Raw genomic sequence first — 60,007 nt, forward strand, 5'->3', positions numbered from 1 at the left:
TCAAAAGATTTCCATATTTCCTATTTTTATTCTTTTTATTTTAGAAGTCGATAATCTTTCAAAAAAAAATTTCCAGTACAAGAATATAATCGATTTCGGAATAATTTACAGAAAATTGGAAAATATTCAGTACAACATTCTTTGCACTCAACATTTGAATATTTCCAGAACAAATATGTGAAGTGAAATAAGCAAAAATAGTCCAATTCTGTAACACATGTTAAGCTCTGTTTCCGAAGACAATGTTCAGAAAATTGATTTGCGTACAGAAAATAAATTTGTGTATAAGAAACATATTTGTGTACAGGGACCAAATTTGTTCAAAGGAAAAGGCACAAAGAGAGAGTTTTCTGATTTCACCCTAAACCCTAAACCCTTAAACTCTAAACCCTAAACACCGAAACCCTCTAAACTCTAAACCCTAAATACTGAAACCCAATCACCCATTAGAAGTCAACTGATGAATAATACCTGGCGGGAATTGAAATTTTCACACATAAATTTTGACGTCGGAGAGACAGAGTGGGTGATTTCAGCAAAAAATTTAGAGAGAGAAAGGGAGAGAGAAAAAGATGATAATCAAATAAGAAGGGGTGATTTCAAAAAAAAATTAGAAAGAGAAAGAGTTTTTTGGTTCAATAATCTTTTAGAGAGAGAGAGAGAATGTGAGCGAGAAGAAGATGAAATCAAATGAAAGGGGGTGATTTCAGCCAAAAATTTAGAGAGAGAAAAGGTTTTCTGGTTCAACAATCTTTTAGAGAGAGAGAATAAGATGAAATCAAATGAAAAGAGAGATGGGATTTGAATTTAATGCTAATGTCAGAATAAGTAAGGTATACACCCCTTTGTACCTGACAGGGGTATTAGAGGAAAAAAGAAAAGAAAAAAATGGGAAAAGTTAGTGGACAGTACATGTTCAGACTCATTTGGACCTAGAGCTTATTTTAGGGACAAGTTGGAGGGGGTTCGAATTTAGACTGGGATTTTTGGACCTTTGCCCCATTTTTTATATGATTTATATCCCTTTATAATCTATGAGATCCACCTGCCCAAAACCATCAGAATATCAGATTGTTCTTCATGATCATAAAACAATGAACCTATATCTAATCATTTTCATGCAAAAAAAAGGAAAGAAAAAATCAATCTTAAAAATATTAGATTTCAGTTGTCAGCGTGAGAAAGATTTTTAAATGGGAAGGTTGAAGATAAAAGACATAAATTAAAGTACAGGTTAGCGCTGAGTAGAAAGTAGTACAAAGGTGCATAAGCGTATATCCTACGAAACAACGGGGACGTGAAATCGAGGGAAAATGGAAGAGCAAAGACGAAGTAACATTAGTAAGGGAAGTTCAAATCAGTTTTTATCGTGAGATGTTGCAGAACCCTGACCACTTATTCTCATCACCTTTTTTTTATATCTAAGAGTTCTAAAATCAACTTAACAGAAGTGAAATAGTAAGAGATAGACTAAACAGTAAGGCATATAATTGAGCAACTGCTAGTTTTTTTAGGGTTGAATGCCTTCATTAATAGTAAAATAATCAATATTATCCATTTTGGTATTGGTAATGCTTTGTTGATGCTGATAAACTTCAAAAGTCAAATAGAATCTAGGGTTATGGAAGTTGTGGTTATTATATATCTTGTTCCAGATAATAATAACGATGAATCCCGGTTTCTTCTTCACCAGTGTTGTTATAACGATAAGAGATGGAGACGATTTACGTCGGAGTGAGAATAGATGGCAATGGGAGTCGGACCTGCATTTGTTAAAGATCAATATTCAAAAACCTAAGAAGAAATGACCATAGAATAAAACCCTAGAATTCAACCCTAAAACAAAGTAAATACTTGCTTACAGAAGAATTTATATTCGTTCTTCACATCCTACAAACATAGAATTCATCACTGAAATATGATGTATATGAACAACAAAACTAAATTCTAATGAAAAATTCTTACCTGGATGAAGATGAAACACAAAAACACTGCAACCTGTGTCGCTTCTTCTTCCCCATTACAACTTTGAAAAATCAGCAACAGTCAGTGATGCCTAATGTCCAACGAATACACAGATCATGAGGACAAAGAATCCGAAAAGCAGAATTCAAAGTAATTAGATCCTATGAGATAAAGATATTATTATAAACTAAGCATTATATAGGATCCCATTGAAAGCAGAGATAGCAAACCCTAGAAAGATTGTTTCTGCCTTTTTGTGATGATAATATCTGGTGAAGGAAGAGCTGAAGCGAATATGAAGAGTGAGACAGAGATGTGAGAATTCAGAAACTTATGAAGTTGAAGGAGGTAGAGTTAAAATCGTGTAAGGAGTATTAAAAGAGAGGAAGTCCAAAAGATGGAATTGACTAGGGGGGGGGGGAGGGGGAACTGATTGTGAAGGTTGAAGAGGCATCAAGTGTGGGAGGGGAAGGGATTTGGAAATTGATTTTTGTCGATTGAATTGAAGGGTCCTGATTAAAACATCAATAATCATATCAAACTTGAGATCCCGTTGAATGGCCTAGATTAAAAAAGATTGAACAATCATGTCTATGTGGCTGTCAAATCAGCATTCTAGTCAGCTACAAGAGTTTTTATTTTATCCTAGTCATATTGATCTGTTTTGTATACATTTTGACGCCCTATTTGGTTGGAGGGAAGGGTCTGTTGAATGAGGGCATTGAAGATGGACCAGTGGAAGACGAATCGAGCTTGAATGAGGGATAACAACCGACCTTCAATCAACCGTTGAATCAAGCTTAAATGCGGGAGTTAGATTTGAAGGGCTTTGGAGAGAAGAGATTCAATGAAGCATTCTCAGAGAGGAGGGCTTTTGGTGTTTCGGGTGATAGAGAGAGGCAGAGAGCAAGAGAGACGTGATAGGGTAAGGAAGACAAACGAGTAGAATACGAATCGTTCAATTCACTCAAGGATAAAGAGTCATTTTATAAAAGGTCGTTAATGTTGTCCTATTAGAGTTTGTCCTAATCATAAGTCTATGTGGCAATGTAGTCAGCATCGAGGGGCATTCATTTTGTCCCAGTCATATTGATCTGTTTTGTATAATAGACTAGATATTAAGTGGCCTAAACGACCATAAAAAAAAAATTTTTTTTTTTTTTTTTTTTCATTACCAATATCTTTCTAACCTAATCTGCCATGGGCTCCATTTGTTCCAGTTGGGTAGTGAAATGGAGGTAGAAACATACGAGAAAGAACCAATATAATGAGCTTAAGTGTTCAATCTGTATACTTTAAGGTACAAATCATGTTCATCACTCTTCAACTCGACGAGGGAATTCAGTCTTGTACTCTTGTAGCCTCAAACCATGCTGCCTGAGGGGTAGTCCACCCTAATAGGAGAGATTAAAAGTAGATTACCATTAAAATCCTTCCAACTTATTAATACCACTTGTATTCATAACCATTAATCATTCCTTCTTCTTCTCTCCTCCCCTCATCTTCCTCTCTCTCTCTCTCTCTCTCTCTCTCTCTCTCTCATGAAATCAATCTCTCTTTCTAACCCTCACTACTTCCTCCATCTTGGGTTCCATCCAATCCTATTTTTATGTTGGATATCATTGTCAGGTCTCTCTCTCTCTCTCTCACCCTAATTTAGATATTCTATTGTTCTCTCTAAATTCCTATCTTTTAATTTGTGATTTTTTTTCTCCATTTTTGGTGTTTTTGTGTAGATTTGTTGTTCAACAGAAAAAAAAGGAAATATGGGAGGAAGAAGCTTTAATTAGATAAAACAAAAGAGAAAGGGTAGGAGAATGGGTCGTGTTAAACTTCAGATAAAGAAAATAGAAAACAATACAAATCGACAGGTGACCTTTTCAAAACGTAGAAATGGTCTCATCAAGAAGGCTTATGAACTATCCATTCTCTGTGATATTGATATTGCTCTTATCATGTTTTCTCCCTCTGGCCGCCTCAGCCATTTCTCCGGCAAGCGAAGGTACTACCTCATCTCTTAATCTTCCTTTCTTCATATCTTCCTTTATAATTTTTCCAATCCTGTAAAACTTAAGTGATTCCTTATTCTATCTATATGATCATATTACGTAACAATAGTCCAACATAGACAAAGAGTATTTGTAGTATTTAGGTCATCTACACATTGCGGACTTTTTTACGTTAGGTGCCCACAAACTTAACACTGTATTAGAGCCAAGCCCACATGTTATAGGCCTAACCACTACACTTGTGAAACAACTCCCCACAAGCAGATACCTAATGGCTAATAGGTCAATAGAACATCATAGGTCAGGAGCGTGTGAGAACAATTTCACATGGATAAGTGGTGCTCTCATAACTAATAATATAAATTTAAGTACTCCTTACTCATTTCGAGGTGAATACATATTATGGTTCCAAAAGAACATCATATTTTCGTGTGCATATGCTTCGTACCTCCACAGGTTATAAAGATGCCGCAAGAATAAGTTTGCCTCCATGGGATGCTGTGTTGCATAAATATCATCCCTTAGACGACGTAATTGGTTGTGAATCAAATACCAGAAAACTTAATGTTAAGTACTATATTTAGATGCACACATGAATCAAGTACTCACACGTGTTCTACATCGCTCAACAAAATGATTTTGTGTTAAACTCAAATACTATACTACACGTACAGGCATTTGATAATAAATTTACCTAAGCAAAGGAATGTGTTGTTACTAAGTAGGCCTCTTAAGTTGAATTTTGTCAAACTACAATTTCCTAGTAGACACATTATATTCAACTAGTTCATGTGATTTCTTCATCCAACGAAAGGCACGGGCTAAACTAAAATACGATATACGTAACAGAAAGAGAGCAATAACGATTCATGTCGACAGACAGAAGTCTCAGTATCTTAATACCAAATTTAATACATGGAAAGTGGTTGTTTTGGTCAAAAGAAAATCATAATAACTAAAAAAATCTAGATAGAAGTACCAAAATATTACGTGTAATAATAAGTAAAATTTAACATAATATTGATTATTACTATTCAGGTCATTTTTCTATTCCTAAAGTACCCTTACCACTAAAAGCACCCTCTAAAAACATACATAAACTTTTAAGTTTATTCGTCTTCTCCTTCTTCCTGATTCTTCTTCTTCAAACCAATCTTCTTCTTACTTCTTCACAAAGTACAGAAGTTCTTCAAACTACGGATTGAAAAAACTGTCCAATTCGCCATCTTCAGGAGAGATCTTCATATTTATTTATCCCTAAATTTCAGAAACTAGGTTAAAATTAGGGGAAAACAAAAATGACAGATGTTTCAACATCTTCTCAAGATCAACAACTACAGAATGTCACTACTGCGTTCCTCTTCATCTTTTATTAAATCATTGTGGCGATCATTTAGGGTTTGTACTTTGATAATTGGTAAAAAGGACTTTGATACTTTGATCTTTGCTAGTTACTTGTTTAAAGTCCTTCTTGTTTGAGATTCTTGATGAGAGATGAACTTAATTGGTCTCTAATAACCATGCACATTCTGTTAGATCACTTTCTACTATGGCTTTTAGATTATATTGTTGTCTGTATATTTTTCTTCTCTTTAGGTCTTTAGGCTAATTCTTATCTTATCAAGAATCAACTGTTGATGTTGATGATGACGTGCAACTATGATAAGGAAGAAATTTTTCTGATTTGAAGAAAAAACTTCAATGTTTTTTCTCGATTAGCAAACCGAGTTTGCAAAATCTTCAACCCAAGATTACATTCTGCGAAGTTTGCAAATGAAGTTTACATTTTGCAACCGCAGTTTGCAGTTTACATTTTGCAAATCCAGTTTGCAATTTACATATTGCAAACCCAATTTGCAGAAAACAGAAAAAACGATCTGAGTTTTGGAAAAAGGGTGGAAGTGGATCTTGTTGGAGAGCTAGCGGATAATCCTTTCTAGATATATAAGTTTTATTAAAATCCGATATTTAATGAAAAAGTTATATGTATTTAAAATTTAGAAGAAAAATTAAAGAACTGGTTACACAAAAGGAGGGTATTTTAGTCTTTATATATTTTTTGGCCTGAATAATAATTATGAAATGCTTCATGCTTTTCTCACTCATATTCAATATTATTTTGACCAATTATTAAACCCCCTTTGCTATATTCAAGATGTTGACACTATATTCGAGGTGTTGTCAACAGGTCACACTTTGCGTTTTTGTACTTTAGGTTATCAACTAACAAAAAATACTATTTTCACCGTCATTTTTTATGTCATATAACTAACTTAACACTATTAGAATTAATCGGACACCCCTAATTTGGATGTTGTTAATGAGTTCAACATTTGCGGGGCGGTAATTATAAGGCCCAAAATAGGGAAGTTAAAGAGAATCAGGACTAATACTAAATAATAATGAGGAAAGACACCAGTAGGTAAAAATACAATTTTACCCTCCAAAATGAAATTTTTCGCCCAAATCAACGTCAAAAAACAATTTTGAACAATTCTTGGTTTGCTCTCAACAATTTTGTAAATTTCTGAACAAATCTTAGTTTGTCTCAACAATTTGTAAATTTATGAACAAATCCGTTTTTGCTTAGACAATCTTGCCAGAATATTTTGCATTTTTCTCTTTTGCATTTCACATAGGCAAACTGACACAAACATTTTGGTTACAACATTTTTCGATTTGTCTTGTGAAAACCTAAATGGTTTTCGCATTTTTTGTTTTGCTTTCGACATAAATATTAAGACTAAAGCATTTTTTATTTGTCCTTTACAAAAATTAAAATGTTATGCATATTGTCCTTTGTATTTAACAAATCCGTTAACGAACAAATAATATTTTGACTAATACATTATATATGTTGTTAAGAACATAATTATATATGTCGCCAACATTTTATAATAAGTCGATACATTATTATAGATATTGTCAACATTTTATAACAACACAATGATATATGTTGTTAACATATAAGAGTAAAAATGGAATTATGAAAAAATATGTTGTCTTGTTAACAACATATTTGCATATGTTGTCACCATTTTGAAAGATGTTAAAAAAATGGGGGTTTTTTGGCATTATTATTTTTGAGTGTTTTTTTTTTCCTATTAAGGTCTAGAATATTGGGTTTTTCACTCATTATTTATTTTTTAAATGGTCTCTTGCACCCAACCGCTAATATTTATTTCAACTCACGATTTAAATTATATTTTAGATCTAACCATCAAAACGAATTTGTCTATAAAATTAATGATTATGTGATAATCGAAGAGATAAATTGAAATAGCCAAGATGATAATTTAATGTGGTCCGTCAAAGATCTCCTCCATAATATCGACTTGCACCCATAGAGAAACTAATAATGGATTTATTAATAGTCACCACAACTGTAGGTTTGATTCGTTATATCGTTCAAACGTACTGCATGAATTAACTCTAGAACCCCACTCATATTTATAGAGTGAATTAAGGTTTCTTAGTTTCCTAATATTCTAAGTTAATATAGAAAACAAGATAATATCTATTAAATTAAATATTTTTAGATAATTAAAAGAATCCTAAATATATAAAACTTAATCTTATTGATCTTCAAATATCTTTAGACTTTTCTTCTTACAACTCATGAATCTTGGGTGATTGATGAAGGTGATTTGATGAAGGTGATTAAATCACATCCATTTTTTTTAACTTTGGAAAATTGTATGAAAGCTTGAATGGGGATTGAAATTGAAACATGCTCTGATACCATGTTAAATTCACGATTATTTGATAATTATTGAGATAAATTGAAATAGTCAACACGATAATTTAATGTGCTCAATCGAAAATTCTATTATATCGACCTACATCTACCGAGAAACCAATTTTGATTTATTCATAGTCACCGCGATTGTGTTTGATTCGTTACATTTATCAGACATAACTGAATGAATAAAAAGGACCCACCTCATATTTATAGAGTAAGGTTTTTAATTTTCTAATATTCCTAATTAATCTATGAAACAAGATAATATCTATATAATTTTATATTATTAGATAATTACAAGAAATATCCTAACTATATGAAACTTAACTTTAAGGTCTTAAAATATCTTTATACATTTCTTGATAGTCGGATCTCGTCCCTCCATCCGTCACAGGTACCTCAATATTTTCAATAATTCGTTCATCTATGTGAAGCAAGTAAAAGAAAAATATCAAAATATGTATGTGGACTTTCTCTCCTTAACCAAATTAGTGTGAACTCATCAAAATTGGCGGATGAATAACTTATGCATCCATGTCAAGTAGGTCAAATTATCAAAATGTACTTGTTAATAATCTACTCATCTGTCAAAGTAATTAATAGACCAATGGAACCATATTAAATTAGCTCTAACGGTATGTCACATTAATATTTTGGTTTATTTGTGACCCAAAGTAGCGAAACTGTTGAACTTTGACCAATACACAACATGTGCAACCTTTGCAACAAAAAAAAAACCTGCAACATTTCCGTGGCCCAAATGCAAATTATTTCTATTAGAAATTGTCAATTTTACATGTACGTACTTATTCGGTCTTTGTTATTTATCAAGAAAATTGTTATGATCCTTTAAAAAATAATTGGCAAGGCTGAACATAAGTGTGCAATCATCTTTTTGTCCATAGATTTTCCTCTTATATTTCAGATCATTAAATTCCTAATAGTGTGCAACTAATACGTTTAGCATATTGTAGTCTTTTAATTTGATTATAATATTTTCGTTTGTGTTTGTAATTTGAAATTATACTTCATGACTTTAATTTTGACTATCGACTTTCAGGATCGAAGATGTGCTTACTCGATACATAAATCTTCCTGAACATGATAGAGGAGGGTAAGTGAGATCTAAATTTGTATAATTTCACTACAAAATCACTAATTGTTTACTTTTTTTTTTTTCCTATTTTTGGTATATGCAGGATTATACAAAATCGAGAGGTAAAATTGTGACAAATTGTTTGTTCTTCTTTTAAAAAGTTAATTTTATTGAATATTTTGTTTATATTTTCGTGTTCAAGAATAACTATAAATCCTAATAAGGTGTAATCGTGCATGCATGCAGTATTTAATAAGAACTTTAAAGAAACTCAAGAGTGAAAGCGATATAGCCCTTCAACTTGCCAAGTATGTTCATTTATCATTTAATTCGATTTATTTATTTTAGTTATTTTGTTATTTGTAGGTAATAATAATGTTAAGCATTTACTTTTTCTAATTATGTCACTTTTATGATATTTCTTTTTGCATGGTTTGAACTAGTCCTGCAGCAATCAATTCAAATATTGAGGTAACAAAATTGGATTTCCTTCTCAATTAAAAGGTTAAAATGATATTAATGAATTTAAACTATTTTATTTATTTTAGGATCTCCATCAAGAAATCAGTAGACATCAACATGAAATTCAAATGATAGAAGAGCAATTAAGGTTAGTTATGTCTAGTATTATTATTATTATTATTATATTTTTTTTATGTGTTTCTTTTTTCATTTTATTTGATTTTTGTTTTACTAAAAACTTGTGAAATTTTTTAATAGGATTTATGAGCCAGACCCACTAAAGATCTCATCAATGGCTGACATCGAGTCATGCGAGAAAAACTTATTTGATACTATAACACGTATCACGGAGAGAAAGGTAAAACCATTCGGTATTATAAATCAATGTCTATTTAAAGTCTAATTTTAATTTATCTCTTATGTGTCGCTTGCCAATATACAAGTAAGTACCTTTTGATTTCTTTAAATAGAGAAGCAAAAGAGTTACTTAAGGTAAAAATCTCGGACCTCGATTAAAATAAAATTTGATTTTATTTAAAATTATACATTTTTATTTTTGATTTTAAAGTTAAGTTACTTGAGTTAAATACAAAGACGAATTTTACTTAATTTGACCACCACAACAAATTTCCACCACCACACCTCCACCTCCACTCCACCTCAACCACTAACGTACCTCCACCTCCACTACCACCACACCTCAACCACCACCAACCATGCAACCACACATCAACCACCACCAACTATGCCACCACACCTCAATTACCACCACAATCACACTTTAACCACCCCACTTCAACCACCACCTATCAACCACCACCATATTTTTAACACCATTACTACATATGTCACCAGGCCGACTACTACCATATCTTCACCACTGACACAAAACCATTTATGTGACCTCACCATTACCAAATATACCACCCACCACCATTACCACCGTCATTATACCACCACACCATCACCGTTATAGTACCATACCTTCACCTCCACTCCATCACAACCACCACCACCACTGTACCTCCAACATGCAACACAACGACCACCACCTGCACTACAACCACCATCACATGCACCACAACCACCACAACCATCACCACGACCACAACCACAACCACCACCTCACCTCCACATGCACCACAACCACTTCCTTACCGCCAACACGCTTTAACTTCCATGCCACCATACCTCAACTACCGCCACCACCACGCCTTAACAACCACTCCCTCAACTACCATCATATTTCCAACACCATTACTACTTATATCACCACACCAATGGCTACCATACCTTTACTATGAGTACAAAACTACTTTCACCTTGACCACTCACTTGATGACAATGTCCACACCACCACCACTACTGCCACTATATAACCACTCTAATGATAATCAATATTTAACTAAAATAATATGGGTTTTTTGAGCTTACCCCGTTATCACTAATTGTTAATTGAGTTTACCCCCCTCAATAATGGGTAATTAAGCTTACCTCCTTAGATTTACTACTTTTGACAAAGACACAAAGGTTGTGTTTGGCGTACACGAAATAAATGTGACTACCAAGAACAATTATCCTTCAATATGATCACTCGTAGTTATTCGACCTTACTTTATTATTTTATTTCGTCGGTAATATGAGTAGCAAAGATGGATTTCGTTTGTACATTATTTAATTTATGATTTTTTATCCCATGCCAAACATGTTCTTAATAGTTTTGCCAAAAATTCTTAACTCAAGGGGGTAAGCTCAATTACTAATTACTGAAGGGGGTAAACTCAATTACTAATTAATATTGAGGGGTTAAACTCAAAAAACCCAAATAATATATTTGCGGCAAGAAAAGAAAATTTAGAATTAGAAAAATGTTACCAAACTAATTAAATAACTTTTTGATTTATAAGTAACTATTTTGCCAGACATATTTTTGATTATTTTTTACTTTATTAAAGCAAAAGGACTTCTACTATAAGTACAATAATTTTTACTTTTACTTGCTAAACAACACCTAAGTATTCTTCTCATTGCAGAAATATTTGTTGAGTAACCAACAAATAACTTCATATGATCCTTCTGACATACAGGTAATTAATTTATAATTATAATTATAATTATTATTATTATTATAATTATTATTATTATTATTATTATTATTATTATTATTATTATTATTATTATTAAGTGGTGCAAGGGTTTTTAAGAGAACACATAAATCTCACCAATAAAATCTAAACCTATCTTTTGACTGGAAGGGAAAATATGGTAACCTTTCAAAAAATCTAATTCACAAAATATTTAAAATCTAAGATATCAACATGACATGTCATATGAACTTGAAGCTGATTTTTTTATGGTTTGTTTTGGTGTGCCCATGAGCCATGATACGATAAACTGCGAAGATCATTTTCATATATAAAAACAAGGTTATCGTATTTCAAGGATTATCCATTTGAGAATTGATGTAGATTGTTGCACAAGCGATAAAGTAATGGAATCCCATCATTATAATTATGATAAACTAAACTAATTTAAGCTACATTAACTAGACAAAAATTATGATAAACTAAACTAATTTAAGCTACATTATGGAAGATCTATATAGAAACAACATGCTAAACTCATTTTATAAAGTTTTAGACTCTTATAGATAAACACAAATTAGGAAGAAAATAATTACTAAACCCCAGTTTCTTTGATTGCTACTAATCGTGATCTCATAAACTTAGAAACAAATAAAATATCTGAACTTGGAAAGTCCTAAACAAATAAAATACTTCAACTTGGAAACTCATAAACAAATAAAATACTTAAACTTGGAAACTCTTAATTCTAGACGTGGGTGACGTGGCCGTAAGACCCATCTAGACGTGGATGGTCTCCTTCATACTCCCCGTCCGAGATTGAACTTTCCCTCAACTGAGGATCAACCATGCGATCCTTAATTTCCATTTTGCACGTGATGCTATGCCCGGTTGGCGCGCCACCGGGCATAGCATCATTCGTGCAAATTGGGTTTTTGGGTTTTAGCTTGAGCATTTCCCAGAGCGTCGATCGATCCCCTTAAACTGAGTTGTCTCTCTATTAGACTCCTCTTTCGTCACGCTTTTTCTTGAATTGTTCAGCGTGCCTCAAACCCTTGACCCACTTTCTTGATGAAATCCAAGACAACAATTCACCAATAATAACATATTGACCTGAAAGGTTTTAGGGTTTCAGTATCACGGGAGAATATTATGCGAATAATATCTTTCTCTAGCTTCAATTCTTTTTTAGTTAAATGGGATTTTTCATCTGCATCTTCATCGTTGATTGAATTTGTATCTAAAAGAAAATCTTCTAAACTTTGTGAAAGCAATGAGTTTGTGGTTAGATATATAGGACGGATTTGTAACTTACTCATTACGCTTTGAAGGAGATTATCGAAGTTGTTGTTGTATGAACTCATGTTTTGAAGGGTTTTGAGGGTTTTTGTTTGATTTTAGGATTCCCACCATTAGTAGGTAAAGTAACAATATATTGAGAATCTTATTCAGAACAAGAATTATCTTTAGAAGAGGATTCTGAATTTTTGGGTGAAGGAGTTACCTCATGTTTCTCTATAGTTATCTTCTTTCTTCACATAGTTAAGAACTTTTTGATCTGCACCATCAAGCTTGTCATTGTCACCTTTTTCTTTCACTGATAAGATATTATGTGCGGGTTTCTCGAAGCAGAACAAGGATAACAAGTTTCTTATGCCAAACAAACTCATAAGTATTATGTCCAATTCCAACATCGAAAATCCATGGTCTTCCAAAGATGAGATGACAGTTATCCATATCGACAATATCGCAGCAAACATAATCGCGATAATCGGAAGTAATAGAAAACGAGAAGGTGCATTGTTGGTTTACTTCCAATTCTCCTCCTTTGGTGATCCCACCTACCTTGTATGGTTGTTGGTGCTCTTGAACACTATGATTGAGAGCTTTAGCGAGTCGAAGAGAGATCATGTTTTCTTCTCCACCATTATCGATAATAAAGTCACAAATTTTGTTGTTGATAGTTAGTCTAGACTCAAATATTTTGTTTCTTTCTGAAGGATCTGGTGGTTTAGTAGGAGTGTGAAGGGTATGGAGGTATAGTGTAGCCGAGTTGAGGAGGGTGGTAGAAGAAAAAAATTTGGTCTTTGTACTCGGATTTTTCATGCTCATGATACCAGTTGACGTAGATTGTTGCGTAAGCGATAAAGTAATGAATCCACCATTAGAATTACAATAAACTAAACTAATTTAAGCTAAATTAACTAAAAATAAAGTTGCAATAGAGGTAATTTTTATTCAATTTTGAAGTTCTAAATAACAAGGATAAACTGAAATCATTTTATAGAGTTTAAACTCTTCTAGATAAACACAAACTAGGAAGGAAATAATTATTAAACTCTAGCTCCCTTGATTGCTACTGACCCTAATCTCATAAACTTATAAACAAACAAAATATCTAAACTTGGAAAGTCTTGAACAAATAAAATACCTCAACTTTGAAACTCCTGAAATAATAAGATACCTAAACTTGAAAACTCTTAATTATATACCTAGGTGACTTGGCCGTGAGACTCATTTAGCTGTGGATGGTCTCCATCAACCAATTTGTCTTATTTTACTTTGTACAAGAACATGAATGTTCAACATTAATAATTGATGTGCATTATTCTTGAAAGATGATACATATATAATATATATGACTAATTAGGGAGAGAAATACCAAAATGACTAATTGCAGATGTACATGGATCCACAAGAAGGGATGGGAAGTACCTCATTCAGGAATGAAGTTGTAAATTGGATGCCTGACCATCAACACAACCCTAACCAGATTTATGTGGAATCTCACTCTCTATCTCCTCTAAGGTATTCAGATTTCTAAGCCTTTTCTACAAGCCCCTCCAGTACTCCAATTTGTAGGATACCGCCTACTTGGTTATTTATTTTCTTGCTTTCATGCTGAAAATGACTCGAAAATGAAATTATCCATACGTGGTTGCCTTAATGAAATTGGGTTTTCAGATTGTACTAAAATTTCAGGGATCATCAGCCGAACATTTTTCATGAACAACTGCAGCATGGGTCAAGCTTAAACGTTGACCCACGCAGCATGGGAGAGTGTCACGTCAACAACCAAACAGAAGGCAATCTTCCTCCGTGGAATCAAACATACACATCTGCAGAACTCTTCTCGACACTCTTGCCTTCCTCTTTTTCTCTTATCCAGGTACACTGAGAGTTACGAGCACTTGGATTTTAGAACTCAGTAAACTATAGTCCTTTCTTTTTCCAAGCCAGATTTGAGTCTGCCTTGAGATTTGATTTGACTTGAGTCCTATATTAATTATTGTCTGACTCGTTTAAATGACTGATTCGACTTAATATTAGAACGAATCGAATTAAGTCTGAGTCAGATGAGTCTAGACCATGAAAAAAACAATGAACACATGATGAATGATGACAGCATGATGGATTGGTGGGATCAAACATGCAACCAATGATGCAACAACATGAGCAAGTAGAGACACCAATAAACTGTTCACAAGGGCAAAATATTAACAGTGTTGATGTTGCTGATTATAACACCAACGTTCACCAACAAATTCACAACAACAACATCAACTTTGAATAGGGGAAGAGCATTGAACTTGACGTTCTCGCTTGCACTTGGCTCGAGCTTACGTTTTTATCACAGTCCACCTAAAGGTATGCAAAGATACATGAAGATACTAGAATACTTATTAAATATGCAATTCACATCTCCGCAGTTTTCTTGTGTACTTGCGTAGGAAATTTGAAGCGAAAGACGTAATGAATGAATCAGAAGTCAAAGTGGAAAACCTACTTGAAGCAGAATAACATCGTATTTGTTTGTGGTGGAGTATAGTTATTTCTCTTGAAGTTTTGATTTTTATAATCATGTAAAGAGTAAAAATTACAAATAAACTAAAGGAAATAAAATAAAAATCAAAGTGTAATGTATCTTTGAAGTTCAATTCGGAATAATGAACTCTAAGTTGAAGTTCGTAATGTTCATAGTTCAAGCTACTCTGTACTGAATGGTCTAACATTCCATAGTTATTTATCAATATAATTGTCACCACGGAGCTCCAAAATATAATTGTAAGCGTATATTTAAGAATTTTACGATTGATCATTGGGAAAAAAAGAGCTTTCAGATATTCATAGAAAACTAAAGATTACATCATCACATAGAAGAAGTTGGATCATTTGGAGATTATCAGGTGCTCAGATTCTAACTATGTTGGATGTCAAAATGAGAAATTTGTATCATGCTACATTTATCAATTAGCTGGAGGAGATATATCTTGGAATAGTTCGAAACAGATGACACTCATATCTTCCTCCACAATGACAACAACATTTCTTGTACGTGTGAAACTAGCAAATTTGCAATACAAAACTACATAGGCAAATATTGGTCAACCTTGACGAAACCAATAGAGAGGTGGACCAGGAAAAACTCTGCCACCTGATTCTGGAAACGAGAAGTCGACACGAGTCTCGTAGGCGCTTTGATCCATGCCCTGACTTAAAGGTAAAAAAATGTGGATCCGAGTGTCCTCTGCTATCTGAGCTTTGGAACTAGAGGTGCGGAAGTAAGCTCGACAGTTTGAGTTATGTTCTGCTTGAGGCAAATGTCGTTTATACGAATGGCCAGATAGCGCCGAATATCTCCTGGCCTTATTTCAAGAAATAATCATATCCACTATAAGTAGAAAGATTTTATTAACGACTTTGCCTTGTGACCTCCTTTAAGTAGGTGTTTCATTAACACCATGTAAGCCTATATAAACGACACAAGTTCAACCTAAAAAGGGATCTGATCTTTTAACCTTCCACGATTGACTTATTGTAGGGATTTATACCCTTATACTAGTGTTTATAGCGGATAACGACATCTAATTTCTAACACTAGTATCCCCAAGATCATCATGCAAAACTAGTAATTAAACTAATGGAGATAGTAGATTACCTTAATCGCTTTTTCCCTCGAACTAGTTGAATTGATTAAAGAAGACCAAGAGCTTCAAGTGTAGCTCCTCTACTTGGGACACGAGCAATCAACTTGATCTCCACCTTGTTGTATAGCTAGCACACCAATGGTGGTTGGAAAGAAGAACACCTTCTTCTTTGACTAGATAGATAGTAATGGGAATTATCTCACTTTCTCCTCTCTACTTGATGTGGTAGAGTAAGAAAGCTTAGAGAGAAATTCCACACCTTATTCTCTGCCCTAAGAGCATTTATATAGAACCCTAATAAGAATCCACCTCCTTTTAGGTTTCCTAAAACACCCTTTAGAATAAGATTTAGGGAAATAGTCGAAAATAGCAACTATTGATATTTTCTCAATTACCTAAGGAGGAGGTGTCCAAACACCACGAAAATTGGCATATATAATGTTTATTATATCATCAACTAACCATCCAAAATTCAGCCCAATTCGAGTCCTAGAAGTACCCGAACTGGTCTAGGCCCAAAAAACCTGTTTTTGGCCTTTTTGTACTATCTTTGCCTAATTCCTTTTTTAGGCCTGTGAGATATGTTTATGGGACACTCCCATGATTATATCTCACTCCCACTAGTCATATCCTAGATCAATTTGTCACTCTTATGTGTAACCCGTTGTAGGATCCGATCGAAGTTAGCCGCGAATTACTTCGTAATTCGACGATCGTACTAGGTCTCTAGCTACAACTCTACGATCCATAAATCAATCGGACTTGATGATCTTCCACATCAATTATCCTATCCGAAAAATTGTTCGCATTGTCACCTTGGTCGAAGAACATCTCCTTCAACTCCTTCAGACTCCCACTTAGACTTAAAACAAGTGCAATGCCTCAATTCCCGTGTCAATTTGTATCCCATCTGATACGTCACGTCATTCAGACTTTCTTGATATCCGAGTACAACTGTAAAAGACAAACGATTAATTTTTAATCCGTTTGAGCGCGGCCACGCATTTTCAGTTGCTACTCATCAAGTGGCCTTGATACACTTTGTACCTAATGTGATTAGGATGACACAATCCATTTTTGCGCTCCCACTTAACTTCATGTCTATCCTGTCCTTCCCAGTATCCGTCTTTATAACCTCCTTTTACGGCGCGGCGTTTGACGGAACCAAAGTCGGACATTCCTTTCATAAGATGAGTGGAGCACTCATGTTTTGAGGAATCTCTCCAATTGTCTTTATGAGAAGTATTGACGTTCATCACGAGTGATGTACTTCTCATTTGAGGGTTATCCAGTGTATAAACCTTTTACACACCCACGTAGTCGAATAGAATATACTATTCCTATAGCCCATGAAACTGCGCTATCCCATCGACTCCCGTGCTAGTCTTCGTGAGTCATTGTTGTCCATGCAATGACCTGGACCAAGGATTCGATAATAAATATTCCAAGTTCACTTAATAGGGTTTCATTCATCAGATCACGTATCTGACAAACCTATTCGGAATGTTTTATCATCAATGGACTGTCGTTTAAATACTAAACCAAATTTAGACGACTTGTGAATAACTCTATTATTTCTGATAACGAGAGTTGTAAATCTGAGCCTCTTCTGTAAAACTCCTTTTACCCACTCAGTTTTACTCGTCGAGGTTTGTTCCAAATTTATCTCATGCCTTAGACTGTGTATGAGTCTCATACTATGTCTTAGGTGACAGTTTAGTTTGACTACGTATGTAGTCCGTTTTAAACTTTGCTAATTGTCAATTAATTTGAAGACCGTTATCTTCAACCTTGATAATTTCTAGTAACTTTTACTAGAGTTAAGGCTTTTAATTCTTTATGTAGTATTTGCAACAGTTCCCGGCTTAAAACTCTTTTAGCCTACTTTCCTTCCATGTCTGGAAGTTTGCTACGATGACATGTTCAACTTTTGTACTACTTCATCCTTTAGCCTTCTAGGATGTTTCTAAGTAGTGTTTCGGTTTTCAAATCCGAATTTGGATATTCAAATGCTAATCATATCCAATATGATTGACTTTATGTATTCGAACATAAATCTCTCTCTCATGCTTGTTTGCTACATTGGTGTCTTTTCAAACTCCGATTTAGCCACGCTCTTAGTCATGAGTTTTGGGTCGAAATTCTTTTAGACTTTCCGAGTCTTAGATTTTCTGTTTCGGATCTCAAGCATCTCAGCGTACTGAGTCTTTCCAATCCTATCATCCTTTTGATCTATGCTTATAGATCTTCAGATGCCCAAAATGGCATTTCATCCTTGTGTGTGGTCCTTTTATTGAGTCAGTGTGTTCACTGTTACACAACATCTTATGTCGTACTCAATCTTTTGTATGTACTCAGCATACGGACCCGGAAGGTTTGTTTGTCCCACTTACCTTCTTGAAACTCGTGATTCAAGATTTTTCTTCATTCCTCAGGAATCAAACTTCTTTGATTGCCTTTTTGAATCGAAGATTCTAACTCTTGCATGCCTATGGACATAACTTGATTGGAAGAATCTTATTCTTCTTGTCTAGTGATGAGACATGGAAATGTCCCATCTGAGTCTCTTAATTTAGACGAGTTAGTCTCTCTAGAGCAGTTACTCTCACGAATTACTCTCTTTTATGTTCAGGTACCTTTTTACAGAGTTACGCGTGCAAAACGGATAAAGTCGGAAAGAATACAAACTAGGGGCATTTTGGTCATTTGTTGATTCTGACTTCTTGGTTCGAGATTAGTGTTTGGATGGAAAATAGAGTCCAAGACGAGCCCGTAGGCGAAAACTGAAGTCAAATCGGAGTCCGGACGAGCAATTTAGGTGAAGTCAAAGTTTGATTCAAAATCTGTCGGGCAAAAGGTCAACACAAATCTACCAGTGACAGGTGGCGTCGATCCAACATACCTGGTGATATTTCGGTATACTGGTGGGACACGAGAGGGTCACTATCGGATCAAGACCGAGCTCTAATTTAGTGCAACGCGGTACACAAAAACACGGTACTCCCGCCAAGATCTAACGGCGACTGATATGCACACGCGTTGATTAGTCCATCCGATGGCTTCTCTACTCAACACAAGTACTCCCTGACCCGAAACCGAATATTGGCACAGTTCTCTCATACTTTCTCTTATCTTCTCCAACAAATTAGGAAAGAAAAAGAGTTTTGAAAACTAGAAATCTAGAGAGAGAGAAGCCGAGAGAGAGATGTAATCAAAACAGAACCGAGAGGGAGGGGATTCGATCTCAGCATCTCTCTATAAACAGAGAGGAGACAAAACATAGAAGGAGGACGGATTACAGAGAGAGGAACAGTAGAGAGAAGTAGAGTTGAGTCTCGGCTGGGAGCATCATCCTCCTCTCGAGCTCAACTACAAACAGAAATCAGAGAGAGTGAGAAGGATCGGTTTTAGAACAGAAAAACAGAGAAGGAAGAGTTTTTTAAAAAAGTACAGTAGAGAGAGAAAGAGACCCGAGAGCTTCATCATCTGATTTCTTTGTTTTCCTTTTATTTCTTTGGTTGTAGTTTCTCTATTTGTGAGAGATAGAAAGATTACAGAGAAATAGAGAGTTTACAGAGAAGGAGATTGTAGAGAGAGAGAGAGAGACCCGAGAGCTTTAATGGATGTATTTCTTTGATTTTAATTTTATATCTCTTTGATTATAATTAGTCTGTCTTTGTGAGAGAGATAGAGAGAGAGAATTAACAGAGAGATTAAGAAAAGAGAGAGAAAACAGGAAGTTTAGAGAGAGAAAGAGAGTTAAGGAAGGTGAGAAAATAAATTTCCCAGAGGGAAACCATTTCCGGGAAGACGAGAAAATCATTTTCCCAGAGGGTGCGTTTGGCAGATTCTTAGAAAAACAGAAGGAAATCACTTCCTTAGGCTCTGTTTGGTGGGAAAATCGCAGAAAAGTTAAGTTTCTTTCTTCTTTTTTCTTATATTACTTCAAATATTTATCGTTTCTAGCATGAGTAGCTAAGTCTTTTATATCTAGGGTTTTAGATGAAGTCATAATAATTATTTTAACGATAAATTTATTAAAGTTTTTACCATTTTAACGATAAAATCTTCCGGGTTTTTAGACCGTTCATGGACTAAAACCTGAGTTATATAAAGAACTCTCTAATTAGATCAAAATTAAATTGTCGTTAGAATTATTAGGAAGACGGATTCGAAAACCCTATGTTCCCTTTTCCTGAATACCGACTTATTTCTTTATTTATTTTTGAGTTTTATATTTTATTTCTATTTTACCACCATCAAACCAATTTTAAATCTCAATAGTTTTAAGGTTAGAATTTAGTTTAACTTAGTCTCTGAGGAACGAACCGGTCTTACCGGAACTATTACTTGACGCCCGTATACTTGCGGGTGGAGACCTTTTAGGGTAACCTTTTAGGCCCATCATCTAGTTTCGGGCAACATGAATGTTTCCATCCTTCTCAGTTTTCTACTTTGGAAAACCAATTTAGGTCTTCTGTTGACTTAAATTATCAAGCTTCATGTCTTGACGAGATATGCATTCCACGATGATTTTGGCTTCTAGCCAAAATCTAGAGTCAGTTTCCGTTTCTGCGCAGGTCTTTTATCTCTTCAGAAATAACCTTTATTTTCTGAGTCTTTAAGATTTTATTTTGACCTTTCAGGGCTTTTGAACAACAATTTGGAATTTTCTAAACTACTTTGAGATATTCCTTTAGAGACACTTTCACTCGCTTTGAGAGTTCTCCTGCGAATGACATTCGCTTTTGTGCGGTGGGTTTACAAGATCATATCTTTAACCTTTCCTTTTCTGAGGAGCCGCAGTTTGTTGCTCTTGGTCGAACTTAATCGTCCTGTACAAGTTTCATGATTGTTCTTCATGACTCTTCATGATTTTTCTCATAATCGAATTAATTCGACTTGTACTTTTCTCCCACTTATTCTTGTAATAATTAGTACTTTTCTCCCAGACTACTAGGTGTGCTAATTACTATAAGAATACTATCATGAGCAACAAACACTTTGTTCTCTTGATTGCTTGTGGAAAAAGCCCAAATTTCTTCTAAAGAAATTGCGTCAGACTTTGGCTAATTTTTGTAATGCTTTTACAAGCTTAGCTGTTAGACGGACTTTGGTAAGTGTGAAAACAATCGTTTATAGAATATGTCCCAAAATATTCGGAAGACTGGCTTAAACCCATCTTTGATCGAATTATGCATAGCAATGTTCGATTACTCCCACTGAATCCACCATCCCTCAGATGTGTTCCATGGAGCGAGTTGGGAAACGTTTTCTCAACTCCTTTGATGGTTATTAAGTATTTGACTCAAGTTTTTATCACTCCAATCTAATCGGATGACTTAAACTCTTTTGTCAAAATTGATTCTTTTACTTCGGTTTGTACTTTGTTTGAACCTTTCAAACATTCCGACTTATACTTTATGATTTGTACGTTTCCATACTTCATGAAGTTGTCAGAGTACGTATTTGAAGTTTCTCTCGTTAGCTTCTGCAAGTAAACTTATAGGTCTGCATAACACTGTATGAGTCCTAATAGATTACCAGTCTCTATGCCTTTTGAAAAGGGTGACTTTGTCAATTCAGTCCTTAAGACCTAATTGACAATGCTGAAGTTTAATGAGTTTGAATCTCTTGATTTTAGCCATTATCAATGTTAACCTTCAGTTAATTTTACCACTGGTTTAAAACATCATATGTTTCTAGAAGAACAAAATAATCACTATTAAGTTCTAAGCTAGATCAGTGTCTAAAAGAAGACTTTGATCCCTTTCAGCATCCCTAGCATTACTGCTTCTGCTCCCTCTTGGATCTTTACTTCTTTTAGTCAAGTATGTAATTCCCTTAAGCTCCCACTGAGCCGCTCAACTGGTCTTAAATACCTGATGAAGGAATTTTACGATACTTGTTTTTAACTTTGTTAACAAGGATACGGAACCGGAATTCATAATTCCATTCCTTTTGTCCTCCAGGTGCTAAAGGTAGTTTCCTTTTAAATGGTCTAGCCATTGTTTTAGAAACATTCGCAGTACTGAGGAATACTCTTGATCATGTACTCGGCAACTGCTTTTCTTTGATCAAATGTTTGTCTCACTTGACTGATCCTTTTGCCCTTTTGAATCTCAAGAGCTCTTTCTTAGATTCTTTGTACCAAATCTCAAGAACCTTTCTTAGACTAGATATTCCCGTATGTTCTGCTCAGTTTGTTTGTAACAACCTGAGTGACTCATTTAAGGTCTTATCTATCTTTGTTCAATCGATATTGAATTTGGGTGATAGATGTATTCTGTTGTCTTCCCTTAGGATGACTTTCAGATTGCCTTGGAGGTCTCGTACCTCCCCATTTATGACTTCTGTAAGAATTTCTTCCTTAGTTTGTCTTAATGGTCGTGCTAGCATCCATTGCTCTTTCAAAGAGAATGTTATACGATTGCTTGCAAAAGGCTTTTGACCTTCTCTTGTATGAGTCAACATTGGGATTGGGTATTCTAGTGACCTTCCTTTTGAATCTGAGAACTATTCTCGGATTCATTCTTCCATTCTAGGAAGTGGATCAGCACCTCCCTTAGGTGTGATTCAATGTTGAAATCGTTTGTGTCATCTTAAAACTACATAAAGAAATGGCAAAGTTTTAAAACTCGTTATCATTTTGAAAAACTTAGTATTCCCACATTATTCAATAAAAATCGTCCCCGATTGAATAAGTGATTCCAAGATCTCAGTTCTTCGGAGTAAAGCGGACGAAGGCCCTACCCTTTGACTCCGTCGTTCCGGGTGAGTGAACTACTTCACTGATCATACCTTATGACTCTTGGTTGATAGATTTCATTAATGAATGACTAATCTATCCTTTTGCCTCGAGTATCCAAGACTCTCTTGCTGATCTCGTTGAGTAGAACCATTTAGACGTGTAGGCCTCTTCTATAGACCTACCCGCATTGTCCCAAGGTAGAGGAGGTACTCTGCGAAGGCCGACCCACCTTCCTCGAACAAGGGCGCAACGAGTGTCTTAATCTGGATAGGCGATTACTCAAGATTACGGTTTGGGGACTTTTACGCTAGTCTGGCGTTTGTTATAGTGAACTATTTAGCCTAACTAACATCCACGACATAAAGCGTAAATAAGTAAGTAAATGCGCGCGAGAAAGTAAATCAAGCAGACATGGATCCTAGTATGGCCCCTAACCTAGAAGATCTAATCTCCTTTGGTTTTCTTCTTGTTTCGCCTTTTGGTTCGTTTTAGATCGCCATCTTTGAACCTCCATTGATTTCTCCCACTCGCCTTTGGATTTCATCCTCGAGTTTCTTCAATGGACTCATAGACCCTAAACTCTAATTACAAGACTCTAACGATTCGCAGATCGTATAAACTTGAAATTAAAATTAATTACAAAGCATGCACCCATCCGTGCTTAAAACAAAAATAAAGAAATAAATCTATGACCATACTAGTTTCCCGCATTCACATCACATGCAATCATATAATATATCAAGGCTAAGAATTATATATGCATGATTATCTTGGGAGATACTTTTGTTGACATCACATGTCACATTACGGACCGTAAGTCTAAATTCGAAGAATTCAACTAATGGTGCGTTTCGGTTTTATCTTTTATGATTTCTAAAATCATCTTTAAGAAAAACTCCGTTTCGGGTTCTGAAAATCCGGGTCAATTTTGGAAAAAATATTGGTTCGATTCTTAATGATTTCATAAATCAATTTAAAGAGAAATCCGTTTTGGCCTTCTGGATGGCCCGGATTAATATTGGAATTATTTTGTTGGAATCGGAAGAAATTTTGGCAAAAACTCCCACTCGAATGATGGTCCCTTTTCGTGGTCCGAAAAGCCTCGAAAAAGCCCGGAACCCTAGACAAGTTCCGGCCCAAGCCCACAAAAGGGCTCGGACAAGGTCCAGACATAGCACGGCCCATAGGGCCGGCATGTCCTGACCGAGGCCTATCAAGGCCTGGTCTCGTCCTGGCCGGAGCCAGGACGCTAGTCCATGTACCAGACGCTTCCTAGACGTGTCTGGTGCTAGACCGTCTGGACGCATCCTAGACGCGTCCAGGAAGCTCCCGCCGCAGCTGCTGGTCGCGTCTCCAAGACGCGTCCCCAGTAGCTGCTCTGGACGCGTCCAGAGGACGCATCCAGGAGCTTCTGGCCGGACACTAGGGTTTTTCCAAAAAACCCTAGTTTCCAATTTTTTTTTTCTTATGCAACTCTAAGTTGCTATTTTCCAATTTTAAAACTTTTCTAAAATTTTGAAATTCCTTTTAGAATACTTCTAAAAATTTTCAAAACTTTTAGAAACTTTTAAAATTTTTCAAATTTGTTTTGGGAGTTTCCTAAACTCAAAACAACTCCTTTTAGAACACTTCTAAAATTCCAAATTTTTGTTTTTCAAAAGTTTCCAAAACTTAAAAACAACTCTTAATCAAACCAATTTTGGATCAAAATCTAGGTTTTTGAAACTTTTTCAAAGAACAATTTTGAAATCAATTTGAAAAATCTTTGAATCCAATTCAAAATTAATCAAATTTTATGTTTAAAACCTTTTTAAACATAACTATCAACTTAATCAAGCATGAATTAGTTTGAAATTCAATCAAATTGAGTCTTTTAAAACACTTTTAATCATCAATTTGATTCTCAATTTGAAATTCATTGAATCCCATTCAATAATATCAAATTCTGAGTTTAAATAATTTTAAAACAATTTTAAAATACTTTCATAAACTCAATTTATCAAACTATCAATCATATCCAATATGAACTAGTTCGATTCTTAGCAAAAACTAGTTCATTGCAAGAGGCTCCGATACCATTGTAGGGATTTATACCCTTATACTAGTGTTTATAGCGGATAACGATATCTAATGTCTAACACTAGTATCCCCAAGATCATCATGCAAAACTAGTAATTAAACTAATGGAGATAGTAGATTACCTTAATCGCTTTTTCCCTCGAACTAGTTGAATTGATTAAAGAAGACCAAGAGCTTCAAGTGTAGCTCCTCTACTTGGGACACGAGCAATCAACTTGATCTCCACCTTGTTGTATAGCTAGCACACCAATGGTGGTTGGAAAGAAGAACACCTTCTTCTTTGACTAGATAGATAGTAATGGGAATTAGCTCACTTTCTCCTCTCTACTTGATGTGGTAGAGTAAGAAAGCTTAGAGAGAAATTCCACACCTTATTCTCTGCCCTAAGAGTGTTTATATAGAACCCTAATAAGAATCCACCTCCTTTTAGGTTTCCTAAAACACCCTTTAGAATAAGATTTAGGGAAATAGTCGAAAATAGCAACTATTGATATTTTCTCAATTCCCTAAGGAGGAGGTGTCCAAACACCACGAAAATTGGCAGATATAATTTTTATTATATCAACAACTAATCCTCCAAAATTCAGCCCAATCCGAGTCCTAGAAGTACCCGAACCGGTCTAAGCCCAAAAACCCTGTTTTTGGTCTTTTTGTACTATCTTTGCCTAATTCCTTTTTAGGCCTATGAGATATGTTTATGGGACACTCCCATGATTATATTTCACTCCCACTAGTCATATCCTAGATCAATTTGTCACTCTTATGTGTAAGCCGTTGTAGGATCCGATCGAAGTTAGCCGCGAATTACTTCGTAATTCGACGATCGTAGTTGGTCTCTAGCTACAACTCTACGATCCCTAAATCAATCGGACTTGATGATCTTCCACATCAATTATCCTATCCGACAAATTGTTCGCATTGTCACCTTGGTCGAAGGACATCTCCTTCAACTCCTTCACTTATAACCTGCAACATTGTACTGACTTGAGCATCAGAGTATCTCTGCACGTACCCCCCCCCCCCCATCTCCTCACCAAAGGCAAATAGAAATAATAACTCGGATATATAAACTACACAAGTTCGCCCTAAAAAGGGATTTGATCTTTTAACGTTCCACTATTGACTTATAACCTGTAACATTGTACTGACTTGAGCATCAGACTACCACTCTGCATCTCCAAACCGAAGGCAAAGAGAAACAGTAACTCGGAGATACAGCATACTAAAACGATTCTCAATACGATTTCCGGGAAGCAACTTTTCAACATCATCACTATGATGCTAGTGGAAGGGACAAGTCACTTAAGCAATCCCGACCGGTTGTTCTCACGAATCCAACAACATTTTAAGCATTTGAGTGCACAAATTGATCATCATCATGTCAGGAGATGAGAATATAGTAGAAGAAGTATCTCGCCTGAATGAAGAAAATAAAAGAGAGGCGGGCGTCGTTGACCATAATGTAGAAACCTTTTTTGAAGATGTAAGAAGTACTGGACCAGATGAAATGGCAAAGGGAGATTGAGATAAGAAATGAACCCGTGCAGGCGACTTCCTTGTTTGATCTACATGTGTTAGAAACCTTTAAGAAAGATAAACAAAAATGGAGTTAACCTAAAGTTTGCTTTAGTTTGAACGACAAAAGAATTCACACAATCACTTTTACTAAGGGAACAAAGAAAGGCAAAAATTACAAACAATCAATTACCGTTTGTCTACTGTCTGTTATAAATTTGAGTCATACATCCTTGTTTGATTTAAGTGCATTTGTAATCCGTAAGAAAGATAAACAAGAAATGAAGTTAACCGAAAGATGTTTTAATTCGACACCACAAAAAAATTCACACAATCACTCTTACTAAGACACCAAAAAGGTGAAGAAATTAAAATACAAATTGAATAAACTCTCGATCATCTATTGTTTGTTTCAAAATTGTGCCACCCATCCTTGTTTGATCTACGTGCGATGGAAACCTGTAATAAAGAAATAACCCAAAATGAAGTAAACCTAAAGAGGATTTTTTCACAATGCCTTTTTCGGTCCTAAAAAGAATATGCAAGTTTTATAGCAATGCCCAGACTTGTTAAAAACAATGCCGCTAAACGCAATTACTTTTATAATATATTTTGGTTAGAGACAATGCCTGTTTGAGTTTGACCTAACAGAAAAATTGACGTCGTTATGTCATCGACGACGACAACCTCAACAAAGAAAAAAATTTCTCTCTTTTTCCTCCTCCTCCTTCTTCTTGTCTTCTCTCCTAATCTCGTTGATGAAGGGGAGAACCTCCTCAAGGTTTAGAAACCAGACCCCCAGCGAAGAGGAGGAGAAGAAAAAAAAAATAAGAATAAGAAAGAAGAAGGAAGACATTTTTTATTTTTATTTATTTTTGCTAAGGTCGCCGACCGGAGATTGCCAGCAAAAAAAATCTTTTTGCCGGAGGGAATGAAAAAGAAAAAGTGGGTGATAATCACCCTAAAAAAAGATAGAATTGCCTATAACTATACATGGTTAACTTGTTTTGACCTAGTCTTTGAGTAAAAACACATTTTCCTTAACAAGTTTGGACATTGTCTATCAAACTTTCCAAAATAATTTTATTTCCCTAATGGCCCCTATTTTGTGACCAGCTTCCCGCCTGGCTCCCCACTTTACGAGAAATACACATATGGCCCCCTTCCGTTATAACACCGTTGCTCTCTCTTTTCCATTTCTTTTCTCTCTCCTCCAGCATGTTTTCTCTCTCTATCACCTCGTTAAAATAGCCACATCATCATCTTCACCGGCAGGGTCGCCGGCCGGCGACCTTCAAACTTGTTTTTTTTCTCTCTCTAAATTTTTTTTTAATTCTCTTCTCTCTCTCTCTAAACTCCGACGAAGGGGGTTTCCCTTCGCCGGAGCTAGGTCTGTTCATCACGAATAGACCCTGATCTGGTCTGTTCGTGATGAACAGACCTAGCTCCGGCGAAGGGAAACCCTCTTCGCCGGAGTTTAGAGAGAGGAGAGAATTTAATTATTTTTTTAGAGAGAGAGAAAAAAAAAAGCTTGAAGGTCGCCGGTCGAAAATTTGGCCGGCCGGCTACCCTGCCGGTGAAGACGATGATGTGACTGGTTTTAACGAGGTGGCAGAGAGAGAAAACATGCTGGAGGAGAGAGAAAAAAAATGGAAGAGAGAGAGTAACGGTGTTATAACGAAAGGGGGTCATATGGATATTTCTCGTAAAGTGGGGGCCAGGCGGGAAGCTTGTCACAAAGTAGGAGGCCATTAGGGAAATAACCCTTACTATTTTTATAGGAATAACTCCATGATTATCATTATAAAAGCAAACGGAAGAAAAATGGTTATATGTATACCTTCATATGAGAGAGAGAGGTAGAAATGAAGTTTCGAATTGATCCCTTCAAGGGATGCTGAAATAAAAAATATTTGATATGGCTGTTTCATGGGCTATAGGAATATGGTATTCAAGAATATTACATGGGTGTATGATCGGAGAATATACACTAGATAACCCAAACATGAGAGTTCTTCAAATGTTGAAAAACGTCATGAACACTCATAGGCAAGATTGGAGAGATTCCTTAAACATGAGTACTCCACTCATCTTATGTAAAGAATGTTAAACTTTCATACCGTCAAACGCCAGCCGTAAAAAGAGGTTATAAAGGCGGATCACCAGATGAGACACGATAGCCATGAAGTTAAGTGAGAGTACAAGACTGGATTATATCCTCATAACTAGGTTAGAAATAATATCTCCGGGCCACTTGAGGAGAAGCAACTAGAAAATGTGTGGCCACACTCAAATAGATTAATAGTTAATCATTTGCTTTGACAGTTGTTCTCCAGATCAAGAAAATCTGAAAGGTATGACGTATCAGATGAGATACGAAGTGACATGGGAATCGAGCATTGCACTTGTTCTAAGTACAAGTGGGAGACTGAAGGATATATCCGTTCGATCTGAAGGAGATGTCCTTCCGAAGGAGTGCCCTTCGACCAAGATGGCAATGCGATCAATTTTCCAGCTAGGATAACGATGAACTCATCCTGAAGATCATCAAGTCCGGTCCAATTAGGGGTCGCAATGCTTTCGCGGCTAACATAGACCGGATCCTACAACGAGTTACACATAAGAGTGGTAACTTGATCGAAGAGATTTGAGTAGAGGGACTAGGCTTAAGATGGATTGGATCCAACTAAATAGGCCAAAAGGGTTCGAATGGCGATTCGAAACAATATAGAAAGAACCGGGCTCGAAAGGGGTGCCCGGAGCAAGGCTCGTTGGGCCAGCCATGTGATGGCCGACCAGAGTAAGTGGGCCGACCATATAAAGCCCATAATGGGCTGCTTTGGCCAGCCACACTAAGGGGTGAAACCCTAAATACCCAAAAAGGGAATATGATTCTAATTAGAAACCTAAAGTGAATATGATTCTAATTAGGGTTTCTCTATATAAAGGCCTTGTAAAGAACAGAAAATGTGTGGATTTTTCTCAGGGAGAAAAAAAATCTCTCCCTCTCTCTTAGACAGCTAGTGGGGAAAGTAAGTTAGAGAAAAGCTCCTATTTTATCTCTTTAGTCAAGAAGAAAGGTTCTTCTCAACCTTCCATTAAGTCCTAGCAGACATTAAGGAAGGGAGATCAAGTTAACCTTTTTCGGTTTCTCAAGTAGAGGAGCTACACATGAAGCTCTCGATCTTCACACGCGATTGGAAAGGTTTGAGGGAAAGACGCGATTAAGGTATTTATCCCTCTTCTAGTTCATTGATTAGTTCTTGCTTTATGATACTGGATATCTAGTATTAACATATGATGTTTGAGATTCCGCTTAGAACACTAGATTGTAGTCTTAGAGACGTACAAAACCCAACACATACTAGTGTTGGACATGAGATGTCTGAGATTCCGCTTAGAACACTAGGTGACACCACAACTCAATGATAAAGAGATGCGGAAAGTGTTTCCAACATAACCGAGAAAGCATGAGATGCGAAGAGTCGAATTGACAAGAAAGAAAGTCTTGAGTCAAAAACAGAAGTTGATCGTCGCTTCTAACCTATCCAAGTTGGAGCGTCGAAAAGGATATAAAATTGAAGAGTAAGAATCAAGCTCTGTCCTCCGCTAAACACTATTTCTAGACACAGCTTCCCACACATAACCGAAATCCGTCTAAAAGCTTCACACAACCAGTCAAGAGAACAATGTGTTTGTTGCTCGTGATGGTATCCTCCTAATAATTAGTTCCGAAAAGAATAATTGATTGTCTAGGATAAGTGGGAGGAAAAGTTGAATGCCTCGACCAAGAGCAACAAAACTGTTATAGAACAGTGGGAAGAAAAGGACTAAGTCCCTACCTCCCACGATGGATGGAGATTTGTCAGAGAACTCTCAAGTAGTTGAAAGTTGCTCAAAACGTGAATATCTCAAGGAGTTGAGAGTATTCCGAATTGTTGTTCTTAAGCGTTGAAAGTCTCTAAAGTTTATCTAAATATAATATAAGTTTAGCAATTACCTTCTTGTAATTCTTTTAGTAAAGAGCAGAAAGCACCCAACAACAACTAAGTTTGGTTTATAGTTCTTCAGACAGTCGTGATCTAAGACTTGTACAAATGCTAAGGAGTAATAACATATTTACAGACTAAAGGTAAAATCATTTGTGGCAGTTGTGGCAAGAGACTTATCTGGTCTAACTTACAATATAACACGAATATAGAGTAAGAAAAGGAATAAGGAAAAGTCCTTTTCAAACCATTAATGAAATCCAATCTTCCACAGACAAGCCTAAGAAATGAGAATTGCAAAATAATAATGAGATTCAATTTTTACATCAACCCCATTCTTTGAGTAATGTTTGAGTTCACATGCGACACCACCTAACCCTAAAAGAGTAGTGATGAAGAAAAATACAAATGTTGTTCAATTCTAGGGTTTAAATTTGTTTGATCCACTACCATACAATAGTACTCTGTACCATCCCCATGTGACTTCTCTCCTACCATATTAAGTAAAACTACCCAACATTTAATAACAACTGGCTATACACATTACTTACTACTCATGACTCCAGAATTCTGCTTTCTTCACTTTTGATATACTTTCTAGTACTCCCACTGGTGAAATGTTACCTATCACTGTTACTCTTTTTGTCTCCAGATCTATACTGAATGATGTCACCCCTGTTTTTATCCAAATAAATAGTACCATCAAAAATAAATATGTTGCCAACTTCTAATAGATTATGGAAAAAAAAACAGAGACTGTTCAATGGGTCAGATCTAGTTGGAACAATAGGTAAAAGTGAAACAGAAGTTTTTGCCTTCAGACTTTCTCTGTTGAACATGTTGTTTCTCAGTTTAGAATGTTGCCCTAATTTTCTCCTTTTGTGTTTGTTACTAGAACTTCCACTTAAATTATTTCAGTTACACTTGGAGGAATAGTTCTACGAGAAATGCTATTTGGCCCAAAAATTTGGACCAACCACAGACAAAAAGCTTATGCGGCCGACTCACACTAATACGGGTGTTTTTCTTTTTACATGTGCGGACTATTGAGAGTCGGCTGCATCAGCTTTCGGTTTGTGATCTGTCTCAATTTCGGTTTGTGTAGTTCTTTTATAACAAAGACCAAAGAAAACATATTAAAAGTTGTGGTTTAGTCAGGTCCGATCTCGTCGGATATGGAATAATGTAATTAAAATTAGTTGGGATGGAGGGTCCCTCTCATAGATAAGTAGCATATGAAGATCTACCATTCCATCACCTCAATTACAATGGTGTAGATGATTTTCTATTAATATTAGATTAATTAATTACCTTCCATCTTAGATAAGTGTTTCTTCACTTTTCCTGCACAACCTTGGCAATGAAGAGAAACTCTCATGACAACCACCTGCCAAATAAAAGAGATAGTAAACTAGTCATTGATTCTACTTATCCAATAATAACTAAGCATAAGACATCCATCAAAACTTAATCTCACCATCAAAGTCATTTTAGTCATAATGAGAAATACATTAGTACATGTAACCATTACAATTTTGATTGAAAATGTAGTCATTGTGTTGGTGAGACTAGTGGCCAACATACTTAACTTACAAGTCTATTGATGAGGTTCACAAAATCGTGGTTGATAACTACCCAAGTAATGAAATTAAACCCCCCAAAACAAAGCAAAGTAATAACTTTTTTTTCTTAATTAGTTGAAACTTTGGTCCTACCCTTTACTAATATTTTATTAATGAAGTAAAAAATTGTGATTTCACAGTTTTTGACATTGTCTCCGCCTTAAACACCTAAACTCAAATTCAACATGTATGGATTTTTATTCTTGTGGAAGGCTCATCCACTTAAAAAAAAGCTCGACACTTTCACTTAATATAAACCACTTACATATGACACTCAAACAAGTTCTTAGGGTTTTTTTTTATGAGATATGGATGCTCCACTCTGGACCATTGATTACACATTACCTTATCATCAAAACAACCCTGATACTATGTCAGGTCAAAATTCCGGCTGAATCCCATATTTCTAATGTATTTTCTAGTGTAAGTAAAATCACTCACAATGTAGGCTCTTCAAAGTTGAGAGACAAAGAAAGGAAACCAATTAAAGTATATATAAATCTTATATTATATATATATATATATATATATATATATATATATATATATATATATATATATATATATATATATATATATAAATTTTATATTCTATTACTAAATATTTCAGTTTCAATGTAACTGAAGTCACTCATAATGTGGGTTTGAAAACTCATAATGTGAGTTCTTCAAAGTTTGGAGAGAGAGAGAGAGAGAGAGATAGAAATGTCTATATAATTCCTTATGTTAGTATCAAAATTTGATGATAGATATGCTACTAGCTAGATTTAACTTGACTTAAAATGATCGAAAATGTGTGTTTTAGTTAAGAGAGAGAGAGAGAGAAACCTGGGAGGAGGAGGAGGAGGGGGATGAGGAAGTATTATTGATGGGTTGGAGTGGAAGTTTATGATCATCACCCAAACTTGTAGTAGTAGTAGTAGTAATAATCTTATTGAAACTTCTGCAACTTCGAGAATTAACAAGACTACTACTTCTAGTGGTACTATTGATCAACCTAGCAAGATGATCATCATGGTGGGTTGAAGAAGAAGATATGTTATTTCGACCGGAAGTAGTTGACCTTCTTGGAACAATTATTGATCGAGGATCAACATTCATACACACTACTGCTGTTGATTTTGGTGACTGGCACATTAAATCTCCCATCATCATCTTCATCTTTCCTTTACCACTGCTGCTCTTCATTGCTTCAATTTCTAGCGAGAGAGAGAAAGAAAGACTAGGGTAGGGAATGAGTAAAATGGGGATGGAACTAGTAGTAGTAGTAGTAGTGTTGGTACTCTAGCATCTCCCTATACTTATAATTTTACATGCTTTGTTTATGACACAACGGGTTGGATGTAAGGAGTAATACTTTTCGCATGCCAGCTTGTGTCAGTCAAATATTTGGCTCATCTCCCTGGGGGAGAGTTTCTTCCGGCCTTGTAAAATTAAATGACTAATGTCAAGGGTTATTTGTGGACCTCTAAGTTGGGGTTATTCCTTCACAACTTTTATTCTATTTGCTAACTACCTTTACTTGAGAAATTTATTACATCCACCACATGTTTTGAAGTCTAAGTTATGATCATTATCTTGTATTAATCTTTTAATTTTTTTTTCAATTTTCCTAAGCAGTTTTGAAGTCTTTCCGTATTTCTATGTTAGAATTAAAGTTTTTTTTGTTGAAAGCCTTAGCATTAAAGTTGGGTTAAGTTCTTTTGAGTTCTACTTGTTGAAAGTGGGTTTTCAAATCAAAATTGGGTTTGAGCCTAATATGAAATGTGGACTTGAGCAAATGGTGTTATTAAAATAGAAAGGGTACAATAGACCAAGTATTATTTGCTTCCAAAGCCTTGATTTCTTTGGACATAGATTCACGCCAAATAGGTGATTTCATTGCCTTCTTAAAGCACGTAGGCTCATTTGTGGAGACAATAGAAGTCAAAAAAATCTGATGGTCTAGGGAAAATTGATGAATAAAAAATAATCTGTCAGTGGATATTTGACAGTAACGGAGGGATAGTCAAATGGGGAACTATGACAAATATAATCGCGGAGTTTGACCGATGGTTGCCGAGAGCGTTGACTTCGAGGAAGAGAAGGAATGTCCTCGGTGGGGGTGCTTGCAGACAAGGCAGGGTGAGATACTGGTGATGGAAGCCCAGTAACGGTGGTGTCCTCAAACATATTGACATGGTGAGCTGGAGGGGTGCCTCAGTAGGAACCAAAGAATTGGGCACAGCGACGGAAGTGCCTGCAGAAGAATCAGCAGCAGGTTGGAGAGAGGGAGAAACCGAGCTGCTAGTAGTGAGGTCAGTAGGCGGCAATGGAGCCGAACAAGCAACAGAGGGATGTGGTGACGATACCGGTGAGGAGGGGAAGATAAATGAACTGTCGTCGGGAAGAGAGATGAAAAGAGTCGAAGGGGACGTTGTGGATGGAATAAGACGAGGAGATGATGACATTGGAAAACGATCTTCACGAAATATTACATCACGGGATTCAGCGTATTGTGATATCATATACGTGATAGCCCTTTTGACCATGAAGGTAGCCAACAAAGATCCCCGGAGAACTACGAGGGTCCATTTTTGTCTTAACGGTTGGGAGTCGTGTCAAACACAAACAACAGAAGACGCGAAGATGAGAAAAATTGGAGGAGAACCTAGTAATTTTTCATGTGGTGATAGTCCATTGAGAACCGGGGTAGGTAACTTATTGATAAGGTATACCGCGGTGAGAACACATTCTCTCCGAAAAAGAGATGGGAAGTTGAGCTTGAAGGCGGTGTGACGATGTTTTCTTTCGACCACCCCATTTTGTTGGGGTATATGCGTACAACTACGTTGATGAATGATTCCATTTTGGCGGAACCATTATTAATTGAAGATCATTATTCAAAACTTCGTCCCATTGTCAGAACAAACAATTTGTATGCGGAGAAGAGGAATGGAACCGTTTCCGGAGTTGGTGGTGAAAACGTGAGTCTCAAATTGTGTACGTACATAGTTAAAAAAATTAAAAAAAGTATTGTTTTGTGTCAGATTTATTTTCCATTAAAAAGAGCCAAGTGGTGCGTGAGAAATCATCTACCACTGTGAAAAAATAACGGCATCGAGATAAAGAGGGGACCGAAAAGGTCCTATAAGTCAACATGAATTAATTCAAAAGGACGAGAGGATCGAGAAGAACTTATTGGAAACGATAAACGAGTTTGTTTAGCGAGAGGACAAATATCGCACGAAGTTTTATTTATTGAAAGTAATTGCATCCATGGAACAGTAGAAATTAAATACTTTAAACGGGAAACAGATAGATGGCCAAAACGCCAGTGCCAAGTACTAAAAGAAACATTATTAATAAAATGGTTATTTCCCTAATGGCCCCCAACTTTGGGACCAGCTTCCCGCCTGGCCCCCTACTTTACGAGAAATATCCATATGGCCCCCTTCCGTTATAACACCGTTACTCTCTCTCTTCCATTTCTTTTCTCTCTCCTCCAGCATGTTTTCTCTCTCTGCCACCTCGTTAAAACAAGTCACATCATCGTCTTCACCGACAGGGTCGCCGACCGGCCAAATTCCGGCCGGCGACCTTCAAACTTTTTTTTTTCTCTCTCTTCTCTCTAAACTCCGGCGAAGGGAAACCCCCTTCGCCGGAGTTGAGAGAGAGAGAGGAGAGAATCTAAAAAAAAAAATTTTTTTTTTTTTTTAGAGAGAGAGAGAAGAGACAGAAAAAAAAAATTTTGAAGGTCGCCGGCCGGAATTTGGTCGGCCGACGACCCTGTTGGTGAAGACGATGATGTGGCTTGTTTTAACGAGGTGACAGAGAGAGAAAACATGCTGGAGGAGAGAGAAAAGAAATGGAAGAGAGAGAGAGTAACGGTGTTATAACGGAAGGGGGCTATATGTAGGGGTGGGAAAAAAATCCGGAAGACCGTTATCCGACCCGTTCGACCGAGATAAAAAGTGTCCATGGACACCCGATGGTCATAACGGTCAGTGTCCGACCGGCCCGAAAGAATTGGCGGACGGTCACGGTCAAAATTCTATGTCGAAGGACCGACCGCTAACCGACCGGCACGAGTGACCGAATAGGTTGACCGACTAAACTGCCCTCATTTTTAGAAGTTGACCGTTGAATTTTATAGACATATGAATATATGATGATCGTTGGCTATAGTCATATAGTCCTCTGGAAGACCAAACATTAGTGCATGGCTTAATTATATTTTGTCAAATGATGATCAACTGTGTTTTTTCTTTTTTATATTTACTTTTGATTTCTTGGCTAAACATCTTCATTTGTAAGTAATTTTGTTTGTCATAATAAAAATAAAGTCTGAATTAAGTAAATTTATTGGAAAGTCCGGACCAAGACCGTCCGGTGTCCGACTGGACCGGTAAAATAAACGGTCTTGGACGGTCAATGGACAAAGAATTCTTGAGAGTGACCGTCCGAGTCCGCCCGAGTAAATAGGTGGTCACCAACAGATTATGTCCGAGTCGACCGGTTCGATGAAGTTAGAGTCCGGTACCGACCAGTCCGGACCGATTCCCACCCCTAGCTATATGGGTATTTCTCGTAAAGTAGGGGGCCAGGCGGGAAGCTGGTCACAAAGTTGGGGGCCATTAGGGAAATAACCCTTAATAAAACTACTAATAGATCTAGAAAAAGGGAAAACTAAAAGAAAGAGTTCCATGCTTCGGGCGAAGAAAAAGGAATTAGGCAAAGATAGTACAAGAGGGGCAAAAACAGGGTTTTTGGGCCTAGGCCGATTCGGGTACTTTTAGGGCTCGGATTGGGCTGATTTTTAGAGGGACGTTTCCTTATGTTATGAACATTAAATCTCCCAATTTTGGCTGGGTTTGGACGTCATCTCCTTAGGGAATTGAGAAAATATCAATAGTTGCTATTTTCGACAATTTCCTTAAATCTTATTCTAAAGGGTGTTTTAGGAAACCTAAAAGGAGGTGGATTCTTATTAGGGTTCTATATAAACACTTTTAGGACAGAGAAATAGAGAATAAGGAGTGAAATTTCTCTCTAAACTTTCTTACTCTACCATATCAAGTAGAGAGGAGAAAGTAAGCTAATTCCCATTAACTATCTATATAGTCAAGAAGAAAGGAGTTCTTCTTCCAACCACCATTGGTGTGCTAGCTAAACAACAAGGTAGGAGATCAAGTTGATTGCTCGTGTCCCAAGTAGAGGAGCTATGCTTGAAGCTCTTGGTCTTCTCATAAGCAATTGGAAAGGTTCGAGAGAAAACTAGCGAATAAGGTATTTATCTTTCTAATTTTACTTAGTATTATTATGGGCTTATGCATGTGATCCTGGGAATACTAGTGTAGACATTAGATGTCTTATTTCCGCTATAAACACTAGTAGAAGGGTGTAAAACCCAACAGTGGCGTCAGAGCCTCTTGCAATTAGCCTATCGTATCTAAGTTTTGGACCAATTTTATGCTTTTCTAGATAGAATATTGTGTTTAAAAGTGTCTTGAACACAAAATTTTGATTAATTTTGAATAGGATTCAAGTATTTGTCAAAAGATTTCAAAATTTGTTCTTGAAAAGAGTTTCAAAACCTAAAATTTTGATCCAAATTGGTTTGATTAATAGAGTTGTTTTAAGTTTTTGGAAAGTTTTGAAAAACAAAATTTGGAAATTTGGATGTATTCTAAAAGGAGTTGTTTTGAGTTTAAAAAACTCCCAAAAACAAAAATTTGGAATCTTAGAAGTGTTCTAAAAGGAGTTGTTTTGAGTTTAGGAAACTCCCAAAAACAAAATTTAGAAAATTATAAAAGTTTCTAAAAGTTTTGAAAATTTTAAAATTTTAGAAGTATTCTAAAAAGATTTCAAAAATTTAGAAAGAGTTTTAAAATTGGAAATTTAGCAACTTAAAGTTGTAAATTTTTTTGAAACTAGGGTTTTCCAAAAACCCTAGTGTCCGGCCAGGAAGCTTCCTGGCCGGACCAGAAGCTCCTGGTCGCGTCCAGCAGCTGCAACAGAAGCTTCTGGACGCGTCTTGGAGACGCGACCAGCAGCTGCAAGGGAGCTTCCTGGACGCGTCTGGGAGGTCCTAGGTGTCTCGGACTAGGTCGGAGACACCTAGTGCTGGTCCGGTCCAGCACCAGATGCGTCTAGGACGCGTCTGGTGCATGGACTAGCGTCCTGGCTCCGGCCAGGACGAGACCAGGCCTTGGTAGGCCTCGGCCAACACATGCCGGCCCTATGGGCCGTGCCATGTCCGGACCTTGTCCGAGCCCTTTTGTGGGCTTGGCCGGGACTTGTCTAGGACTTGTCCCGGGCTTTTTCGAGGCTTTTCGGACCATGAAAAGGGACCATCATTCGAGTGGGAGTTTTTGCCAAATTTTCTTCCGATCCCAACCAAATAATTCCAAAGTTAATCCGGGACATCCGGAAGGCCAAAATGGATTTCTCTTTAAATTGATTTATGAAATCATTAAGAATCGAACCAGTTTTTTCCGATATTGACCCGGGCTTTCTTGAGCCGAAAACGGAGTTTTTCTTAAAGTTGATTTTAGAAATCATAAGAGATAAAACCAGAACGCACCATTAGTCGAATCCTCAAAATTTATACTTAAGGTCTGTAATGTGACATGGGATGTCGACAAAAGTATCTCCCGGGTTATCATGCATATATAATTTTTGGCCTTGATATATTATATGATTGCATGTGATGTGAATGCGGGAAACTTATATGGTCATAGATTTATTTCTATATTCTTGTTTTAAGCATAGATGGGTGCATATTTGTAATTAATTTTAATTTCAAGTTTATACGATCTGCGAATCGTTGGAGTCTTGTAATTAGAGTTTAGGGTCTATGAGTCCATTGAAGAAACTCAAGGATGGAATCCAAAGGCGAGTGGGAGAAATCAATGGAGGTTCAAAGATGGAGATCTAGACGAACCAAAAGGCGAAACAAGAAGCAAACCAAAGGAGATTAGATCTTCTAGGTTAGGGGCCATACTAGGATCCATGTCTGTGATTTACTTTCTCGCGCGCATTTACTTACTTATTTACGCTTATGTCGTGGATGTTAGTTAGGCTAAATAATTCACTATAACAAACGCCAGACTAGCGTAAAAGTCCCCAAAACGTAATCTTGAGTAATCGCCTATCCAGATTAAGATACTCGTTGCGCCCTTGTTCGAGGAAGGTGGGTCGGCCTTCGTAGAGTACCTCCTCTACCTTGGGACAATGCGGGTAGGTCTATAAAAGAGGCATACACGTCTAAATGGTTCTACTCGACGAGATCAGCAAGAGAGTCGTGGATACTCGAGGCAAAAGGATACATTAGTCATTCATTAATGAAATCTATCAACCAAGAGTCATAAGGTATGATCAGTGAAGTAGTTCACTCACCCGGAACGACGGAGTCAAAGGGTAGGGCCTTCGTTCGCTTTACTCCGAAGAACTGGGGTCTTGGAATCACTTATTCAATCGGGGACGATTTTATTGAATAATGTGGGAAAACTAAAGTTTTTAAAAAACGATAACGAGTTTTAAAACTTTGCCATTTCTTTATGTAGTTTTAAGATGACACAAACGAGTTCAACTCTGAATCACACCTAAGGGAGGTGTTGATCAACTTCCTAGAATGGAAGAATAAATCGAGAATGGTTCTCAAATTTAAAAGGAAAGCGTACTAGAATAACCAATCCCAATGTTGACTCATACCGCAGAAGGTCAAAAGCCATTTGCAAGCAATCGTATAACATTCTCTTTGGAAGAGTAATGGATGCTAGCATAACCATTAAGACAAACTGAGGAAGAAATTCCTACAGAAGTCATAAATGGGGAGGTACGAGACCTCCAAGGCAATCTGAAAGTCATCCTAAGGGAAGACAACAGAATATATCTATCACCCAATTCAATATCCATTGAACAAAGATAGATAAGACCTTAGATGAGTCACTCAGGTTGTTACGAACAAACTAAGCAGAACATACGGGAATATCCAGTCTAAGAAAGGTTCTTAAGATTTGGTACACGGAATCTAAGAAAGAGTTCTTGAGATTCAAAAGGGAAAAGGATCAGTCAAGTGAGACAAACATTTGATCAAAGAAAAGCAGTTGTCGAGTACATGATCAAGAGTATTCCTCATTACTGTGAATGTTTCCAAACAATGGCTAGACCATTTAAAAGGAAGCTACCTTTAGCACCTGGAGGACAAATGGAATAGAATTATGAATTCCGGTTCCGTATCCTTGTTAACAAAGTTAAAAACAAGTATCGTAAAATTCCTTCATCAGGTATTTTAAACGGGATGTGCGGCTCGGTAAAGCTCAAGGAAATCTCATACTTGACTAAAAGATGTAAAGATCCAAGAGGGAGCAGAAGCAGTAATGCTAGGGATGCTGAAAGGGATCAAAGTCTTCTTTTAGACGCTAATCTAGCTTAGAACTTAATAGTAATTATTTTGTTCTTCTAGAAACATTTGATGTTTTAAACCAGTGGTAAATTAACTTAAGGTTAACATTGATAATGGCTGAGAGATTCAAACTCATTAACTTCAGCATTGTCGAATAAGTCTTAAGGACTAATTGACAAAGTCACCCCTTTTAAAAGGGCATAGAGACTAGTAATCTATTAGGACTCATACGGTGTTATGCAAACCTATAAGTTTACTTGCAGAAGCTAACGAGAGAAACTTCAATACGTACACTGGCAAACTTAAATGAAGTACGGAAACGTGCAAGTCATCAAGTGTGAAGTCGAAATGTTTGAAAGGTTCAAACAAAGTACAAACCGAAGTAAAGAATAACTTTGACAAGAGAGTTTAAGCCATCCGGGTAGATTAGAGTGGTGAAAACTTGAGTCAAACACTTGATAACCATCAAAGGAGTTGAGAAACTGTTTCCCAACTCACTCCATGGAACACATCTGAGGGATGGTGGATTCAGTGGAAGAAATCAAACACTGCTATGCATGATTCGATCAATGATGGGTTTAAGCTAGTCTTTCGAATATTTTGGGACATATTCTAAAAACGATTGTTTCACACATTTACCAACATCCGTCTGAAAGCTAAAATCTCGTGTAAAAACATCTACAGGGATACAAAATTAGCTTAAAAGTCTGACGCAATTTTTTTAGAAGAAATTTGGGCTTTTCCACAAGCAATCAAGAGAACAAAGTGTTTGTTGCTCATGATAGTATTCTTATAGTAATTAGCACACCTAGTAATCTGGGAGAAAAGTACTAATTATTACAAGAATAAGTGGGAGAAAAGTACAAGTTGAATTAATTCGACCATGAGAAAAATCGTGAGAGTCATGAAGAACAATCATGAAAAATGTACAGGCCGATTAAGTTCGACCAAGAGCAACAAAACTGTTGAAGGACAATAAAATTGCGGTTCCTCGGAAAAGGAAAAGGTAAATATTGGATCTTAAAAACCTACCGCACAAAAGCGAATGTAATTCGCAGGAGAACTCTCAAAGTAGTTGAAAGTGTCTCTAAAGGAATATCTCAAAGTTGTTGAGAACATTCCAAATTGTTGTTCAAAATCCCTTAAGGTCAAAAGTAAAATCTCAAAGATTCAGAAGATAAAGGTTATTTCTGAAGAGATAAAAGACCTGCGCAAAGACGGAAACTGACTCTAGATTTTGGCTAGAAGCCAAAAATCATCATGGAATTCATATCTCATCAAGACATGTAGCCTGATAATTTAAGTCAAAGGAAGACCTAAATTAGTTTTCTAGAATTGAAAACTGAGAAGGATGGAAACATTCGAGTTTCCCGAAACTAGACAACAGGATTTGGATTTCCCCAGTCCAGTTATGTCCATACGCATGCTTAAAGAATCTATTGACAGATTAAAGCACGCAAGAGTCAGAATCTTCGATTCATAAAGGCAATCAAAATGGTTTTGATTCCTGAGGAATGAAGAAATTCTTGAATCACGAATTTCAAGAAGGTAAGTGGGAGCGACAAACCTTCCAGGTCCGTATGCAGAGTACATACAAAAGATTGAGTACGACAAAAGATGTTGTATAACAGTAACAAACTGACTCAATAAAAGGACCACACACAAGGATAAAAATGCCAGTTTGGGCACCTAAAGATCTATAAGCATAGATCAAAAGGATGATAGGATTAGAGAGAATCAGTACGCTGAGACGCTTGAGATCCGAAACCGAAAATCTAAGACTCGGAAAAGTCTAAAAGAATTTCGACCCAAAAACTCATGACAAAGAGCGTTACAAAATTCGGAATCTAAGAGAAACCGATTAGCAAGCACGCATGAGAGAGACATTTATGTTCGAAAACATAAAGACAAGTCATGTTGAACATGATTAGCATTTAGACATCCAAATTCGGATTGGAAACCCGAAACACTACTTTATACATCCTAGAAGGCTAAAGGATAAAGTAGTACAAGAGCTGAAACAAGTTATCATAGCGAACTTCCAGACATGGAAGGAAAGTAGGCTAAAAGTGTTTAAGCCGTAGATATTGCAAATCCTACATAAGAAATTAAAAGCCTTAAATCTAGTAAAGATTACTAGAAATTATCAAGGTTGAAGATAGCAATCTTCAAATTAATTGATAATTAGCAAATTTTAAAACCGACTATCACGGTAGTGAAACTAAACTGTCACCTAAGACATAATATGAGATTCATACACAGTCTAAGGCATGAGGTAAATTTGGAATAAACCTCGACAAGTAAAACTGAGTGGGTAAAAGAGTTTTACGGAAGAGGCTCAGATTTACAACTCTCGTTATCGGAAATAATAGAGTTATTTCACAAATCATCTAAATTTGGTTTAGTATTTAAACGACAGTCCATAGATAATAAAACATTCTGAATAGGTTTGTCAGATACGTGATCTGATGAATGAAACTCTATTAAGTGAACGTGGAATATTTATTGTCAAATGCCTAGTCTAGGTCATTTCATGGACAACAATGACTCACGAAGACTAGCATGGGAGTCGATGGGATAGCGCAGTTTCATGGGCTATAGGAATAGTGTATCCGATTCGACTACGTGGGTGTGTAAAAGGTTTACACACTAGATAACCCTCTAATAAGAAGTACATCACTCTTGATGAACGTCAAATACTTCTCAAAAGACATGATTGGAGAGATTCCTCAAAATATGAGTGCTCAGCTCATCTAATGTAAGGAATGTCCGACTTTGGTTCCGTTAAACGCCGCGCCGTAAAAGGAGGTTATAAAAACGGATACTGAGAAGGACGGGATAGACATGAAGTTTAGTGGGAGCGCAAGAATGGATTATGTCCTCCTAACTATGTTAGGATACAGTGTCCTCGGGCCACTTGACGAGCAACAACTGAAAATGCATGGCCGTACTCAAATGGATTAAAAGTTAATCATTTGTTTTGACAGTTGTACTCGAGATCAAGAAAGTCTGAATGACGTGACGTATCAGATGGGATACTAAGTGACATGGGAATCGAGCATTGTACTTGTTCTAAGTCCAAGTGGGAGTCTGGAGGAGTTGAAGGAGATGTCCTTCGACCAAGGTGACAATGCGAACAATTTGTCGGATAAGACAATTGATGTGAAAGATCATCAAGTCCGATTGATTTAGGGATCGTAGAGTTGTAGCTAGAGACCAACTACGATCGTCGAATTACGAAGTAATTTGCGGCTAACTTCGATCGGATCCTACAACGGGTTACACACAAGAGTGTCAAATTGATCTAGGATATGACTAGGGGGAGTGAGATATAACAATGGGAATGTCCCATAAACATATCTCATAGGCCTAAAAAAGAATTAGGCAAAGATAGTACAAAAGGGCCAAAAATAGGGTTTTTGGGCCTAGGCCGATTCGTGCACTTTTAGAGCTCAGATTGGGCTGATTTTTGGAGGGACGTTTCCTTATGTTATGAACATTAAATCTACCAATTTTGGTTGGTTTTGGACGTCATATCCTTAGGGAATTGAGAAAATGTCAATAATTGCAATTTTCGACAATTTCCTTAAATCTTATTCTAAAGGGTGTTTTAGGAAACCTAAAAGGAGGTGGATTCTTATTAGGGTTCTATACAAACACTCTTAGGGCAGAGAATAAGGAGTGGAATTTCTCTCTAAGCTTTCTTACTCTACCATATCAAGTAGAGAGGAGAAAGTGAGATAATTCTCATTAACTATCTATCTAGTTAAGAAGAAAGGAGTTCTTCTTCCAACCACCATTGGTGTGCTAGCTAAACAACAAGGTGGGAGATCAAGTTGATTGCTCGTGTCCCAAGTAGAGGAGCTACGCTTGAAGCTCTTAATCTTCTCATAAGTAATTGGAAAGGTTCGAGGGAAAACTAGCGAATAAGGTATTTATCTTTCTAATTTTACTTAGTATTATTATGGGCTTATGCATGTGATCCTGGGAATACTAGTGTAGACATTAGATGTCTTATTTCCGTTCTAAACACTAGTAGAAGGGTGTAAAACCCAACAGATGGAGCAGGCCCTGGTATTGTTCATTCGTCAGTGAGGTGGCTAGGGGCACCCCGTATTGTTACCAACGGCCGAAACAGATCCCGCAAGTGGGTCAGGTCTGTTTCTAGGCCGAGAATTTGGGCCCGAGCACTTTGGAAATCCGTGGAGAAGGTAACACGTTGCCTCGACATGGCCATGCATGTGATAGTGGTTACAAAATGGTAGAGCCCGTTTTAACCGAAACCGGCCAGATCGAGGTTGATCAGTCTTGCCAACGGCCAAAGAGGCAGTTTCAATACCCGAGTTGTTGGAGGCAATGATGTTCTGCTGGACCTCTTCCTATTTGACGAGAGGGTGAATATGTAGTATTGTTGGGAAGGGGTCCATTAAAAGAATTTGGTTAAGAATAGGTGAGAACCGATCGTGTAAACCCTGAAGAAATTCCATAGCCCTTGGTTAGAACAATCAAGAATTGATTTGCCATGACCACATATGCAAGGTTCAATGGCAAGTAGGGAATGGAGTTCATCTTGTAATGATTTCAACTGTCTGAAGTAAGATGAAACATCTAACCCATCTTGTTTGAGGGTAGGGATAACCCGATTATTGGTTTGAAAAAAACGATCATGAAGATGCCGCCAAATATCGGCGACATTGTTATCATACAACATAGATGATTGTATATCCTCAACAACTGAGTTCATAAGCCAACTGGCTACGACATCATTACATCGACTCCAAGAATGAAGTTTAGATAGAGATGGTGGTGGTGGGATAGTACCATCGACAAAACCCAATTTATCTTTGCCTCTTAAAGCCATTTTCATGGCACGGACCAAGAAACATAATTATCTCTAGATAGAAGTGGAGTGATAAGAACCGTAGTTGGAGAGTCAGAGTGGTAAACATCAAAAGCAGGGGGTGGTGTTGGATGTGGAGTGTACTCAAATGAGGAATCTGTTGGAATAGTCATGATAGGAAAAAAAATCGAGTTAGGCTCTTATACCATGTGAAGAGGGAAGTACCCCCTTTAGTATTTGAGTTTAACTTAGAGAGGGACAGAGAGAGAGAGAGAGAGAGAGATCGAGCTTGGTCGGGTGAGGGAGAGGGGGGAGGTTTAGAGAAAATACTTCTCGTTATTGATTTTATTGATATGTATACATGAGTATTTATACAAATTTTGATGTTTATCTAAAACTATTAGGGTTACATAGGATGATTACATGGAAACATGGGATACAAGAGATAAACATCAAGGCATAAAAAGTTGGTGATCAAGTTTATCTCGGTTTGGCCGAGATCAATTGTAGTCGGCCAGGTCATCGTGGCGGGTCATGCATGAACCCGTGCATGGTGCAATCCGGTAGCTCTGATATGGGGCAAAGAAGAAAAAAAACTCGTTGAATTAATTAAAAATAAGTAGTAGAGTTCCTTATGTCTACTTCTTTAGTAAGCTTAGAGAAAGAAAGAACTAGGACTTTCTTTGGAGAAGATCCTTTTGTGAAGAAATTGGAAGTAATCAATTGGTATGTATCTATAATAATTATCTAATGGTTTTGAATGTCTTTTTCTTTGTTAATGAAAAGAACAACAACAATGTTAGTGTTTATGTTTAATGAAGATTTGTAATTGAAGGATGGTTAGTTTGAGTATATTGTGTTAGATTCTTTATGTTATTGTTATTATCTTTTCTTAATCTCCAACAAATGGTATCAGAGCCTTGTTATCTTATCATTTCAACATTTTGAGAATTTAGGATTTGTAAAAAACAATTGGGGATCTTGTAAGAAAAATGGAAAATATGGTGCAATTTCAAATACCTAGGTTAACAAAAGAAAACTGTGGACATTGGTCCATTCAAATGAGTGTATTGTTAGGATCTCAAGATTTGTGGGATATTGTTCAATATGGTTATGTAGAGCCAACTTTAGAAGAAGAAGATATTATGAATGACTTGCAAAATAATTGTCCTTAAAGATTCAAGAAAGAATTTAAAAAAAAAACTTTGTTTCTTATATATCAAGGGATTGATAGTTCTATATTTGAAAGTCTCCGAAGCAAAATTATCAAAAGAGGCTAGGAATATTCTCAAGAATCCTATTAGAGGAGTTGATAAAGTGGTGAAGGCTCGTCTTCAAATTTTGCATGGTGAATTTTAAAGGTTGGGTATGAATGAAGGAGAACTTGTCTACGATTATATTTCATGAGTATTGTCTAATATTAACGAAATGAAAAGGTTTGGTGAAAAATGTGATGATGTTCGGGTGATGGAGAAGATTCTACGGTCTCTGAAACCTAAATTTGATAATGTGTGTGACGTCCCATGCCCCATAAATAGGCACGAGCAAGCCCGACAATTTACAAACTCTCCTCTGTAAATCGGACCGGTTGCACCTGTAAAACCTGTCATGCAAACCATACATTCGCATACACCCCACAACGGAAGCTAAAAAGTTACTAAAATCAACTAACAGACTCTGGTTCTAAGCCGAACCATCAGAACTCGGTTACTCATCCAGCACACAACCATATCCCTGTACAACCTATGTGATACATAATTATATATACATTACATGGTGTTCAGTGTATAAAAGTATAACTTTGAAATATAATGAGAAGAAAACCAAAGAAACCAAGTAAGACAACTGTGAAGCCACCCCACGCTCTCTGCGGACCACGAGCCTCAGCTGTCTCACAACGACAACCAACTACTAGAGAAGTTCCTGCACACTAAGAACTGGTAGGGGGTCAGTAACTCACCGACACGAGTTAAACTGGTAGAGGAGTCCCAAAACAAAACTACGACAAAACCTTTTGCAAGTAAAACATGCACACCATAAATATATATCAATCCTACTCTAGAATACAATAGCAGACTTAACTGCCCACCCATGGTATGCCTCTCAATTAACAGGGAGTTACCCAGAGAATTCTACAGTACTTTGGCTAGTACCGTCCCATACCGGCACTAACCAAGGTACTCAAATTCTCTCGAGAAAGTTGCTTACCCCTAGGTAGGTAAGCCCCTCTCCCACAAGGCGACTCCACAGTCATTGAAAAGCTAATCCCGTGATAAATATATACACCTAGGTTAACTAGATATGTTTTAGCTTCACCGAAGTCGAATAGTTAGGTCGTCTCTCCAGTATTCGTGTTGGGACGAAAAACATATGCTCATCGGTACCCTAGCATGCAACTATTTCTTTTGGTTTGGGAAAAGCATTTATTGTGTCAACAACTGAAATCATACAATTTTCTTGTGAAAATGTCCTTCACCCACAATCTCGGCAGAGTCGGAACTCGCCTGTTACACCCTCGACTGAGATAGGCTTTTTAAAACATTATTTATCTTATCACACGCAGAAGTGGCACAACCAAGAGTCATATCATAACGTGCAAAGGGATCCCAATCACCAAACCAGTCGGGGGGTCCGAGGTGTACAGCCTCTGAGCCACGAGGGTAAGAACAAACAGGCTTATAGTCCAATCGAGCGGTCAAGGGTAGCAAGTCCCTGAGCCTCGAGAGTCCAACCAAAACGAGAATCCTGGCCAGAGAGTGGAGCACTACAATTGCCAAGACCCTCATGACTCGTCTCAGTCTACTTCACCAATCACACACAGCATACGAAATCTTTCCGTTTTTCAAAACATTGATTATCACAACCCATTTCAAAACTATCAGAATGGAATTCATTTGCAAGTAAAATTGTCAAAAGAACTCATTGATAATCCCAATAAACAATATAACTTCATCACAAAACCACTTTCTGAAATAGTCATAATCAACATTATAAACCTCATAAAAACCAGCCGTACAAATCATGCATTATGATCAACTATTCATCTACGCATAATGATGCATGCATATCTCCTACTCCTAGCATGAATCTAGACAATAGTATAAAAGAAAACAAGAGGTATCCCCTACCTAGCGATTCAGGACTCCGTCCTCATCCGCTTTGCTTTGAGCATCTCGCCGCCAACTCATTTCGGCTTTCCTTCTTTCACCCTAGACAAAGATAAACCTTAGATTCTTCGAGAAGAATCTTAACATAACACAAATAACTCCGAAAGAACCTTAAGAAAAAGAAATACAAATAAGACTTGACTCGCATTAACGTCAGAAGAACCCGAGTGACTCTATCACCTATTAGCTTTATTCCCATTTTATCTCTGATCGGTTTCGGTCATACCATATATAGATGGAAAGCTATTCAATTTATAACATTTCATTACTTAGTATCTTGGTCAAACTTAAAGTGTACGGTCCTCGAAATAGCAAAATACAAACAGCAGCAAATCTTTATTTCCTAACAGCGCGATGCGCACTATAACAGTCGTAACTCTCTCGTCCGATATCGAAATAACTTGTACCATACCTTTTCGGAAAGCTAACAACCTAAGCTACGATTTTTGTGTTCTAGGAAAGTCCGTAGAGCAATATATCAATCCCAGAATGGCTCAGACAGTAGACTGTATTCAGTCCCTCAAGTCGTCGTTCGATCGATAAACAATATCACATAATCTCTCTAAAGTTGCTTTTATACCAAAATTGCTTAATTCCCAACCATATAAACCCTAGAACTTGAAAATCCCTAAATTTCATAAACCTTAAACCCTAGAATTGAGAATGAGTTGAATAGAGAAAGAGGTCTTTTCTGATTTCTTCTCTAAAACAGCTGAAATTTCACTCCAGTCCCTCGATTTGTCCAGATTACAAAACACCCCCAAACTTGCACGGTTTCTAGATTGCCATAAATGTCGTTGAGATTGTTTGTACTTAGAGAATTGCATAGTGGAGGACTAAGTGACCACTTTGGAAGGGACAAAACATAAACACTCGTGAAAAATGATATTTATGGCCATTATTAAAGCGTGATGTTGCTCGTTTTGTTCGAAGATGTTACATTTGTCAAAAGGACAAAGGAGTTGTTTAAAACATAAATTTGTACCAACCTTTACGTACTCTTAACTATCCTTGAGAAGATATTTTTATGGATTTTGTTTTAGGATTACCGAAGACGCAACAAGGGTATGATTGTATCTTTTCGGTTGTTGATTGTTTCTCCAAACTGGCTAATTTTATTACCATGCAAAAAATTCAATTGATGCTTCACATGTTGCTGCCTTGTTCTTTAAAGAAAGTGTTCAGTTACATGGGATCCCAATGACTATTACATCTGATTGTGATATTAGATTCATGAGTCACTTTTGGGAAACACTTTGGAAGCTTTTGGGATCTCGCCTACATCTTTATAGTGCCTGTCATCCACTGGTCAAGTAGAAGTAGTTAATAGGTTGGTTGGGAATCTACTTAGATGTTTGGTGGGACTTCATTACCTCTCAAGCAGAGTTTGTGTATAATAGCTCATTCAATCGATCAACAAAGTAAGCACCATTCGAGATTATTTATGGAAGAAAACCTCACCAAGTGTTAGATTTTTGCCATTGAACGAGCATGCACGAATTAGCATGGAAGCTGAGGAGTTTGTTATTCACATTAAGAACTTTGACGAACATGTTCATAAAAGTCTCATACAATCTTCTCAGTTCTACCAATCAACGGCGGATGTTCGTAGAAGAGCTCAAGAGTTCAATAGAGGAGAATCGGTGATCTCCGAAAAGAACGATTTCCACCTGCTACTTACAACAAACTCAACCCAAAGAAACTTGGTCCTAATGCTTACCGTTTGGAACTACCCGAAGGTTTATCAACCAACCCTGTTGATGGGTCATGAAAATGCCCCATCTGAGTCGTTTAATTTAGCCAAGTTAGTCGGTTTCGAGTCTTTATTATAATAAAATGGTTGGTTTTCCTGATTAGGTGTCTTTTGCAGAGTTAGGTGTGAAAAACGGTTAAAAACGAGGAAAAGAGGCATGAAGGGTATTTTGGTCATTTTGAGTCAAGGACATTCTGGTAATTTGGTCAAGGTCAGTGCGTGGTTGAAAAGTAGAAGTCGAGACGAGTTCGTAGGAGAAAACGGAAGTCAAATCGGAGTCCGGACGAAGGAATAAATCAAAGTCAAAGTTGAGTCAAAGGATGTTGACCAGGTGGGACACCTTCGGGCAAGTTTCTGGCCGCGGTATGCTTGCGGAACACGTGGCGCGCAATGGAGGACGGTATATCTAATTCCCGTGTTCCGCTTAACATTGAAATGACCCATATAGGCCTGATCTGGTGTAGCGCGCTACAAGTTAGTAAGGTGGTCCCAATCCCATGTTATAATCTCAGCCGTTACCCTCCACGTCATCAAAATCCAACGGTTCCTGTGCATCTGCACTTTTAGGCTTGATCCAATGTTTCCGTCGTAACTTTCTCCAGTAGTCCCGCTCCCACTTTATAATCTGGACCGTAGCTTTCCGCGTGTCCTAGATCGGACGGTTCCTGTGCGTCCCGTCTTTTATGGCCTATTCCGTGCACCCGAAGCAATTTAATTCCATAGACCCGGAAGTCACGTTTTAATCTCTACCGTCTCCCTCCGCGTTTTTAAGATCTAACGGTTACTGAGTGTTTGACCCATTAGCTTGTTATCTTGTTACCCGAAGCTTCTTAAGAAGCTACATTTGGACACGTGGCTCAACACAGACCACTCTCTTCCGTGTTTCCTTCATCTAACGGTTCAAGCTTGATGCCGCACCTCAACTGATCGACCGAGAAGCACCCTATCATCCGAAATTCTACCCACCAAACCCTGGCCGCCACTACACTTGTGTAATTTTAGGGTTTTATATTTTAAACCCCTAAAATTCCAAAACTAACCCCCATTTTCCCACTTTTTACCATTTAACCCAACCAAAACCAAAACCCACCTATAAATAAATCCCTTTCTCCTCCATTAAAACCGAGACTTGCAAACCCTCTCAATATCTACCTCTTCTTCCATTAATATACCTTCTCTTCTCTATTCTTATATCCCTTCTTCTCTATTCCCATATACCTATTCTTACCTATTTCTTTCTTTCTTCTTTACTACTAAATCCATTTTTCTCCATTCTTTTTCTATCTTTCTCTACTACTACTACTACTTCTTCTCTACCATTATTTTTCTTCCATTACTAGTCTTCTCCTTCTTTCTTCCATATTCTTCTTCTATCATCTTTATCCCCTCTCATCTCTTCTGTCTAACTTCTTTCTACATCTAATTTCTTCCTTCTCTTTCTTTTTCTTATTTGGGTGGCAATAAAATAGCTATTACTTGGAGTAAAATTCTTGAGCATAAATGGAGCAAATCTTGGATAAAATGGAGATACATGGGAATATGGAGTTGGAACATTCTTGGTGATTTCTTTCCATTAATTTCTTAGTATTTTCATTTATTTTACAATGTCAATGAATGTTACTCTAGATTCCATGTATAGTTAATTTAGCAATCTAAGGTTGTGAATGAAACCCATTTTGGATCTTTATAATACTTGTTCTTGATTAATTAAATCCCTTGATGTGCTTTAATGTCTATTGATTGTTTATCTATATGGATTGGATTTTCTTTCCATTACTCATGCCTCATAATTAGATATTTCATACTTTCGTTAAGTTGTTAGATGGAGTATGCTTTTTAGATGATGAATAATAGTTAAGTGATCCGAATCTCTATAAGGGAGACAATTATAATTAGTAATTATAAAATTGTTTTATATAGAACATCATCCGGAATCCAAATAGTTCATTATATTGGATCCCGAGTAAATACAAAAGAGATTTAAGTAATTAAGTGCTTGTTTATAAAGTGAAATTATGCGGTAGATTTTATAACCTTAGATATCATCTTGCCTCTCACTTAGATAGTTTAGTTAGTTCTTTTTGTTTTCTTATTTCTTGCAAATCAAATCAAATTTATGAGTGAGGTGTGTGTGTGTTAGTCTAAGTTAGCTATTGACATTTTGATTATTGGGTTAAACTCGCATTCAATATCTGAAGTTACCTACCTATCTCTTGGGACGATACTCGATCTTATTTTCAATACTATAACTTGACCCCGTATACTTGCGGGAATAGACCTATTTTTAGGCCCATCACCTGTATTTAATTTAAGCGATTTGTATCCTTATTAAGGTGATATGGAAGATACACAAGGAAAGTTGGGAACTTTTCTGAAATTACATCAAACGCTCCTAAGGAAGTGATCTTTATTTTGGATGTGCGTTCGGTTACTACTCGCACAGGAATATATACTCTAAATCTTGTCCATTGGGACGAAAAATCATAATTACAAGATGAGTGGATTTTAGAGCAAGAATTGAAGAAAATTGATGAGTCAATTTGGAATGAAGTGACTTCTAACTTGAGAACGAGTTTTTCTCAGGCAGGGGAAAACTATGGCGGTAAAAAATGAGCAGACTTTTGATTTACATCAACACATGTTTTCTAGTCTAAGTTATGATCATTACCTTGTATTAATCTTTTAATCTTTTGTTTAAATTTCCTAAGCAGTTTAGGAGTCTTTCCGCATTTGTACGTTAACATGGCCGACCCATCTCTTTTAATCCGGACCCCTTTTCCGACCCAGTTCTTCCTATCTTTGTCTGGATTCATTCCGAATCTTTTGGGCTTATTAAACTAGAACTAACCCATCCTGTTTCCTAGTTCTCTAGTCAAATCTCTCAAATTAAGTCACTACTCGTTGGTGTAACCTGTTGTAAGATCCGGTCGGTATTAGTTGTAAATCACCTAAGTGATCTGACGATCATAGTTGATTTCTAGCTAAGCATGATGACCCCTTAATTTTACCGGACTATATGATCTTCTGGATAAAGTCACCGTGATCCTATTCGACAAATCGAGCGCATTGTCATCTTGGTCGAAGGACACCCCTTCAGAAAGACATCTCCTTCAGACTGAAAGGATATATTGTAACATCCCAAGTTTTCAGATATTAAGAACGAAATAATAAGGTTGGATGAAGGACTGTTGAGACAATTTGGTCGGGTTAAAACAGGACTAAACGTGAAATCTGTTCAGAATCAGGGGGCTTTCCGCAATCAGTAAAAATCTAGGGATTACAGTTCAAATTCACCTATTTAAGGGGGCCATCGGAACGGGATAATTACTAAAACTCCCGTGTTTCAAAAAACTTTCTACATAAATCCCCATGTTTCTTTTATAATTACATATATCCCCATGTTATGTTAGATTTAACTGAACATCTAGCGTAGTTGAAGTGTAATTACATATATGCCCATTTGCTAAATGACCAAGGTTTTTGAAACCCAAAAATTGGGCCGCTGTCGATAGGAAGCAGAGGCGCATATAACACCCACCCTTTTTCCCCACTCAATGAACCCAACAACTCTCTGTTTAGAAATCCCCAAATCAAGAAAAGAAACTCGATGGATCAAGGGAATCAACTTGGGTAGTTTCAGTCCATCGAACTAGGGTTCCACTAAATCGTTCTCCAGGTATTCTCTCTCTAACACCGATCAATTCTAGCTAGGGTAATTAATCTGAAAATTCTAGAACTTGTAATCTCGAACTAGGGTTCCTCAAACTTGTAATTAGTCTCTATTTAGAACTACCAGTAATTCGAGGTAGGGTAATTTCTCCGTTGATATCCATTCAAATAGAACTTGTAATCTTGGGGTTTAATTTCTTGATTTGTCTGACATTAGCATTAGTTTGTTCTATTTGATAGTATTGCAGACAAATATGCCCTAATATCAGTAAATTTAGCATTGAATTATATTTCATTTGATAGCATTTCAGATAAAGGTTATAGAGGTTTCATACTCCATTTGAGATTTTATACTGCATTTTAGACAAATCTGTCCTAATATTAGTAATTAATGAAACCGCATTTGATGTTGAAGGGAAAGAGGCTTACATTTATGAGGGACAAAGGAAAGGGTCTTGTAGCAGTAGTAGAGAAAGTGTTTCCTGAGACTTGTTTAAGATTATGCTTAGAACACTTGTTTGCAAATTTTAAAAAGTATTTTAAAAAATTTTTCTTGCAGAGGCTTATGTGGAGGGCAAGAGAAGCTTACTAGGAGGTAAACTTCGAAAAATACATTAATTCGACAAATGAAATTTCAAGCATATGTAGACTGCATGAAGGAATCAAAGTATACCTGGGCTCAAGCATTTTATGACAAAGATTTTGAGTCTGAGCATACAACAAATAATATGAGCGAATCTTTCAATAATTGGGTGAAACTTTTGAGGCACAAACCAATATGCGTGTTATTTCAAACATAACTAAATGCTTAGGGTTATGCATACAAAGAGGGGAGAAAAGGGTAAGTACTGGAGAGATAATTTGTTGGTCCCGAGGATGCAAAAGAAGTGGTTGAAATGGAATCTGCAGCTGGCCAGTACACTATTGATTGGGTTAACTTGAATGGTGTTGAAGTTAAATTGACTAACTCTGAGAAGCGTTAGACAGTGAATGTAGTCGACATGACTTCCACTTGTGGTCAGTGGTGACTAAGAAAATTTGTTTGTGTTCATGGTGTATGTGTTGCAATGGATCTGGGTGGTGCAGTATACGAAAAGTATAGTTTCCTACTTACATATTTATACTTATGTTTGCCCTTTGTACTTATTTTTATCTCATGTTTGTTTATTATTTATGTAGCATGTGTAGTGCGCTTTATCGATGTGGGGCATGTAATGATTCCTATCAAGGAAGTGAACATCCAATTGGTGATTCTACTGAGTGGGCACAGGTATTGTTTAATTTTAAATGTGGTTTTTAATATTTAGTTTGTTGTTTTCAATGTCTTTTGTTTTATGTGAATGAATGTCTTATGTTTTGATGTTTATTACGTTGTATCATTAGATTTTCTTCTTTTACAAAAAGGTTAACCTTTCAAGTTTCATATTCTTTCCTCTATTTGAACATGCAGCCTACCACCGAAATAGTCAATACACCTCCATTGAGGTGTCATTCGGGTAGACCAAAGGTGAATAGATATAAGTCTGTCGTAGAACCTAATCAACCGTCAACAAGCAAACTTCGAACGTGTTCGAGATGCAAGAAGACTAGTCATAATGTCAGGAGTTGTCAAGGGGGTGTTGTTGGAAGTAACGCAAAAAAGAGTATAACTGCCGTAGTAGGGAATCTTTCACAAGTTAGAGAGTCTGCAACTCCAACTCTATCTGCACATGATACTTCACAATCACGGGAAACAGCTAGTCCTAGAGTAACAACAGCACCACGTTCTCCTAATCAATTAGCATCATTACGGGCAACAACAGCAACATCCCGAGCATCAAGTAGCACATCATTGCCCAAAGCAACTGGCAAGGATAAATGTAAGGCAAAAATGTTCAGACATGGCACTCAAATGTCTGTTAAACAGACCATAACAGGTCGAGATGCGAGGAACAACAACATAACAATTAACTTTAATTTTTTTGTCGAATGGATGTTATTTTCTTGTAGAATTGATGTTAGATTTTTGTTGAACGGATGTTAGTTTTTTGTGGAATTGATGTTAATTTTTTGTCGAATGGATGCTGGTTTTTGTGGAATTGGTGTTAGGTTTTTATCGAATGGATGTTAGTTTAATGGTTGGAATGTTATGAATTTGAAGAATCCATTAAATAAATGTCAAGTGATGGTGGTAGTGAAGTTTTTAGGGTGGTTTCATGGGTTTAAATAGGAAAAATGTAAGGCAAAAAACGGTCAAAGACAGCCATATTTTGGTTTCATCTTGTCCATTCATTTTGATCTTGTCCCTTTATTTTGAAAACTTGGTGTAATATGTAAATGAGTTAGTAAAGGTGGTGTAAAACGTAAAGGGGAAAGAAAGTAATATTCAAAATTATAAAGTTAAATCTAACATAACATGGGGATATAGGTAGATAAAAGAAACTTGAGGATTCATGTAAAGAACTTTTCAAAACACGGGGGGTTTAGTAATTGTCCCAGTCAGAACCGAGTTTCCTTTCTTCTTTCAGCCGAGTTCAAGAGTAGCGTTCGGGTTTTGCTGGAGAAGAAAAATTCCATCAAGAGAGGAGTTGGAAAAATTCAAAGGGAAATACTTGTTTTGTCGAATTCAAGCTTCATGAAGTGACTTAATAAGCATGGCTTTTCTGGAATTTTGGTAAGAGATTTACTGTTTTCTCTCTAAAACTCAAATATTTGGGGACTTGAGTTATAATGAAGTTGTGAATTCTAAGTTGTAGGAATTTGAGAGGAATTAATGGAACTTATGAACATGCAAATCAAAGACAACTACATTATGGTAAAAGTTGTAGTCTTTGATGATTTAATTTAGTTTTTCTAAATTCTAGAGTTGAGGTTTATGATTTGAGGATTTCTCTACTTCATGTAATTCTAAGGTTTATGTTGTCGAAAATTAGGTAATGTTGGAACTTAGACTAAGTTAGAGAGGTTAATTGTGTTTGATTATTGACCGAACGACGATTTGAAGGATTGCTACATTCAGTCTACTATTTGAGCATTTCTGGGATAGATATACTATTCAGATGGACTTCCCCAAACCACGAAAGTCGTATCTTAGGATGTTAGCTTTCCGAATTGGTAAAAGTTGTAGGAATTTGAGAGGAATTAATGGAACTTATGAACATGCAAATCAAAGACAACTAAATTATGGTAAAAGTTGTAGTCTTTGATGATTTAATTTAGTTTTTCTAAATTCTAGGGTTGAGGTTTATGATTTGAGGATTTCTCTACTTCATGTAATTCTAAGGTTTATGTTGTCGAAAATTAGGTAATGTTGGAACTTAGACTAAGTTAGAGAGGTTAATTGTGTTTGATTATTGACCGAACGACGATTTGAGGGATTGCTACATTCAGTCTACTATTTGAGCATTTCTGGGATAGATATACTATTCAGATGGACTTCCCCAAACCATGAAAGTCGTATCTTAGGATGTTAGCTTTCCGAATTAGTATGGTACAAGTCGTTCGGATCTCGGACGAGAAAGTTATGACTGTTTTAGCGAGCAGTGCGTTGTTTGGAAAATCTGAGTTACTACTGTCTATATTTTGGTATTTCGAGAACCATGCACTTTAAATTTGGCCGAGACACTAAGTCAGAAGATGTTAGAAATTGAATTAGCTTTCCCATGATGTATGGTATGATTGAAATAAATCAGAATTGTGAGGGGAATGAATCTAAGAAGGAATAGAGTCACTCGGGTTCTTCTGACGTGAATGCGTGTCAAGTCTAAATTGTTCTTTCTTTACTTATGGTTCCTTCGGAGTTATTTATGTTATTTTAATATTCTTCTCGAAGAATCTAAGTTTTATCATTGTCTAGGATGTTAGAAGAAAAGTCGAAACGAGTTGGGGGCGAGATGCTAGAAGCAAAGCGGATGAAGACGGAGTCCTAAGTCGCTAGATAGGAAATACCTCTTGTTTTCTTTTATATTATCGTCTAGATTCATCCTAGGAATATGAGATATGCATGCACCACTATGTATAGATGAATAGACGATCATATTGCATGATTTATACCATTGATTTCAGTGGAGCTTATAATGTTGATTAGGCCTATTTCGGTAAGGGGTTTTACGATGAAGTTTTTATCAATGATTTTGATTATTGGTGGTTTAGATGGTTTAGACTCATATTTTCATGGAATTTTTATCGTGCACTTGGCTTATTGACGTGATGGTTTATATATACAAAATGTCTTACGAATGATTTCTAAAGAAATTACTTTTCAAACGGATTGTAATAATCAATGTTTTGAAAACATAAAGATTTTTGTATGTTATATGCGATTGGTGAAGTGGACTGAAACGAGTCATGAGGGTCTTGGCAGTTGTAGTGCTCCATTCTCTGGCCAGGATTCTCGTTTAGGTTGGACACTCTGGTCTCAGGGATCGTACCCTTGACCGCTCGATTAGACTGTAGGCCTGTTTAGTTCTTACCCTCGGGGCTCAAGCGTTGTACACCTCGGACCGCCCGACTGGTTTAGTGATTGAGATCCCTCTGCACGTTATGATATGACTATTTGTTGTGCCACTTCTGTGTGTGATAAGATAACTAATGTTTTGAAAAGCCTTATCTCAGTCGAGAGCGTAGCGGGCAAGTTGCGAATTTGCTGAGATTGTGGGTGAAGGATGTTCTTGCAATAAAAGAGTATTATTTCTTTTTACATACAAAATAGTTTTCGTCCGAACACGAATACTGGGGGAACAACCTGACTATTCAAACTCGGTGAAGCTAAAACGTATCTAGTTAAACTAGACGTATATATTTATCATAAGGTTAGATTTTCAATGAATGTGGAGTCGCCTAGTGGGAGAGTGGCTTACCTACCTAGGGGTAAGACACTTTCTCAAGAGAATGTTAGTACCTTGGTAAATGCTCGTATGGGACAGTATTAGCCAAAGTACTACAAAGTTCTCTGGGTAAATCTCTGTTGATTGAGAGCACACCATGTGTGGGCAGTTAAGTCTGCTATTGGATGCTAGTATAAGGATTAATATATATTTATATGTGTGCATGTTTTCTTTGCGAAAATGGTTTATCGTAGTTTTGTTTTGGGATTCCTATACTAGTTTAACTCGTGTTGGGTAGTTACTGACCCCGTATTAGTTCTTAGCATGCAGGTTCCTAGTTATAATCATCTACAGCGGTAAGGTTAGCAAATGTGGGTCCAAAGGTCGTGGCGGAGTGCCACTTTGGTGTTATTTCCTTTCACTTGGTTTTGATTTAGATTCAAAGTTATCATTTTATACATGAGAACCATATAATGTATATATATATATATACTAGGTGTCCACCGCGTCCTACGGACGCGGTAGATCCCTTTGGCTAACGCCTTCGAGGTAGAATTTTGCTGTCAACTACGTCTTTGGGGTGCACGTATATCGGCGGCATATCCCGAGACGTTTATGCGTCGCGAAATTCATTTATCCATTTTGCCCCGTCTCCCAACCAACCTATCTCAAACATCTTTTGTCAGATCTAATCCGCCCCTCATGTCTCATTCACTCTAGTCATATCTTCTGATCGAGTCGACACTCTTTTCTATAACCCGTTATAGGATCTGGTCGTCGTTAGTCGCGAACCATCTGAATGAATCGCATATCGTAATTGGATTTTAGCTAAACATTACGAACCCTAAAACAACCAGACTTAATGACATTCATCATTTTTCCTGTCTGACAAGCTGACCGTATTGCCATCTTGATCGAAAGATATCTCCTTCACTAAGTCCATTTTGAGTTGTATTCAGTAGGGGTAGTGGGGTCAAAAAATTTGCTCGAACTTGTAACTAAATTGTCTTTGAGTCCAGCATAAGAACATCTCCAATGGGACACTCAAACTCTAAATCTTAGAGTGCCACTTAGGATTTATAGAGATTTTGTTAAAAAAACTTCTCCAACAGGACACTCAACTAGACACTCTACGATGATGT

The 60,007-nt window shown here is 36.7% G+C and overlaps 2 protein-coding genes across 4 annotated transcripts; one reads left to right on the forward strand and one right to left on the reverse strand.

Moving 5' to 3' along the window:
* The first annotated feature begins 3,531 nt into the window (after window positions 1-3,531).
* On the forward strand, window positions 3,532-15,416 carry LOC147530775 (agamous-like MADS-box protein AGL104). Of its 3 annotated transcripts, XM_086650297.1 has the most exons (13): window positions 3,532-3,594; window positions 3,702-3,967; window positions 8,777-8,830; window positions 8,916-8,934; window positions 9,059-9,120; window positions 9,256-9,283; window positions 9,361-9,422; window positions 9,533-9,632; window positions 11,308-11,361; window positions 14,039-14,166; window positions 14,341-14,527; window positions 14,765-15,006; window positions 15,090-15,416. In XM_086650297.1, the coding sequence occupies exons 2-12, from the start codon at window positions 3,783-3,785 to the stop codon at window positions 14,930-14,932; spliced, it is 1,047 nt and encodes a 348-aa protein (XP_086506423.1). In that variant the 5' UTR covers window positions 3,532-3,594; window positions 3,702-3,782; the 3' UTR covers window positions 14,933-15,006; window positions 15,090-15,416. The 3 variants fall into 3 exon arrangements, with proteins under 3 accessions (XP_086506423.1, XP_086506425.1, XP_086506424.1); XM_086650299.1 differs by lacking the exon at window positions 3,532-3,594 and having other exon boundaries at window positions 3,645-3,967; window positions 15,069-15,416; XM_086650298.1 differs by lacking the exon at window positions 3,532-3,594 and having other exon boundaries at window positions 3,646-3,967.
* A 15,522-nt stretch (window positions 15,417-30,938) lies between these two features.
* LOC147530776 (uncharacterized) lies at window positions 30,939-33,646 on the reverse strand. The gene is made up of 3 exons (XM_086650300.1): window positions 33,071-33,646; window positions 31,932-32,007; window positions 30,939-31,295 (listed from the first exon to the last, which is right to left on the reverse strand). The coding sequence occupies exons 1-3, from the start codon at window positions 33,428-33,430 to the stop codon at window positions 31,171-31,173; spliced, it is 561 nt and encodes a 186-aa protein (XP_086506426.1). The 5' UTR covers window positions 33,431-33,646; the 3' UTR covers window positions 30,939-31,170.
* Between the last annotated feature and the right edge of the window lie 26,361 nt (window positions 33,647-60,007).

Source organism: Eschscholzia californica, unplaced genomic scaffold (assembly GCF_041429995.1).
Source record: "Eschscholzia californica isolate CP2 unplaced genomic scaffold, dmEscCali1.0.p SCAF_6, whole genome shotgun sequence".
Taxonomy (NCBI): domain Eukaryota; kingdom Viridiplantae; phylum Streptophyta; class Magnoliopsida; order Ranunculales; family Papaveraceae; genus Eschscholzia; species Eschscholzia californica.

Coding starts and splice junctions, on each gene's coding strand:
- LOC147530776 (XM_086650300.1), bottom strand. CDS start 33,430: ATGAAGAGCAGCAGTGGTAAAGGAAAGATGAAGATGATGATGGGAGAT. Junction 32,008..33,070: donor CCTCCTCCTCCTCCTCCCAG/GTTTCTCTCTCT, acceptor TTTATTTGGCAG/GTGGTTGTCATGAGAGTTTC. Junction 31,296..31,931: donor ACACTTATCTAAGATGGAAG/GTAATTAATTAA, acceptor GGATAAAAACAG/GGGTGACATCATTCAGTATA.
- LOC147530775 (XM_086650297.1), top strand. CDS start 3,783: ATGGGTCGTGTTAAACTTCAGATAAAGAAAATAGAAAACAATACAAAT. Junction 3,968..8,776: donor CATTTCTCCGGCAAGCGAAG/GTACTACCTCAT, acceptor ATCGACTTTCAG/GATCGAAGATGTGCTTACTC. Junction 9,121..9,255: donor ATAGCCCTTCAACTTGCCAA/GTATGTTCATTT, acceptor GGTTTGAACTAG/TCCTGCAGCAATCAATTCAA.